General features: G+C 38.4%; 4 protein-coding genes across 4 annotated transcripts; 3 read left to right on the top strand and 1 right to left on the bottom strand.

Annotated features, from left to right (window-relative positions):
- The first annotated feature begins 28756 nt into the window (after positions 1 to 28756).
- LOC110707532 (casein kinase 1-like protein HD16) lies at positions 28757 to 37742 on the top strand. The gene is made up of 17 exons (XM_021885552.1): positions 28757 to 29193; positions 29822 to 30298; positions 30623 to 30748; positions 30823 to 30896; positions 30980 to 31049; positions 31141 to 31196; positions 31323 to 31394; positions 31480 to 31574; positions 31868 to 31934; positions 32021 to 32150; positions 32229 to 32447; positions 32540 to 32670; positions 36070 to 36244; positions 36344 to 36434; positions 36557 to 36714; positions 36804 to 36992; positions 37248 to 37742. The coding sequence occupies exons 2-17, from the start codon at positions 29879 to 29881 to the stop codon at positions 37305 to 37307; spliced, it is 2133 nt and encodes a 710-aa protein (XP_021741244.1). The 5' UTR covers positions 28757 to 29193; positions 29822 to 29878; the 3' UTR covers positions 37308 to 37742.
- Positions 37743 to 38275: 533 nt separating this feature from the next.
- Positions 38276 to 40732, top strand: LOC110707596 (leucine-rich repeat receptor protein kinase MSP1-like). The gene has a single exon (XM_021885624.1). The coding sequence runs from the start codon at positions 38276 to 38278 to the stop codon at positions 40730 to 40732; it is 2457 nt and encodes an 818-aa protein (XP_021741316.1).
- A 1632-nt stretch (positions 40733 to 42364) lies between these two features.
- Positions 42365 to 42813, bottom strand: LOC110707595. Its single transcript, XM_021885623.1, has 2 exons — positions 42444 to 42813; positions 42365 to 42387 (listed from the first exon to the last, which is right to left on the bottom strand). The coding sequence occupies exons 1-2, from the start codon at positions 42811 to 42813 to the stop codon at positions 42365 to 42367; spliced, it is 393 nt and encodes a 130-aa protein (XP_021741315.1).
- A 16387-nt stretch (positions 42814 to 59200) lies between these two features.
- Positions 59201 to 61308, top strand: LOC110707530 (putative H/ACA ribonucleoprotein complex subunit 1-like protein 1). Its single transcript, XM_021885551.1, has 4 exons — positions 59201 to 59527; positions 59633 to 59781; positions 59872 to 59987; positions 60982 to 61308. Exons 1-4 carry the CDS (start codon positions 59362 to 59364, stop codon positions 61154 to 61156), a joined length of 606 nt encoding a protein of 201 aa, XP_021741243.1. The 5' UTR covers positions 59201 to 59361; the 3' UTR covers positions 61157 to 61308.
- The last annotated feature ends 10781 nt before the right edge of the window (positions 61309 to 72089 follow it).

The following is a 72089-nucleotide window of genomic DNA, read 5'->3' as shown; positions in this document are numbered from 1 at the left end:
TTAAATCGGATTTTCATGCATTGTTCAAGATTTGTGTTGACAATTGTTCCTATAGAAAAGAGGATTGTCATCACCAAAAACATCAGTAGAAAAATTCAAGCAGCATTAAGGATCAACAAGCAGTGGTCTTCGGTAATTTTGTTCGGAATATTATCACAGCATAACATGGGATCGTTACAAGAAGAATGATCTTTGATCGTGTTCCCTAGCTTGTGGAGGATGGTCGCAAATGGCAGAGGATGACTACAAGCAGAGTTATCTTTGATGGGGTTTCCTAGCTTGCGGAAGACTATCACACCGGAAATTGGAGGCAACTACAAACAGAGCGGTCTTCGAGCGAAATCCCCTAGCTTGAGGAGGTCGTCACAACAATGCAACAAAAATCGGTTACCCCCAGAGACGTGTGCTCGACGGTGTAAAATATGCGTTTCTTAACTCTTTTATCTGTTTACTAACTCTAGTTTGCAGGTATCGGCGTTACAAGAATGATTTAGGATCGCATAACGTTCTGAATCGTTCTCCGTCCCTATCGATACTTTGACTTTTGTTTTCGAAACATAAATTTCTCCAAACTCAGTCAAAGTGGGGGCTTCTGTAGACACCCATTTGTGTCTCCCCAAAACCAAACCCGATGATGAATACCTTTCGCGTCGAATCATAATCGAATGAAGTGAAAGTATGGAAAGTCTAATGTTGCGGTTAGTTTTTATAAAAAAATGCTTCTTTCAGTTTTCGAAAACCTGCTCTAATTTATGAAAATAGCCAGTCCAGTTCGGTTTGGTCCATGACAAGGGTCCAATAATGGTGTAGTTGGATAGGGCTCGAAAAGATCTTTCCAACGATATATTATAAGCCCGATTCCAATGAATAATGAGGAATTATGGCCAAAATACTAAACTGGGCCCGGTTTAGTTCTTATATGCGGCCCAATGATCTAGAGGAGGGCATATTATTAATTATCATTCCTAAAGCAATTAGGATTGATTATAGTCTTCTAGAATCATCTAGAAGGTTCATTTAAATCCTAATAGGATTAGGATTGATAATTATGTTTTATGAGTTTTATTTGGAATAAAAGCAGTGTTTTATATGAAAATACGATTTACCCCTAACACGGATTTTACGACTCAATTTTATCGAGAAATAGATTCCGCGTTGAAAACCTTCTGCATCACCGATCCCTGTCGTTGGCGACATAGGGTAGTTTTATTCCTTTTTGAACTCTTATTTGTTTCTATCAATTCCAGACTGTTTTCTTATAAATAGGGTCCCTGGACCTCTGTTTTTCAATAACCAGAATTCTCTAATTCTCTTCTCTCTCTCTAAGCTAAAGCTTATTCTCTTTCTCCCTCTTTCTAAGCCTAGCCTTTTACAAACAAAATTCCTCATACATTAGTTCTAGACACACCTAGCCAAGTTCGCAGTTGCCTTCACCCTAGACGTGAAAGGTTTGATATTTCTGAGGGTTTGATCCCAAATCTCTATTTCAATTATCTAATTTAATTGTTTAATTTTATTAATTTTCCTTGAAGTTACTAACGTGTGTATTTTGTTATTAGAAAGAGATACGAGACATCCAAGTAAGTAATTTAATTGTTTTATTGATATTTTCGTGCTTAGATTATTATTTTGATTCCTAGTATCATATTAGGATGTTTTATTGCTTCCTAGTATCATGTTTAGGGTAATAATTAAGTTTCTAAAATCAAGTATGATTAAAAGAATGCTTCCTATTTTCTTTCCTAATATCATGCTAATATCATGTTAGGGCTAAAGCTTTGATTTTTATTGTTTAGTGATATACTAGGGTTTGTTATTAATCTTGTTAGTATCATGCCTAGGATTTTGCTATTAATATTATGCTTTAACATGATTATTTTTATAATTGTTATAAATTATTATTATGATTATTATGTTGCTTGATATTTTTTATGTTATTGCTTGATCACACCTTTTATGCATGTTTAAAGGGAATTTGTACTTGTAATCACGCTTAATAAGATAATTAGTAATCTTGTTTAGGGTTAATATGACTATAATTCAAGTGATCGCCAATAATAGATTTATTTGTACATTAATATTTAACCAACATAGATAAACAGGTTTAGGGTTAATCCTATTGATTGCATGTTAGTCAGAAAGCGCACATGAATACGATCAGAATAAAGTAGAGGCCTATTATTAGGGCAGGTTCAGTCTCTTTTAGATTGGATTCGTACCTGTAGACACCTAAAAATGTCTCCCCAAAACCAAACTCGATGATAAACAACCTTTCACTGCCACTATTGGTCGGGTTCAGTATTTAATCCCGAGAATGCTTAAAAAATCGTATTTGATTAAATTCATATTTTTGAACAGTCTATGGATTAGTCTCGATGTTTGGTAAAAGCATAGTTTTAATTTCATCCCAAATTTGTTATTTAATTTTAGCCCAAACCTTTTTTATTTTATTGTTTTATTATTTATTTTTGGCCCAAAAACCTTTTATTTATTTTATTTAATTATTTTCTTATTTTAACCCAAATAATAATAAATCAGAAAATGGCCCGAAATTATCAATCAGCACTTAAAATGCTGAACGAAATTAGGGTTAAAAATGTATTTAGACGGAAAAGCAGGCTGGGAATTCCCGCGCCACGGCAGGTATCCACCGTGTCACGGGAATCATTCCCGTCTAACGAGGGGATTCCCGTGACACGGGAAATCTGCCGTGACACGGGAATTTCCGTGTCTTTTCTGCGTAAAACCCTTAACGCGTTTTCTTCCCCGTTTACTGAAAATTTCCCGCGTCACACCAAAAATACACCGTGTCACGGGAAAGCTTCCTGTCTGACAGTGGAACTTCCGTGTCACGGTACAGTTTGCCGTGTCGCGGGATACTTTTTTAGGGTTTTTATCATTTTAGGGTTCCGTGTGCTCCCTGGGCACATTTTCTATATAAATACCCCCTCATTTCTGATGTACGGGGCATCAATTAATTCTTGAGTTTATTTTTCTCTCTTATATGCTTTAGCCTAAACACTAGCCTACCCTTCTTACTTCAAAATTCCTTCTTCAAGTACTCCAAGGAGTCCATACTTTACTTGTGGTTCTGTCCTTAAGCCAAGGCGTGAAAGGTAGAACTGTTTGAGGGTTTGGCCCCAAATAAACTCTACTTTGTTTAATTTAATTTAATTGTTGTTTTATTATTATTTCCTTGAAGTTACTAACTCGTTTATTATTTTGTAGTTGCAAACAAACAGAATCAAAGTAAGAATTATGTTCCTCTTATTTCTATTACTTTTCTAACGATTTTATATTGTTGGAATTATTGCTAAATTGCTTCCGATATTAATGTTTATTCTATTATTTTTATGATCACCATATTGCATGTTTAAAGGGAATATGTAATTGAAAATCACGCCTAATAAGATAATTTGGACAACCGGTTTAGGTTCCTTTTAATCTTATTGTTTAATCAAGTGGTCACGATATTTTAGAATTATGTGTGCATTAATATTCAACCAATTTAGCTAAATAATAGTTTGGAGCGAATTGAATTTTTGTTTGTGTGCCTTTGAGATCACATGAATGCTTTTCACTATAAGAATCGAGTAGAGGCCAATACGGGCAAATGTGACTCCATGACTCACTTCGTACCATCATCCCCGATCCTCCGTTCATGGTTCCGAACCATATGAAGTTAGTAATCTCATGGATTATGAATGGGGTATAACCTTCACGGGTCAATCGTTGTTGCCTATCGTTGTCCCTTTATTCGTGGTTGTCTTTTATGATCCGTGAACGGTTTACAAGTTTCTTAAAAACTTGTTGGCGGCTCCCTACTTTATTTGTCCCTAATCGTATTATGTCAATTCCCACTTCCTATGAGTGCCAAGCATATTCACCACATGCTTTAGCGTAGGCGTACTTCGAGCGATGCCTACAATTTGGCGACTCAACTGGGGAGGATTCTTGGTTATTTATCGATCTAAGTGATCGGTATTTAATTAAGATGAGTGGAAGAGACTTGAAAGATTCTTGAAAAATATTCCTGTGATTAATTTGGCATTTTTGCATCTACATAGACGCTTTAACGTCGCATTCAGGTCTGTCCCGTAAGAAAACTTGAGTAACTTGGTTGCGCACGAAGGAAAACAGGGCCCTAGTCAGATCTTCTGACTGCCGTGTCACGGTACAGTGCACCGTCGACGGTGCACAGTACTGTGGCACGGGAATTTTTGCCGTGTCACGGCAGTCCTAAAATCAGTCCGGTGGCTTATTTTCTCTTCTCACAGTCAACTTCCTTCGATTTTTTTAAAAAAACGCATGTGTTCTACATGCGTCTTAGCCCCGGGGGATTTAAGCTCTATCAACCCAAAAACGCTCATGGCAATAGGGTTCATCCGAGTTATTAAATCCACCCAAACCATGGAGTCGAGTTCGATTTCATCACGAACTCGCAGAGCCGCCTGTTGGCATACACCCTCAAGGGAGGCTGCCTTGCTAACGCGTCCAAACTCTTAACTATGGTACCCTTTTGACACCCAAAACTTGACCAATAGTTGAACACAGATCTTGACTCTAGGTTGCGAACTTTTTTACATCATCGTGCCTAAATGCTATGTGGTTGTTTGGTGCTAACCTTCATGTGTTTACTCTTTTGTTTAACCCATGACCGGGGGTTTTTATTCTCACATAGTAATTAGTACGGACCTAAAATCGATTAAAATCTGGAAAAATCACAAAAATGACCTAAATTTGTGCACCGTGTCACGACATGTTCTGCCGTGCCACGGTGAACAGTGTCGTGACACGGGGCTTTTTACCGTCTAACGGTAGACTGCACCGTGTCACGACAGTCAGCACCGTGACACGGTGCCCAGGAAAAGTGTCCTGTCAGTATTTTTTCGATTTTTGTGCGTACGTATGTGGATGCTGTGTCTAGTTTGGTGTCATGTCTAGCTATACGGTCAAAACACGCGTCCATAACCTCACTTAATCACTCACATATTGTGTTCACACACTTTTTTCCTTAGTTGTGTACTACTTTTTGACCGTATTTTAGGATAGTCTTGTTTTTTGTGTCGTTTTTTTTCGAAGTAAGTCGGATAGTATACTCCCATTTTTTTTTAAGAAAATAAACAAATAAGAATTTCAAAATTATAGTTTTTTTAAAAAATTCATTCCGGATGGGTTAAGGTTAAGTTTGGTCATTAAAGGTGTGTTTGTTTCGGTGTCACAGCACTTGGTCAAGAAGCAGGGGTAGATTGTTACGGTTCGAGTCAATACCTCAACAACCTCTTATACCAAAGAGGCGTACAAGAAAACCACCTCAATCATCTCCACAAGATCCATCTCCAGTCTACTTTCAACCAATGGCTACTAAGGAAGACATCGAGAACCTCAACAAGACAATTGAAAAGTTGTCTAACATGGTGCAGACACTCACCACTAGAGTCAACACGGTAGAGCAAGACAATCAAAACAATGTCACTACCACTGCAATGGACAAGATTAAGGAACAGATGAGCAAAATTTTTGAAGAATTCACTTATGTGGAACAGCATGTCGCCTCTTCGTCCATAAGGGACAAACTTCCTGAGAAGTTTTCCACTGCTGATATTCCCAAATTCAAGCCTACTGATAATCCGCTTTTCCATTTGAAGGCTTTTTCTGCGACTATGGCTCTTAAGGGAGTAGATGTGACATTCTTCCCTACAGTGTTCCCTCTTTCCTTGGAGCATGCCTGCCAACAGTGGTTCTATTCTTTGGAATCCAAACATGTCGCGACCTGGGAGGATGTTTCTGAAAGCTTTATGAATCGTTACAAGTGCAACATTCAGGCCAAGACTTCTGAACGTGAACTCTCCATTCTTAAACAGAAAAAGAATGAAGGCTTCACCACATACCTAAGCAGGTGGAAGGAAACAGTCGCGCTCTTGGTGGATCCCCCCAAGGAAAAGGAGATGGTTCGCTTGTTCATTGCCAATCTAACTCATAAGTATAAGAAACACTTGAAGTTCCTGCCTCTGAGTACCTTTGAAGCTGTATACGATATTGGAATCAATATCGAGGACGAACTAATGAAGACTGCTGGTAGCAACAGTACTAACAGCACTTGGAAAAACAAAAAGAACGACACTCCTTCTTCTTCGTCTTCCAAGCCCAATAACGCTACCAACAATATCAATATCAATGATGTGCTGGCCCTTAATGCTCCACCTCAAAGATTTCAAAGGCAAAGGAGGGTTTGCATGCCTTTGGGAATGACTTATGATGCTGCTTATGACCGTTTGCATGGTCAAGGATTGATTATGCCAATTGGACCATTTCCAGAACCTCGACCAGAGAATAGGACCGCTAGCTATGATCCCAATGCTTATTGCAAGTTTCATCAAGGCAAGGGTCATAATACTGAGAAGTGTTGGAGGCTGAAAGATGCAATCCAAGACCTAATTGATGCTAATCAACTTCCTGTCCCTCTAGGGGCAAGAAGCCTAACATTCAAACAGGTCCTCTTTCTGATGCTTTGGTTATCATGGGAGATGAAGTCTCCTTTGATCCGCCAATACTCATTGAACCTGTGAATGAACCTCTGCAGGAAGTTGTGTTTGTCTCGAGTTCTAAAGAAGTGAATGGAATTTGGGATAGTGACGATGAAGACGTCTATCTCAAGGATATAGCCTGTTTATATCTTGGCACAAGTGAAGATGTTTGGGGGGACTTTGAGGTAAGTTTCTCACCAGAAGTGGACGGTTACAACCTAGTCCACCTCCATCTCTACCACAATCACATCCGATAATTGATCCCATCGACACTGTGAAAAGCGATGTGGTCAAACAATTGCAAAAGACCAAGGTGGAGATGAATGTATGGAAGCTTTTGGCCACCTCCCACGAGCATCGAAAGGCTGTGATGAATGCTCTGGTGAAAATAGGAGTTGATGATGACATGACTCCTCAAGGACTGGTCAACTTTCTCACTACTGAATTGCCAAGTACTAGCAATCTGATTTCGTTTTGTACTACTGAATTGACAAGTACTTCTGAATTGTCAAGTACTCGCAATCTGATTTCCTCAAGGGATTCGTGCTTATGATAATACTCGCCGTCAAGCCGTGGGTACTATCATACTGAACATAACTACTGGGGCCATTGAACGTCGCACTAAGTTTCAGGTGGTAGACATTAAGGCCTCCTTCAATCTGTTGTTAAGACGCCCTTGGCTTCATGAGCTAAAGGCGATTCCATCATCGCTACACCAAAAAGTGAAAGCCATAGTTGGAGGGGTTCCAATTACCATTGATGCCTCTCCTATACGCATTCAAGTTATCGACACTCCTATCGTCCATGTCGAGCACGACGAAGAAGACGAAGATCTTTGGGGTTTTCACTCGATGATGTTCTGGTGATTGAAGAAGAGGAAAAGTGCCATCTCGACTTCGATCCCTATTCAAACACCAATATCAATGCCATTCTGAAGAAGCAAGGTCATTTCCCTGGAATGACCCTCGGACTCAAAAAGAAAATGGTTGAATCTTGGGGCCATCCTGACTCAAGAAGGATACTTTTGGCTTGGGATTCAAGCCAACAAAAGAAGATGTGAAACAAGCTCTATTGAAGATGAAGGCTCGCAATAACGCTCGAATCATGAAGAAGGAAATGTCCATGGATCCATATCCATTAACACTCAATGGCCAGTACATCAAGGAAGGGGAAGACTTTCCGTGCTATGAATTCCCTGAACCATTCGTCCACGATGGGATGCGTAAACCAAGATTCGAGATGTTCCTCGATTGTAACTTTCTTGATGAAGACGAAGAGCTCTTCACAACTGAGAAACCAGCTAGCCCAAGTTCTGATGATCTAGGCATCAACCTGCTTTTTGGAATAGAGAAGAATGAGTCTAAGCCCGTCTGCAATGATAATTCCGAGCTCGTTCAAGCTGTTATAGCAAACAAGGATTTTAATCCCTTCGAATTAATCGTCCAAGCTGATAATATTTCAAGGGGATGGCGCAAGACTTTGAGGATCACTACGCCAGATGGAGAGAAGTTGGAAATAACCGCTGGCGAAGGTCCTATGTTTGATGAGTCTGACTCGTCTGGGTCCGAGTCCGAGTCTGAGTCTAAGTCTGTAGACGAATCCTTAGAGTCTGAGGCCGACCCTCTTTCTGCTATAGAGTTCAATCCTGAGTCTCTTGTTGAGTCCTCTCTTTCTAGTCCAAATAATCCCGGTGAGGTCGCAGCTAACCTGCCCCTCTTGATGTATTAGCCAATGAATTCAATAAAATGAGTACCTTTGCCTATGATGCGTGTCATTCCCCTAGCCCTGATCAATATTGCTTTGCTAATGATAAAAATGACAAATAAATAATAAAAGCAATGGAAGAACTTGAAAATAAAACAGCAGTTATCGAAGATACAGAAACAGTTAACATTTCCAATGATACGACTGTTAAAGAAGTAAAAATTGGATTAAAACTAAGCCAAGATGAACGCAAAGAGCTAATTAACTTGCTTAGTGAATTTGTTGATGTATTTGCTTGGTCATACCAAGATATGCCAGGAATTGACAGGGATATAGCTCAGCATACGATACCACTCATTCCATGTATGAAGCCTGTCAAACAAAAGTTGCGCCGTATGAAACCGGATGTGGCTCTCAAAATCAAAGAAGAAATCAGGAAGCAGTTGGCCGCAGGTTTCATCAGAGTATCCAAGTATCCAGAATGGATAGCAAATGTGGTTCCAGTTCCAAAGAAGGATGGAAGGGTCAGAATATGTGTTGATTACAGGGATCTCAATAAAGCAAGCCCAAAAGATGGGTTCCCTCTACCTCACATTGACATTCTAGTCGATAACACAGCAAAACATGCACTCCTATCATTCATGGACGGTTACGCCAGATATAATCAAGTATTGATGGCTGAAGAAGATATGGAGAAAACCACATTCATCACACAATGGGGTACATATTGCTATATGGTAATGTCATTCGGGTTAAAAAACGTGGGTGCCACCTACCAAAGAGCAGCTACAGCATTGTTACACGACATGATGCACAAAGAGGTGGAGGTCTATGTCGATGATATGATCGTTAAGTCTAAAGATCGCCCAAGCCATATCATTGCACTTCGCAAGTTCTTTGAAAGACTCCGCAAGTACAACATGAGATTAAATCCATCAAAGTATGCATTCGGAGTCACGTCAGGCAAATTACTTGGATATGTGATCAGTTCTCGAGGGATTGAAAGAGATCCCACAAAAGTAAAGGCGATCATGGCTGCCACCGCCCAGAATGAGAAGGAGATTCGAGGTTTCATTGGAAGGTTGCAATATATAAGTAGGTTCATATCAAAGCTCACAGCGATATGTGAACCTATATTTAACAAGCTTAAGAATAATGTCCCTGTCACATGGGATGACGATTGCCAAAAAGCTTTCGACAAAATCAAAAAGTACCTGGCAAACCCACCCGTGCTAGCGCCAGCAATACCTGACTTTCCTCTTCGACTCTACCTTACGGTCACAAGAGAAACGATGGGGGCAATGCTAGCACAAGAGATTGAAAGCAAGGATAATGCAATCTACTACTTGAGTAAGAAGCTTCAAGGATATGAGACACGATACACACCACTTGAAAAATTGTGCCTCGCACTTGTATGGGCCACACATAAACTAAGACATTACATGCTCACTCATACAGTGCATGTCGTGTCCAAGATGGATCCTCTCAAATACTTGTTCGAAAAGGCAACACTCAATGGAAGATTATCAAGGTGGATAGTCAATATTGCTCAGTTTGACTTGAAATTTGTACCACAAAAAGCCATCAAAGGTTCTGCGGTTTCTGACTTCTTAGTAGACTTTCCGCTAGAAGAAGTTGAGAAAGAAGAAGATGAGTACGATTTCCCTGACGAAGATTTACTCATGACCAAAGATGATAGTTGGACGCTCTATTTTGATGGAGCTTCAAACCAAAAAGGATGTGGTGTAGGAGTCTTGCTTGTATCACCCAATGAAGCGCACATCCCAATTTCCATGAAGCTCGACTTTGATGTCACCAACAATGCCGCAGAATATGAAGCATGTATTTTGGGATTAGAAACAGCTGTCGCCTTGGGAATTAAGAAAGTCAGAATCTACGGTGATTCTTCACTAATCATTAACCAAATCTCCAAGAGATGGAAAGTGAGAAGTGAAAGTCTCGCTACGTATCAAGCTCATTTAGAAACTCTCACGGAGCAACTAGATGAAGTGGAATATACGTATTTGTCGAGAGAAGAAAACCAATTCGCCGACGCACTAGCTAAATTAGCATCAATGGTGCGAATTCTAACAGATACAATCAGAATGTCGTTGACCATAGAAAGAAGATATGAGTCGTCTTATGTTCATGCACTCGATGATGAACAAGAACCATAAGAAGAAGATGAAGAGCCATGGTATACAGATATCCTTAACTATGTGACAAGAGGAGAATACCCTCCCAATACTGATAAAAGGGCACGCTGTGCTTTGAGGCTCCTGGCCTCACAGTATGTGCTCATCAGGGGAGAACTCCACAAGAGGACTGCAATGGGGAAAAATTCTTATGCATAGCTAAGAAAGAAGCACACAGAACCATGGAAAACCTCCATGCCAGTATATGTGGAACGCACATGAACGCAAAGATGTTAGTCCAAAAGATTTAACGACAAGGTTATTATTGGACTACTATGGAGAGAGATTGTCACGAATACATCAAGAAATGTATGAAGTGTCAAGTCTACGCAAATTTACAGCATGTTCCACCTTCGCTTCTCTACACATATACTTCTCCATGGCCTTTCTCCACGTGGGGCATCGACATCATTGGAAAAATAACACCACCAGGACAAGGGGGGCACGAATTAATCCTCATAGCGATCGACTATTTCACCAAATGGGTCGAAGCTGCCTCATATGCTAAGCTGACGTCGAAACACGTAGCTCAATTCATTGAGAAAAATATCATATGCCGCTATGGGGTACCACATGAGATGATCAGCGATAACGGAATGCATTTCCAAGCCGAATGTGCAGAATTATTACAGAAATATCATATCAAGCATCACAGATCATCACCTTACAGACCACAAACAAATGGTGCGGTCGAATCGACCAACAAAAATGTGAAAACTACCATCGAAAAGATGACACAAAGTTACAAGGATTGGCAAAGTAAGCTACATTTCGCCCTTTGGGGATATCGAACCTCTGTTCGTACATCAACGGGGGCTACCCCTTTCTCTTTGGTCTATGGAGTTGAAGCTGTACAACCAATTAAACTCGAAATCCCTTCTGTTCGAATCGCATTGGAAAGCCAACTAGATGAAGTCGACTAGATTAGAGCAAGATATGATGAACTGGTCTTACTTGATAAAAACGCTTGGCAACTTTGCATCATGTCCAAACCTACCAACAGTGTATGGCACGACACTTAAATAAAAAAGTCAAGACTAGGAACATCAAAGAGGGTGACCTGGTGCTTAAGGCACTTCGTAAATATGTGTTAGATCCAAGAGGAAAATTCAGACCAAATTGGTCAGGCCCGTACATTGTTAAAGCCATCTTATCTGGCGGAGCGGCGCAATTGGTAGACATGGACGGTAACAGTTTCCACAATTTAACCAACTTGGATCAATTCAAGAAATTCTATGCCTAGTCGCATGGGTTCATGACCCAATAGAGCTACATTTGGCCTGATTCCTTTTTTAAGGATACGTAGGCAACCCCTCAAGGGGACCCGGCCACTTCAAAAATAAAAGCCTCCCTCTGTCGATCAAGTATACGCATCAGTTCAGCATTGCGTCACGACTAAAAAAAATAGGGGTGGATCTCTGCCGCGACATGGGACATTCCACCGTGCCACGGTGGGTTGTACCGTGACACGGTGGACCTGGAAAAAAATTGCCGTGACGCGGGAATTTGCAACGTGTCACGGGATTTTTCACAGTGACACGGTGGAATTTTAGGTTTTTCGAGTTTTTTTTAGTAACGCATTCTTTGCGAATTCATTATTTGTTCGAGGTTTTTATTTTCATTCTACCATTGCGTCCGACTCCTTGACTCGGATAAATAAATAAAAAAAAAAGTCATTGTAATTTTTTATTTAAGGCTAAAATAAATATGCTATTATTATTGAAATAAATGTGACTACAATTATTGGCATCATACGCCTTATTTTAAATAAAAAAATTATAAATCATAAAAGCAAAGCAATACTGATCTAATCCCTCTTCACTTTAGGAAACTCATTCTCTTTGTCAATTAGGTCGGCCTTCACCATTAATGTGTCTATTGTAGCCCGAACCGTCACACCCCTAGTAGAACTTTCACCCCTTTCACCTTTCTTAAAATTCTTCGGTTGTTTCTCTCTATAGACCATCTTCTCTTTACCCTTCCCTTTCACATAATTTTTCCTTTTCGGCATTATAGGAGTCTTAAACTCAATCCCTTGTGTTCTTGGACCTAGACGATCTTTAGGAGGTGCTTTCTTATTTCCAAGACGACTCTTCACATCAGACTTGCGTGATCCGAATCGGTCCCTCCTACTTCTAGGGTTCAACCATGCCTTGTATGCACTAGATAAAGGAGGAGGAGCTTGGTCACTTGCAGAAACGGTCCACAAAGGTCTTCCAATCCAGTAAGTCTCGTACTTGTGAACGTTACTTTCATGCAACGATACTTCACGAGGACTATCGTTATAGCGTGGAATTACATGTTCAAGTCCATACTGCCGCATCAGTCGAGAAGGACAATAAAAAGTCAGTTTTGAGATACTAGGCACACGGCAATATGGAGTATCATTTGTACTAACCATCCTAGTAAGCCTCCACCAAGGCACCACCCAACGAATGGAAAATTCCCTCTTTACAAAGAAATTTTTCCAGTCTTCATACGACATGTTCGCAGAGTAATTCTTTTTCCTGCGGACTAGGTCGTTAGGGCCATATTTTTCAACATCATCGGGGGCTTCGAATAGTTCTAAACGCTCCATCAACCAAATCTGCAAAAAAAAAAAAAAAAAAAAAAGTGCAGATTCCCGTGACACGGCAAACTACACCGTGTCACGGCAGACACCTGACACGGTGCCTGTTTTGTGTCACGGGGGCTAATCGGAACGTATTTTTACCTACAGCAGTACCAGAGAGCCCTTCCTGATGGCTTTCCGGTCAGCTTTTGCTTCGTCAAGGCCACGAAATGTTTCTCCAAGGCACGTAGGCATAGGAGATCTCCCAGATTCGACATGTTCAAGCACAGACGCTAGACAACATGTCCTACCCTACCGTTTGCAAATAAAAGCTTGCTAAACATGCAAAAAATATATGCCCTTCTACGATATACATGATAAGACTCAGAGATAGGGCGATTAAAATATAAATTTGCAAGTTTTTCTAAGTCTACCTCATTACCACATACAATTCTATTTAAATCTGGATCTGTTAGATTCAGATGGCGTTCAAAATATTGGTAATAATATTCACGCAGGGTAGGCATGGCAATAAGATTTCTAGCAGGAAATCCAAAGATTGCACCAAATTCCTCCGGCAGGGGACAGATTTCATCGTAATCAAATTTGAAACAATGTGTTTTTGGACTCCAATAGTCTAATGTTGCCCTAAGAAAATCATGTTCAATCGCCACATGCCTTAGGGCTAGTAAACCCCTGACATGAAACAATTCTAACTCTCTTTTGTCAGCATTGGTCAAAGCATAAGACCAGTCGCGCAATGTATTATCAAAATTCTGAGACATTATTATTGAAATATGAAATTCCAATTATTTTGTGTTTCAAAATTATGCATATCATGAATATACTGGTCCTATTTTATAGCAAAAGCGCTTGGAACTACTCAGAAATTATCACTACTAGAAAACAGGCCATTTCCGACGGAACTTTTTCGTCGGAAACACCCTGAAATCCGTCGGAAATGGTGTTTCCGACGGAATTCCGTCGGAAATGGTTGTCGGAAACGGGGTTGTAGGAAAAACCACTATTTTCGTCGGAAATTCCGTCGGAAACACTTTTCCGACGGATTTCCGACGGATTTTTCCCTCGAAAAGAGGTTTTCAGGTGCCGGAAAAATCCGTCGCAAATTCCGACGGATTCACTTCCGTTGGAAAGTTACGACGGAATTTCTGTCGGAAAATTATTTTATGAAATTAAAAAAAACGTCGCGCCACCACCGGCACGGCGTATATATCACCGCCTCTAACCACCACAACCCATTACCCTTACCACGACTTAATCCACCACCACCCACCACCCAAACCCAGAAATAAAAAAATTTCTGCGACGACTTAACCCACCACCACCCACCACCCGAACCCACCCCAGTTAACCAAACCCACCACCCACCACCCAAACCCAGAAATAAAAAAATTTCTGCCACAACTTAACCCACCACCCAAACCCTCCCCAGTAAACCAAACCCACCACCCACCACCCGAACCCACCCCACTTAACCCTAACTAACCCAAATCTGCAGCAACCACCCAAAAATTAACAAAAAAACAAAAAAATACAAACACAACGGCCGAAAACCACCAGTACAACCTCAAAAATTAAAAAAGACAACCAAAAGATAAAAAAACCAATACATACCTTAATACGAAGTAGCTAGAATGTTAATTTCTCCTCGAATTTGGTTTAATACGGCTAAATTCGGCCATGAAACCTCTAGATCTAGAGATTTTATGGTCGAATTTAACCATATAAACCATTAATATGAAAGAAATAGAGAAAATTAGAGTGTAGAGAGGAAATTCGTGAGGAAAAAAGAAAAGAAGTGAGGAAAAAAGAGGAGAAGAAAGAGAAGTGAGGAAAGAAGAGGAAAAGAAAGAGTCGTGAGGAAGAGAGGAGAGGAGATAGAAGCAGAAATGAGGAGAGAGAAGAAGAAGAGAGGCGGGGTGAGAGGAGAGAGAGAGAAGTCACAAATAAATGAGGGGGGAGGGGCGCCGAAAATGTTTGGGGGGATTTTGTTTGTTTGTTTTTTTTTTTTTTGACTTAAAATCCGTCGGAAAGGTATTAAATTCCGTTGGAAAATATAACACTTCCGACGGATTTTCAGCCGGAAGTAAAGAATTTTCCGACAGATTACAATTCCGTCGGAAATTTCCAACGAAAATAAAATCCGTCGGAATTTTCGTACTTTCCGACGGATTTTAGTGTCCGTCGGAACCGTTCCGTCGGAAATGACATGTTTTCTAGTAGTGTATCTTTTCGTACGCGTAAACCACACGTTGTAGAATACGCTCACCGTGACACGGGGAATCCCACCGTGTCACGGGAATTTTTGCCGCGACACGGCATTTTTTGCCGTGACACGGTGTGCAGTGCCATGTCGCGGCACCCCACGCGTTTTTTTTATCTTTTCCCATACCTATTCGGATTTTTTTTAGTATTTTATCTTCACCGTTTATTTTTCAGTTTTCTGGGAGTTTCATTCCTAATAAAATTCTCAACTTTTTTTTATTATTATTATTTTTATTTTTATTTATTTATTTTTATCATTTCTTTTTTCATTATTTATTTTGATTCATTACTTTAGTATTTCATCCTTTTTATTTCTATCTTCTCTTTTTCATTTATATATTTACTTGTTTATTCTATTTAATTTTTCTTGTCTTTTTATTTCTCTTTCTTTTGGGGAAGGTCGGTACCCTCCACTTACTCCACTTACGTTTTTGTCGCGTCATTAATAAATACACGATCACACACAATGAGTCTCAAGCACACACTAACACACAATAATAAATGCATAAACTGTGAATAATATACAAAATGAGTCATAGTAAATAAACAGCGTCAAGTGTCATCACAGTATGTACAAATAAAGACCCTCGCTCAAAAGCCTGCAGAACTAGAAGAGTTAGGGTCAGTATCATCTCCACCCTGTGAATACGGGAATGGTGAGCCAAAGAGTCCCGCCATCATCCGAGTACGGGGAGTAGTGTCCCTACTAGTCCCTGTGACTCCAGCAGCAGTCAAACTCAAGGCAAGACCTGTCCAACTGGCAAACGGTGTAGGCTGACTCAAAGACACGGGAATCGTCGGTGGAGGCATCGTCCCATACATCGGAACTAAGAGCAAGCCCGACACCGATGGAGGAATCCCAGACGATGGAGCTGAAAATAAACCAGGATCCACGGGAGTCAAAACAGGCCTAAACTTAGGCTGTGAAGGCTGTGAAAACGACTGTTGCTGCCTCTGACTCTGACCCTGAAAGGGCTGGGAAGACTAAGGCTGCCACTGAGCCTCCTGAAACGGCTAAGTAATCTGAGGCTCTCGCTGAGACTGAGAATGTCGATGAACCGCAGGAGATCGTCTACCACGACCAAGCTCCTCCTCGTCCGAGCCTTTATGCCTCGAGCGCGAGCGGGACCTCCGTTGCTCCTGAAAGATACAAAATCAAAAGGCGTCAACAAATGAAAAATAAAACAAATGGTAGAAGTGAAAAAAATGAGCATACCTCAAGAACATCGCTAGAACTGCTCCGACAACTCGCACCACGCCGAAACTTGATGATGTAGTACTTCAGAGCGTCAACCAGCTTCATGAATCCCATCATCTCCTGGCGGTTAGGCTGAGAGCAAAACAAGGAAAAATCAGTAACAAGTAGTGTTAAAAGGAGGAATAATGCATCAGAAACTTACCGGCTCAAAAACCTCGGGCAAAGACTCCTGCGCCTGTCTGTAACCCTCTGGCGCGTCAGCAATGTGGTCCTCGGTAATACCAATCGGCCCTGGGTAGCGGACAAACTGAGGAGGAATCTCGATCCTCCCCACAGGGAGAACAGTCGTCTGAAAATATGATCGAATAATCAAGTTATTCGACTATTTAAACAGAGACTAGTAGTAAAATCCTCAAAAGAAATCATACCTCAGGAAGGCGGGGTGGAGGAGCCAGAGAGGGAAGCAAGTCCTACGCGTAATCACCCTCCATGTGCACAAGCTCCTGCCAGGGAAAAGTGTAGCGCTCTCCCCTGTTTATCAACTCCCTAAGCAAGCGCGAGTCCAGATATGCTGACGAACGACACGCTCCCCCAGATACCAGACAAAGCGTCCGGTAACAACCAAAATGGTGTGGTGCGCTGAAAGACGCAAGGTCTCAGGAAGATCAATCATCCCGGCCCAAGGACGATACTGGACATCAATGGCAACCTGAAAACCATAAAAAGTTTGCATGAAACACCGGAAATAACGTTGAAGAGAAAATAACAGGCAACAAAACCAATTCTTACGGCAACAGAAGAGGTGCCTCGGCGTAGTAGACCACGCAGCGCAGGGATAGACTCCACCCGTGACTCTCCTCGGTCACGCCAGCTGGCCCCGACAAGGAAATCATGAACCGCTCCACGACGCCATCGAGGAGCCAAGCCTGGGAAGTACTCGTAGAACCATAGCTGCAATAAAAAGTAATCTTTGAGCACATGAGTCAAACAAATTAAAATAAAACAAGAAGAAGAAAAGATCATCACCTCTACGACTCTCCAAAGACCGTAGATAGTGATGGGAGACTCGTCGTTCAGCTGCCGACAGCCATGACGTAACAACAAGAGAAGGTCGGCGTATCCGAGGCTGGCCCAGCTATAGGATCCTATCTCACTGATCCTGACTAAAGAAGGGAGGTAGAAAAGGAGTGCGCGTGAACTCCTATTAGGAGAAAGATTCATGGAGATCAGAATCAGAATGAAGATCCGCACTCGCTGTTTAGCCGATGTCTCCTCCATATCGAAACCACGAGCTAGAACTGAAGCCAGCTCCGATCGCTCGCTCCTAGGACCACCTCGAGACACTGGTCGGGTCCTGATATGCTGAACAATCGGACCTAACAAATCGGCTGCCTCAGCCGCTCCCCAAGAAATATCAGACATCTGAGCTACGGCCCGGTCAGTGAAGCGCAGCCCGCTAATCATGCTGAAGTCCAGAGGGGTCACTGTCATCTCCCCCCAAGAAAAATGAAAGGTGTTGGTAGTATCCCAGAAATACTCCAACAATGCGCGAAAAACCGTCGCACCGCAACCCCGGGGGCTGCGAAACCCTACGACCGCCGAATAAAAATCCACTAAACCAGCCGATTCCCATAAGGCGTTCGTAGCAGGATCCCTCGTGATAATCTGGTGTAGTCGAGGAATCAAATCTCCGGCTCCAGAACCGTGGTGGCGAAGCGTGCCGTCAACTATGCCGGCAAGTGAGCGATGAGAAACGTGGTTCTCACGACAGAAAACCAACTGGTCTGGAGTCCACGAAGGTGGAACCCACCTACCTCTACTCGTAGAAGCCCGAGGCTCGGACTCTAAGACATCGTCGTCCATACCCTCGGGAATAGTGGGAGTGTCCTCCCGAAAATCCTGACGTCGGCCATGGGTGGAAAGATCGCGGTCCCGTCGCCTAGGCATGCTATTATAAAAATAAAGATCTAAATGCTTAGCATCACTTCCTAAGTTATTCAATTATTTATCGCATTATACGCTAAATTTTTACCTCAAGGCTAAAAATTGGCAAAAGAATTATTTATAGTATTTAGTTTCTCCATGACAAACTAACACTACAGTTCTCCTAGCTGCATGATACTATGTTCTCCATGACGATATAGTACATACACGAAATATGTTTTGAAATTGCACAAAAACAATGAATCAACACATCATGACATATTTTACAAGATCTACCACCAATATTTCACCATTTCAAGTGCAAAGAAGTAACATGAACAACAAGAACATCATTTCACAAAAAGTAGTACCCAAAAATGGTGATTTGCTCAATTCTCCATCAAATCATGCAATTTGTCTCAAATTTCACACAAACACACATACATATATATACAAGTAAATTCATGACAAAAATTTCAACATAAAACCTCAATATAAAAAATCCCCAAATTAATTTTTTCAAGGTTTTTACATGAAATTACTCATTTTCGAGACAAAAATCAAAGGAAACTTACATGGATCCTTGTGGATAATAGAAAATGAAGGAAGTAGCAAAAAAATTAGAGCAAAAGTGATGAGAATTTGAGCCCCAAAGCTCGAAAAAACCGTAAAGACAACAACACAGGCAACCGCAACACGGTTAGTCAATGTCGTGACACGGTGAGCGGGTTCCGTGTCACGGTGAACCTGGGACGCGACAGAGCTCCGGTGACACCAGCGGCGACTTCAGGCGACAGCAACAGCAGCACGATGGTAAAGCAGCAATGAGCAGCAGCAAGTTTCAGCGAAAACAAAAATAAAAAAAGAAGACGAAAACACAGAAATGTCGTGACACGGTTAGTGATCCCGTCCGACGGGAAACAACTCCGTGCGTCGGTGTGTTTTTGCCGTGGCTCGGTAATTTAAGCAGAGAAAAAAAAAGAAAATGGAGAAGGGGAGTGCGGAAATGGCGAAAATGGCAGAAGAAGCTTGAATTTAAAGCAAGAAAAAGCATCCCGTTTCCCGTGCAACAGTTTCCGTTACAATGTAACGGTAATATATTGTGTGGTGCACATGGTCTGACTGGTCAAAGATGCCAGTTGACTGATTTTCAGCCAATTAATTTCCCGCGCCACGGGAATATGCTCCGTGTGACGGGGACCCGTACCGTGTCACGGTGGCTTTGTGCCTGCCCTACATAGCTATTTGCGAATATTCCTGGCATTTTGACTAAAATTGCACGATTTTCCACACAAATTGGACATTTATTTTTTCACTGGAATTACGCGGAAAATTCTAACTGATACTTAAAGGGGACTAAAATTACCATTTTACCCCTAGCAAGCATCAAAGTCTATTTTTCGACATTTTAAACACCTAATATGGTCGGATAATCGGTTTGAAGGTGTGAATCATCTGCGACCCACGTTCGGGGATAATCGAACCATCATACACTTGCAAATTTCAGTGATTATAGTAGTCGTCGGCTTTCCTCAGGCTTGGAAAGCGTTATCGGTGGATTTTTTCTTCAAGTATAGAAAACCGCCAAGTCGGCTTTCCACAAGCATGGAAAGCGTTATCGGTGGATTTTTTCTTAAAGTATAGAAAACCGCCAAGTCGGCTTTCCTCAAGCATGGAAAGCGTTATCGGTGGATTTTTCTTCAAGCATAGAAAACCGCCAAGTCGGCTTTCCTCAAGCATGAAAAGCGTTATCGGTGGATTTTTCTTCAAGTATAGAAAAACCGCCAAATTCCTTTGTCGGCTTTCCTCAAGCATGGAAAGCGTTATCGGTGGATTTTTTCTTCAAGTATAGAAAAACCGCCAAATTCCTTTGTCGGCTTTCCTCAAGCATGGAAAGCGTTATCGGTGGATTTTTTCTTCAAGTATAGAAAACCGCCAAATTCCTTTGTCGGCTTTCCTCAAGTATGGAAAGCATTATCGATGGATTTCTTCAAGCATAGAAAAACACCAAAATCAAGCATAGAAGTCGGCTTTGTTTAATTTAATTTAATTGTTGTTTTATTATTATTTCCTTGAAGTTACTAACTCGTTTATTATTTTGTAGTTGCAAACAAATAGAATCAAAGTAAGAATTATGTTCCTCTTATTTCTATTACTTTTCTAACGATTTTATATTGTTAGAATTATTGCTAAATTGCTTCCGATATTAATGTTTATTCTATTATTTTTATGATCACCATATTGCATGTTTAAAGGGAATATGTAATTGAAAATCACGCCTAATAAGATAATTTGGACAACCGGTTTAGGTTCCTTTTAATCTTATTGTTTAATCAAGTGGTCACGATATTTTAGAATTATGTGTGCATTAATATTCAACCAATTTAGCTAAATAATAGTATGGAGCGAATTGAATTTTTGTTTGTGTGCCTTTAAGATCACAGGAATGCTTTTCACTATAAGAATCGAGTAGAGGCCAATACGGGCGAATGTGACTCCATGACTCACTTCGTACCATCATCCCCGATCCTCCTTTCGTGGTTCCGAACCATATGGAGTTAGTAATCTCATGGATTATGAATGGGGTGTAACCTTCACGGGAATCGTTGTTGTCTATCGTTGTCCCTTTATTCGTGGTTGCCTTTTATGATCCGTGAACGGTTTACAAGTTCCTTAAAAACTTGTTGGCGGCTCCCTACTTTATTTGACCCTAATCGTATTATGTCGATTCCCGCTTCCTATGAGTGCCAAGCATATTCACCACATGCTTTAACATAGGCGCACTTCAAACGACGCCTACAGTACCCTCATCCCCGAACACCAGTCATGGTTCCAGACCTATTGGAATTGACGATCTTTTGGATCGTTAAGGGGTGTAACCTTCACCCTGTGAACGATTTACATGTTCCTAAAACTTGTTGGCAACTCTTTTTCTCTAGCTTCCCTCCCTTTGGACGCCACCATGCTTAAGTGTATGATCACAGTGGGGTTCAAGTTTGGGGTAATGCTTAAAATATTCCATACACTTATCCAAAATAATAATTAGATTTCGAAATACTTTTGGCGCCAAAATTCAAATATCATTTTGGCTTTAAATAATAAATTTACTAAAATACCCTTTTATTAAATAATTCCTAATTAATTAATTAGAAAATACGTAAGAAAATACGGGGTATATTACAGTTTGACTGATTTGTTGACTGAATATGTTGAATATGTTTGACTAAACATGGATGGTAAGCACTTTCGAGATTAAGTACTTGACCCGACCAATAATGGTGGTGAAAGGTTGTCCATCATCGGGTTTGGTTTTAGGGAGACAATTTCAAGTGTCTATAACAACCGTAACTGAGCTATTCAAGGGAAGCCGTCAAACAAGTATATAGGTCAAGCGTAAGGATGGCTTCTTAGTTATTGCTATTTGTTAACTGTTATAAGCTTTTAGTTTGCAAAATGGAGGTTATATATTTAGTTCATTACACATAATATTGTGCTATCAAATTATTGTAATTTAATACATTTATACTAGTAGAAAAAGGCAAATACCCACTGGTTCAAACCCCTTATGCCGCCGGTTTTAAACCGCTGGGCATTTGAGGGGTGACAATTCTCCATCAAAAAGCCACCGGTTCAAAACCGGTGGCAAAAACCAATATTGCCACCGGTTAACCGGTGGCAAAAGACATTGCCGCTTTATTTTATTTGGTGTTAAATATAATTGCCACCGATTAACCGGTGGCAATGTACATGTAATAATTTTTTTTGTCTTTATCACTTTAAATAAAATTGACCAATTAACTCAAAAAAAATTTAAAACATCAAAATATAATCGACTAATTTCATTCATTATAATAAAAAAATCACAACATTTAATCAAAATTAAAAAAAATTACAATATAAATCAATATAATCAAACAATTACAACGCATAAATAAAAAAAATACAATATAAATAAAAAAAAATAAAACATCAAAATGAAAAAACCCCATACAACATCTTGATTCTTCGATTTATATTCGATCATCTTGATTCTTCGTTTTATTAAGATCTAAATCAATTAACTTGCATCAATTAAAACAAAAAAAAACAAAAAAAATTAATAAAAGTTATGAACCAAAAATCCCCAAAAACCCAAAATAAAAACCAGAAAACCCAAAAATCCCAAAAAACCCAAAATAAAAACCAAAAAAACCTAAAAACCCAGAAAACCCGAAAAAACCGAAAACCCAAAAAAAAAACCAGAAAACTCAAAATAAAAAAAAAACCCAAAAAACACATGCACGCTTTGATTAAACCCAAAAAAATCATTTAATTAAACCCAACATTAAACCCAGAAAACTAAACCCCCCCCCCAAAAAAAAACCCAGAAAAATCGTGTAATTAAACCCAACATTAAACCAAAAAAACTCGAGAAAATCAAATTAAAATCCCAAATCGACTATAATCGCATAATTAAACCCAGAAAAATCGAATTCAAATCTATTAATTAAACCTATAAAAATTGATTAAAATCCAAAATTGAATTAAACCCGGAAATTAAACCCTAACCTCGAATAATTTGGATGGTCTTTGTGGTGGTGGAAACAAAAGAGAAGGAGAAGGAGACGAGAATCGACAAAAAACATTAGAAGAACTAAAGAGAAAGACATAGAGAAGGAGATGAAATCGGAAAACATAAGATATAGAAGGAGTACGCATGCAGGAGAGAGATGGAGGAGAGGAGAGAGGCTGGTGAGTGAAAATGGGGTAGGGTTAGAGTATATATAGGGGGCTTTTTTTAAAAAAATGAAATGCCACCAATTTGGCAAACCGGTGGGAATAATGGTTTTTCCCACCGGTTCAAACTGAACCGGTGGCAAAAACCTCCCCTCAAAATCCCGCCTATTTTTTTCCATATTTTCCCCATCGGTTTTTAAAAACCGGTGGCCTTAGGGCGGTGTCAATCTTCTTTTTTCACCTAGTGTTACATTCATTTTATGCCATCAATTCTTTTTTAATTAAAATCCAACTCAATAAGTAATTGAGTTTGTATCTGATGTTGCATTTAGAATATCAAGGCCTTGTTTGTGCCATTAATTCAAATCTAATTAAAACCCAATTTAATATATGTATTCTTGTTCTCTGGAAGGTGTATTATCAATTTAGATTTTCCCTTTAAAGTTTGCTTGTTCATATCAAGACCTTGTTTGGTTGACAATATAGATGAGGAGACTGAGAATTCATGGTATTTTAGATAATTTGGATAAGAATTGTTTGGTTGACATTAGAAAGAAAAAAACGAGGAAGTGGAAATTCATGAGAAATTTTATTTCCCACAAAAGCATGGTGAATAAATTAGTTAAACAAACAATAATTTAGCAAATTCCTAGACATTTTATTAGGGAAATAACTTTCCATGAATAGAAATTTTCTACAAAAAAATTAATTCATATGTCAACCAAAGGAAGCCCAAGTGAGTGTGTCGTATCTTGACATTTTTTTTTTGACAAGTCATATTTTAACTTAAGCTTGCTTTTATTCTTTGTATATGTATGTTGAAGCAAAGTTTAGTCCTCCAGAGAGTATATAGGAGCCGTAAATCAAAGAGAAATTTAGTATTTTTGCATATTAGGGATAAAGTCTAATCATATATCTAACAACCTTGATCTGTATATTCCAATACAATATGAAAAAAATTAGATGTTTGTAACTTATATCTAACTGTAAGATGAGTTTATAGATATAAATTGCAATAGCTATGTCGACAATTTTTATAAATTATTCCATATATTTCTACATTGAGGTACCATGCGTATACATGATTTTACGATAGTGAGAATGTTTATTCACCGCCTACATATTTAGGATTATCTATCTCAAGATAATTAATTATTTTACAATTCCTTCATCACAACATAAAAATTTTCTATCCATGTTCCAAATATTTAGTAGATATGCAAAGTTTTATAACAAAATACAATATAATGCACACAGCCAAAAGACATTAGTAGTGCAATTTGTTATTAATCTCCCTAGAGCAACTAACCATGTTATGAATATGAAAATAAATGTATATAACTTTTAATCACAAGGACTAATTAAATACACGAAAAAAAACACCAAAAATATTAATTGCAAATAATCACAATGTTTAATTTAAGTAGCAAACCGGTACAACGTCCGGCCATACACTAGTGTATAAATTAAATGGGGCTAACCAAACCAAATCACATGTCGTTTTCAATTTTTTTTAAATATTTTTATTATATTATCTTTCTTAACACTCTTTCATTAAATACATTATCTTCATCTCCCCTCTTCAATTTAACCTTTTTACTTTTCTCTCTTTAATTTTAGTCCCTCCACCTTCTTTTTTTCAAGCCTTGTTTTGAATTAATTTCCCAAAAATTTAATTTTTGTAGTCATATTTTAAGTCACACATTACACCAATAATGATATTTCCTTACTCATCTTTCAATAAATTTTTCTATGAACAACACGTGCATTGTACGGGCTAAGAGGCTAGTTTAATTATCTAGCCACCTATGCGCATCTTGATTCTTGTTTTTCAAATCAACACTATCAATTTAACTTCAACTAGAATCACAAAGAACTATCTAAAATTAATTATAACCTTAATTAATATAATTAAGGTATTAAGGTCATCAAATAATCACAAAACAATACTAGATAAACACCCTAAACTATATGTGCAAGAATTATTAGAAACTTCTTTGATTATTTTCGAAATCATACTTTGAATTTTTTGGGTTTTTAATTAAAACATAATAATAATAATAATAATAATAATAATAATAATAATAATTTTCATATTATTTATTTTGCAATTCAAGTAATTCCTTAAGCTAATAATTTTCATACTTCTTCATGCATTAAGTTATCATAATTGTACCTCTCTACTAACGCCAAAATTCATTACACACAACTCGCATTTTTACTCTCTTTCTCTCTCAACCTCCCTCCTTTTCGGCGAGTCACCACCACCACCAGCAACTACTGTTGCTAGCAGTGCAGACCACCCTTCTTTTTTTTGCCTGGTTTCTTCTTCTTTCGTTCCCTTATTATTATTATTATTGATGTAGTTGTTGTTGTTGTTATTTTTCTTTTGGTAATTTATTATTGATTTAACATAATTTGTTACAAAAGTAGTAAAAATTGTGCTTGGCACGAGACTTAATTATGTAATCTAATAAAAGTATAGTTATTTTTTACTTTTAAATAAAACACATCTAAGATTGAAAAATTGATAATATAATATTGCAACTTTACAATCTATTTTGTTCACTTAATTTTTTCACTATTTCAAGTTTAATATGTTAAAGATAAGTTTAGATAAGTCGAGTTTAAGAAAAATAAGTTTTGATAAGGGTTACTCAACGAACTACAAATTATAGTTAAACTAAGTTTTAATAAGTTCAGGTAAGTTCAGTTAAATTTCAGATAATTGAAAATTAGGTGAATAAACAACACCCTAAGGGCCTATTATGTTTACCCTATTTTCACTTATTTCATGTTAAATTAATTCAATTAAGTTCAAAAATAATAAGTTTAAGGAAAAAAAGTTGTGATAAGGGTTACTCAAGTACAAGTTACAACTAAAATGTTTAAACTTTTAAACTTTGTTATTTCATGCTCTTAAAAGTAACATGTGTCAAGATTTTGGGTAAAATTTTAACACGCGTTTTTGTTTTCAACTAATAACTAGCATTTTGGCCCGTTCAATGCACAAGTTATAACTTAGGTTATTTTTATATAAAAGTATGGTTTTCAATAGTTGAAACTACGAAGTTATTGTTAAATGACTATTGAGGCGAATGTTGTGAAAATAAGGAAAAAAAAAGTGAGGGTGGAATTGTGGAAGAAGATGAAGGAATTTAGTTAGGTATATATACATGAATATTGTGGAATATGAAATGACATATTAGTTTAAGCTATATTTTAAGTTTAAGAGATAAAAAGACTATTTTTATTATACTTCATATGTTCATGTAATAGTTAATTCAACTTTATTTTATCATGGTGGAAATGAAACACTTCATTTTCTTACTTAAATGTGCAACTTATGGAATGCTTAAAGACTTTAACAGTTTAACATTTGAGTGAGTTGTGAGGACAAGTGGCATATAAATGATTGTGGCATATAAATACTAAGTATAGAGTATAGATAGATATAGATTATAATAATCAATCAATCAAAAAATTGCGGGAAATCAAATTCTCCTCCCCTACTTCAATATGAAGAATAATATGTAGTATATTGTTTGCAATAACCTATTAAAAACAATAAACAAGTGTCATATTTAATATATATATATATATATATATATATATATATATATATATTGATTACTAATTATCACAAAGTAAAATAAATAAAAAAAATCATAAAATGTTATGCTGATTAAAGTTTTCAACAAATTAGAGATGAAGGTATACTCTCATATATGAGCATATTATACGGATATTAACCTAATTAATTTTTTATTTTTTATTTTATTTTTTATGACGGATTAGTATAACACCTTATACTCCATAAATTTCTTTCATTTTTTTTATATTATATATTTTTTTTTGAATAGCAAAAATATTTCATTAATTAAAAGTCATACAACATCTACAATATAGATTCGACGTTAACAAATACACAAGATATTGAATCAAATAAAATTTTCCTTCATAAAAACTACGATCATTGAGTAGATCTTGCAATCTCCCGCTTATATCGCTGGAAAATACAGCCTTGTTGGAGAGACAATCTAACGATCCTTTGTAGCCGTGAGGATGTTTTTCTTCTGATTCATATGTCTGCATTCGAAAACTTGATAACTTTTTCACCAACGAAATAATTTCACGACAATCCATTAGATCTAATATCATGCATTCAAAACTAAGAAATTTCTCCCCCGGAAAGAGGAGATAAACCTTGTCTTTCGAAGGAGGTAGAAAAACCCTTGTCTTTCGAAGGATGTCGGAAACCCTTTCTTTCGAGGGAGAAAAATTCCTCCCAAAAGGAGGAAGCATTATTATAAAACCTAAAAAAGCTTTAAAGAAACTAGGATTGGGGCTTTCCAGCGGTTAAAACCGATGGAAGCCCCTTTAAAATTCAACAATGGAGGCTAGGGTTTTGGAGAGAGAAGAGAAGAGATGACATTTCTTTTTTTGTTTCTTATATTAAAATCTTATGCATCAATTTAATAACTTTGACGTCTTTGATATGAATTAACATCAAAATATTTTGTTTTATTTAACAATATAATACTCCGTATTACCGTGCGTGGCATAAAAATAAAGCTAATTTAAATGTTAAAATCCAACGAAAATCCTTTTACTAAAATGCCCTCAAAGAAGACAAAAAATGAAAATAAAAAGACCACCAAAGAAAGGGTAAAAAAAAGGAATTAAAATAATCCAATATAATCCAAAAAAGCATGAATGGAGTTACTAGTGTCATTGGTGAGTGTTGAACAGTGGAGATGATATCTTCAAACTTTTTTTTAAAAAAAAAAATTTGGATGATACACCTTTTTAGGGTATGAGCAAACACATAGCTACAAGCCTACAACTCATGCTAATGTCATTAAGTTACTAGAGAAAGTACTATCCTATGCACTTGTATTTTACATTTTTATACATTTTACTTTTTTTTTTTTTGACAAATTGTATATTTTACTTTTTTCCTCTATGAATGGACTATTTTTAACGTAACTTTTATTTTTCCTAGGTCTGTATTCATGTGCCCAATATCAACTATAAAAACGCAAATTAAGGAATATACAATAGTAGTAAATATTTTTTAAAAGGAAATGAACCTCATTAAAATGGAAGGAAATTAATTAGACCACATTATTATTATACTCATTATTTTTGGACATGATCAATGTAACAGAACTGAGATGTAAAACTTTGTCAACCCAAAGGCCAACTTCGAAAAAAAAATATAAAAAATCCATCCGCTTTATAAAAATGGCAACACTTTTTGTTAAGATGATCATCTATATATATTACTTTTACTTTGCTCGTAAAACATTAAGCAGATCAAAGGGTTGCATTTAAAAAAAAATTGGAAAGAGTACACTTGTATATTTGTACAAGGCGTGAAACTTATGAGATCAGTATCATATTTTTCTGTTTCGTATTATGAGACCATATCACACTAGAATTTAAAAAAGGGTGCGTAAAGCGAGTGGGGGAATGTGATTTATTGGTTAAATAGTAAAATACCAGTTATACCACTATCGCTTGGTTGATCATAAGGCCACATTGCATGCTCCATGTTTTTTCGTATTAAACAGAAGGGTTTTCTTGGACACCATTCAGAAGAAAGAAATACATAAAAAAAAAAAAAAAAAAAAAAAAAAAACATAAATATAAATTAAAATACCTAAAAAATTAAAAAAAAAAATTGAAAAAAAAGAGAGATAAGCGTTTAGCAAAGCAAAGCATTGGCATTGCACAAAGAAAGACGCCCTCTTTCTCCTCTACCTACAACTTTATCTCATAAATTCATCAATACCCAGAAAACTCAAATAATAACTATTCATATTCTTTGATTTTTTCCACCCCATTTCACCCATTTCCCAGAAATTTAATTATTTGTGTTTTGTAAGTTTAATAAACTCAGTTTAATCCCCCTTTCAAACGGATTAAAAAGATAGAATTTTTTTGCATTTTTTCTGTGTAATTTTGTTGCAGATGTAAGCAACTGAAGATCTGTGGCCGATCTTTGTTGGGAATAAGACTGTTTAAAGTCTATTTTTATTGATTTTTGTGCCCGATCCTTGGTGGGTTTGTTGCTCAAAAGAAGGATCTGTAAGTGTTTAATTCTTTTCCCCTTTGTTTTGATTAAATTTGTTGATATTGTTTTGGTTGGTTTTGATTGTTCTTCGTTTACTTGATGATCGATTTTTTGATTTTTAGTTCTAGAAAATTTGAATTTTATTTGGGGTTTGAAAACATTTTTATAATCGGTTAAGTTTTGATTTTTTTTAAAGAAGAGTTTTTATGTTATTTTTATGTTTGGGGTTGTACTAGTTTGATGTTTTCTAGCATGTTTTAGCCATGGATGAGTAGTTGTTAGTTTAGAAGTACAAAAAACTTCATGAAATAAGTAGTTATATAGTCACATTTGTATGTTAAAAATATAGATTGGTGAGAGAAATGAAAAAAACTATAGTACTATTTTGAACCGTTATTTGTATGTTATTTGAAATGTGTGTGGTTAAAGCTGTTTAAATTAGACCATGCTTTATTAGTTTTAGCTAATTTGGGGGAGTGGATTATCTGATTTTTTGAAGTGGGTGATTGGAAGCTTTGTCTAGTAGCCTGCATAGATTGGTTGCATTGTTTAGATTTAATTGTTTCATTAGCTGTTTTTTTTTTTTTTTTTTCTTTTTTTTGTGATTCTATGAATGAATATGGATTGTTTATGTGTGGACAGGAAAGGTGAAAGGGATTATGTTGTAATCTCGAGGGAGCTAATTTGTATGGGTGGACGATGCCAGAGCTGCGAAGTGGAGCACGAAGATCGAAGAGGCTTGGTGATCTTCAGCAGCCTGCCCCTGAATTGAATGATCAGGGCGAGAATCTTCTTCCACCTACACAAAACAAAACGAGGCGAAGAGGTGGTGGTAGAGGGAGAGGTGCGAATGCTGCAACTGGTGTAGCTAAAGGGGCCCAAGCAGCAGTAGGAGCCAGGCAAACCGGTGGTGCTGGTCGTGGTCGGGGTGTTAGAGTAATAGATTTAGACCCTGAAGTTCCTGGCGAAGGTGCTCAGGTTGCGCCTGTAGGAGTTGCTGGTGCTGCACAAAATCGAGTGGAGGTTGCCGCTGATAAAGATATTCCAATGGAGGGAGCGAGTGGTGATAAATTGGTGGCTGCTGAAGAGGATACTAACCTAACACCTGTTCCTGAAAGGGTATACTCTTTTCCTTCACAATGTTATTTCACTTATTTGCTCCTATTGTTGTTTTTTTTCTTAATTAAATAAATTTCTAACCTTATTTACTGCATTGTGGTACTGATAAGCTCTGTTGTCACTCTTTCACTGGTATGTTTGTTATTTTCACTGGATACGATATTTTGACTATGAGTTGATGCCAAGTCAATTTGTTGTGTTCATTGTGGTTTGCATACTTGTTTAGTCTATTCTCGCATTTCATGAAAATATTTATTCTCCTTATTTTGTCTGCTTTGCATTTCATTCTCTTGAGATAATTTAGTTTCAATTTTTTTTTTCCAGGTTCAAGTAGGCACTTCGCCTGTATATAAGATTGAGCGGAAGTTGGGTAAGGGTGGTTTTGGCCAGGTTTATGTTGGCAGAAGAATGGTTGGTGGTACTGACAGGATAGGACCAGATGCTGTTGAGGTAAATTCTGTTCAAATTTACTATATTACATCTTTGCATTATGAGGAATAACTGTTGCATTCTTTTGGCTCCAGGTTGCTGTAAAATTTGAACACCGCAACAGTAAAGGTTGCAATTATGGCCCTCCTTATGAGTGGCAGGTTTACAAGTAAGTATTGTATTTTTTTTCTTAGCTTTTTGGCAATTTATTTGTTTTTAATGTGTAACTAATGTCTCACATGTTATTTATAGCTCCTTGAATGGATGCTATGGCGTTCCTTCTGTTCATTACAAAGGGCGGCAAGCAGAATTCTACATTTTGGTTAGTAGTTGGCACTACAAACTCCTTAGATGATGAATAGATTTGGAATTTCATTTTCTATAACGTAATAACGTTATCCTGTATGTCTCAGGTCATGGACATGCTTGGACCTAGTCTATGGGATGTTTGGAACTCTCTAGGACAATCGTAAGCATTTACCAACCCCCCTCCCCCCAAAACATTCACATGGAAATGATTGTTTATGCCACGTTTATTGTTTGTATGTCTTTATGTGTGATACACAATAAGTTTATGATTGACTACTTGAAACAGGATGTCTCCCAATATGGTAGCATGCATTGCTGTGGAGGCAATATCAATCTTAGAAAAGCTTCATTTGAAAGGGTAAAGACCTTTTGACATGTTAGGTTATCATATATATATATATATATATGTATGTTGATTAGTGAGCTTTTTCTTTTTGTTGAAGTTTTGTGCATGGCGACGTTAAGCCAGAAAATTTTCTTCTCGGTCAACCTGGAACTGCAGATGAGAAGAAGTTATATCTTATAGATCTTGGTCTAGGTATGTCATTTGATTTTCACAACTTTTTCTGAACCCCCTCACAATAAAGTAAAGATAACAAAATTTGTTCAATATTTCTGGGTTCAAGATCACGTTCTCTTATTAGTTATTCCATGTGTTGGCCTTAAGCAGCTAGGCACAATTTTCTTGCTGCTTTAATGCCCTCATTATTTTGTTTATGTTGGTGGACTCTATCTTTACTTCCAGTAAAATTATGTGTTGTCTAAAGCTCTAAACCATGTAATGTCCTCATGCTGTCTTATAACTTTGCGGTTAATTTCTTTTGTTTTCAGCATCTAGATGGAAAGATGTATCATCTGGGCAACATGTTGAATATGATCAGAGGCCTGATGTATTCAGGTTTGCAAAGTGCTTAATGATTTCCGCTTAGAGCTCTTGCATTTCATTCATAGTGTATGACGACAAATATTTGTGTTCTTTGGCAGGGGAACGATAAGATATGCAAGTGTCCATGCACACTTGGGTCGAACAGGCAGTCGGAGGGATGATCTTGAGTCATTGGCATATACTTTGATCTTTCTTATTAAAGGAAGGTTACCGTGGCAGGGTTATCAAGTGAGTTAAAGTTTTGATTTTGATTTGTGTTAGATGATTTAGTAACTTGTCTGACTTTTAATTTTTCAACTTGAGCAGGGAGACAACAAAAGTTTTCTTGTTTGTAAGAAAAAAATGGGCACCTCTCCAGAGTTGATGTGTTGTTTTTGTCCTGCCCCATTCAAACATTTTCTTGAAGCTGTGACTGTCATGAAATTTGATGAGGAGCCAAATTATGCAAAACTTATATCACATTTTGATAGTCTAATTGAGCCCTGTGCGCCACTTAGACCTATTAAAATTGATGGGGCCCTTAAGGTTAGGAATTTGGTTTTTTTTTTTTAAAGCCTTCTTATATATGTTTGATGAAGAGAAGTTTTCTAGTTTTTTATTCTATGTTCAATACTTAGGTGGGCCATAAACGAGCGCGGATGCTCCTTACCATGGAGGAAGATGAGCAGCCAAAGAAAAAAATACGATTAGGTAGTCCAGCAACTCAGTGGATTTCAGTTTATAATGCTCGTCGTCCCATGAAACAGAGGTAAATTGATAAAAAAAAAAAAAGTCACATGTATTTACTTGCCTGATTTTATATTTGGAGCATCTAGTGATAGCTTTAAATTGTATAATATCAGGAATTTTGGCCAAATTGACAGATCAAATTGGATTATACATTTATGCTAAAGAGTCTAGGGAGTTTTAGCTTATGTTATTATGCATTCAGTAAACTCCTTGCATAGTTATTTATAGAAAATGAGCTTAGTTATTGGTGAGTGGTTGTTCTAGATTGATTGTGTTATATGGTACAAAGTAAGCCTTATTCTGTTTTCAAGAATTTGTGAAGATGCCAATCAGTTCAAGTTAGTGCCATTTTGGACATACTTGCCAATACACTACTTTGACCATCAATATCTTTAAATTATCTATTATTAAAATTTGTAAAAAGCAGTCTTTTGCAAAATATACATATACATTAAGATAATCCTGTCAACATCTTACATACTAAACTTCATATCTTAGTGAAAGAAGCTTGTCCAAGCGGGATGTGAGTAGTATAAATGTCAAAATGATGCGAGTATATGTTGACGGAGGGAGTATTACGTGCATAAAAGATGTCCTATATGGATAATCCCTAAATACTAAGCCATGTTCCATTCTTGGATTTTCCCAAAATATTAGTCCATTTTTTTTTTTATATATATATATATATATATATATATATATATATATATATATATATATTTATATTATTTTACTAGCTGTTTGTGAGTGAATTAGTTGTTAGTTTGATTTTAGCAGCTGGCCAATTAAGTTCATTTGGTAGATGTCATATTTTGATTCATAATATGATATCATATTTGATTTTCTATACGGAATTATCACTTTTGGTTCATGTAGCCGACCCCACTTCTGGGATTAAGGCTTTGTTTGATTGAGTTAGATATCATATTTTCCCTCCATTTCATATTGTTCTATCCACTTTTCAAGGTTTACACCCTCTCACCTTTTTACCCCATGCCTTTTACTTCAATTACCTATTTGGCTATTTCTTACACCCACTCACCCTGGTTCAAAAATGCGGTCATAGTAGTCTAGTAGATTGAAATCTGAGGTGCTTTGTCAAAAAAAAAAATAAAAAAAAAAATAAAATCTGAGGTGATGTGGTTATTTTGACGTGAATGTGGTTTAAAAGTATTGTTTTGGAATTTCAATTTGTACTTACAAATCATGATTTAGGAACCGATAAGAGCATAATAGTAACAAAAATCTAGTATATTCCTGTATATATTTAAGGTTTATAGCCATTATTAGAGTATTGAGTCAGTTAAGCTGAGTCCTTGTCTAAAAAGCTAGGTATTAAAGTGGTAGCGCCAAATATTAGTTGAGATCATAGTTTTTTGTTGACATGGGCTACAACTTGGTCTATTGCTAAGATCGATACAATGAAGAAAATATCGGTGATATCTATTTGAAAATCGTTAAAACTCGGCCCATATGTTATCTTGTGGCCAAGTTTTAACACCATGCTACTCGGTCTCCTTTATTTAGCTAACTTAATGAGTAGAATTTTAAAAACAGCAGAATATTATTTTATGGAAAGGTTTTCAATTAATTTTAGATATTGAAGCATGTATGGATAAAAATTATGAAGTTTTACTTCCAAAAGCTTGCCTTTCTTTGTTTCTTGTTTATTTTTATAAGCACTTGCTAAAATATCAGTTTTTGCTAAAACCTTATGTTGAAAGCATAATTAGGGCTACTAGTGCTGTTCTCTCTTGGAAATATTAACAAGTGTTGCAGAAGTTAGCATCAGTTGTTTTAAAGGTCGTATTAACATCATAAACTGGGTTTCATGCAATATATTGACATTTGACACCTCTTATGTGGTGGCGATAGTTCTCTCACTAAATAGGATTTCACGACTATCACAAGGGAGCTAGTTGAGGTTGAATTGAAGATTGTATATTGATTAGGGTGGAAGCAGTGTGTTGGCCTTGGTTGTGTTTAAGCTTAACAGATATTGAATGATGTTCTTTTGGGTTTTCGATCTTATTGAGTAGCAATAATGCAGAATTGTCTGCTATTCCTTCCCTTTCCTTCGTCTATTCTTGAGGTTAACATGCTCATTTTGACAATCTTCCTTTCCCAAAAGTTGGTAACATTTTAGATTAGTTATCAGGAGCTATGTTTATCTCTCGCTCACACTACTGACGTAGTTGCTTGGTGAATTTACTCATGTTTTGGGTTGTGTTCTGTAGAAACCTTCATCAATGTTTGGATAGAGTATAATGGGAAGACGTCCTCTTTTTTAAGTGATCAGTTTATGAGTTGATGTGAATCTACATATTTGTTGTTGATATGGTGTTTTTAGTAGTATGTGTCCATCCAGTAGTTATCATTCCAAACATAATGAGCTTGCTCCTGATTAGGCTTCAGTCTGTGGCTGTTGCTGACATTTATCATGTTTTGGGTGTAAAAAACACAACATTGCTTTCTATTTACAAGGGAGAATCGATGATACATTCAAAGTATCAATTTAAACCATTTGGAGTAAAAATTAGTGTGTGGCCCAGGCAATACTTCAGGTCATCCAGTCTAAGTTAAATATATTTGAGCTAAGTATGGAAACATAATTGATAGATAGCTAAGATGTAGGACTTCTAATACATTTTTTTGGTGGTATTGAGCTGGAACAGTACCATTGGCATTTTGTTGTAATGAAAACATGTTCAATAGTGGTGGCATGTAAACTTTCTTAGGAACGTTTTTTTTTTTCAGATGTAATAGTATATATACATATGGAGGATTCTCTTAGTAAAGATCTTGACGAATTAGTTGGAGTTTTTCATATCAAGATTTAAAACAGAAATGTTTGCTTTGTATTAAAGCTTCTTAATTGTGTATGCTGCATTTGTTAAGAGTTGTCAAAAGATAGTATATTACCTCTGTCTTCTGACTTAGTGTGTGAGTACTAACTGTATGTTGGCAAGGAAGACGATAATTGTATGAAGTTCAATTAACAAATGAGCAACAAGCCAAAAGCTCTGGAATGTGCTAGAAATTTTTTAAATTTTATATCTCATAGCTGTATTTAAGACCCTTGATTGTGCTGGGAAAGTTTTGAATCCTTTTTATCTCATAGGTTTTTGTGATCTGACAAAAAGCGTGTTTTTGGCTGCCTTTCTTTTCTTAGCTTTAGTGCGTTTTATATCTTGTGTATGTTCTGGTGTTTCTCTACTAGAAGGAACTGTTCTATCCCCAGTTGATAAACTTTTAACATGAGTATGTGCTTGGGGTTCTTTACACATTTTTTTTCACATGTCATTAAATTTGGAATTGGTACTGGTAAACAGTAAGCTTGTTCTGTTAACTGTTAGGGCCTTTCTTATACTATCCATATTATCCGGGATAAAGGACATTAATTTTTCTGCTCTTGCAGATATCACTACAATGTTGCCGATGCTAGGCTTAAACAACACATCGACAAGGGAAATGAAGATGGATTGTATATCAGTTGTGTGGCCTCAGCTACTAACCTGTGGGCCCTAATAATGGATGCGGGAACTGGTTTTAATTCTCAAGTGTGGGAACTATCAAACGTCTTCTTGCATAAGGTTTGAAATGCGTGAGCTTAAAGGTTTCTTGTTTCCACTGCAGATTTTGACTCTGTCTGAAATCTAATCATTTTCTGCTTTTATATTTGATCTTATTAGGATTGGATCATGGAACAGTGGGAGAAGAATTTCTATATTAGCTCGATAGCTGGTGCATCCAATGGAAGCTCTTTGGTGGTTATGTCTAAAGGTAGTTTGCCAGTATTTGATTCCTCTCCCCTCCATATTACCACAAACAGCGAAGGCAAAAAATATTTAAGGGTAAATTATCTAATATGATTCTGAAAACTATTGTGTTTTCTTGAAATCTAGGGACTTCTTACACTCAACAGTCATATAAAGTGAGCGATTCATTCCCATTCAAGTGGATTAATAAAAAGTGGAAAGAAGGATTTCATGTAACTTCTATGACAACGGCTGGTAGTCGTTGGGGAGTAGTAATGTCTAGAAATGCAGGATTTACTGATCAGGTATGACCTTATTCCCCAGAAGCTAATTCTTTCCTAGTTTGTGAACTTCCTATGTAATTTAAATCTGACTAATAACAATTTATGGAAAGGTTGTCGAGCTAGATTTCTTGTATCCAAGTGAAGGGATACATAGGAGATGGGAGAGTGGCTACAGAATAACTTCCATGGCTGCAACGCCCGATCAAGCAGCCTTTGTGCTGAGCATTCCAAAGCGTAAAACGACAGATGAAACGCAAGAAACTTTGAGAACCTCTGCCTTTCCCAGTACTCATGTAAAGGTGCCTACCTCTTATAATTCAATTTTTACTTTGTGTTATTCTATAGTTTTGAAGTATTAGAAACTATGACTTTCAAATGAATTAGCATGAACCTTGCATAAGATAAAAGAGTTTGAGCCATTCCTGTTTAAGTTGCTGATGTGACTATTCCAATGTTCTTCTTTCGGTAGATTTTACCGAGTATCTAATACCGTTTCAGTCTAATTTGTTAGATTTATACTGAGTATTTATTTTCGTTTCCTTCTCCTTTGGCAGGAAAAGTGGGCAAAAAATCTTTATATTGCTTCAATATGCTATGGCCGGACCGTGTGCTGATTTTGTAGCATGTACATATCTCACTGAAGATTTTTAAGTGCGCTCTCAAAAGGCTGGAACGGGCGCTAACAACTGCTATTTTGGGTGTTAGAGGGTGATGAGCCTCTTCTCAACGTCCTGGGGGTATACAGGCTTCCAAAATGATTTACCCTCCTGTATTTGTAAAAGGTATCCGTATATATACCATTTGAGAGATAGGGAACCAGAAAAATGGCTAAAAAGCGTTCATAAATTGGAAGAATGCGACCTGGAAGCCAAGATGAGTTAGAGGCTGTAAAATTCTGCCTGAAAAAGACCAACTGATATTCAAGATGGAAATGGTATTTTGTTGTTTCATATAAATGGGAGAAGAAATTCCAGCAGAGATTATTTTCACTGTAACTCCTAATCTGCTGGAATCTATTTGGTAATGAAAAATCTTTCTTTAATGTTAAACATTCTTGCCTTGATAGTTTGCTTATAAAAGCTTGAAACCATGAATTTACCGCGAAAAATATCCAGTCTTGTCCTCATCTTTTCAGCATCTTGCCCGGACTACTTAATCTCAACCTGTATTAATATTTCAATATATAAGCTGTGTGCGAGAAGGCTGATCCAACACATATCAACCCGAGGATGTTTGTCGAATACATATATAGGAAATAATAACCGAACCAATTAATTACCGTCCTTCAAAAGCAAAGTATCGATTGCTGGACAGAGATGAGGAATTGTGGTGCAAATTGGTAAAAAAAATAGCACTTTCTAGACAATGCAGTTTTTCGTTTGCTAGGTGTTTTGCACCCATGTAATCCACTTTACTTGGTGAAAAATGGTGCGCTAAATTGGTCAAATTGTCAATAAAGTGTTACAGAGAACTTGCTGTTTGATGTGAATGACTTGCATATTTGTAGTGGTCGACTTTATTCCCTTAAATAAGCATCTATGAAATGTTAGATTGGCATAATTTGTAAGAGAATTGGGAAAAAATGGCCTTGCTAGCTTCACTATTTGTAGCTATTCTCTTACACCTCTCATGCAATCCTTCTCTCGGTTGCCCTTCGCAGCAAAAACAAGCACTTCTTCAGTTCAAACACACTCTCCTCACACAACTGGCACTAAATGATTCTCCCAATGCTTCGCTTGCTGGGTTAGAGACCTGGGATTCGAGCTTGGACTGTTGCGAATGGGAACTAGTAACTTGTCATTCTTCAAGATCGCTATCTAAACAAGTAACTGATCTTAATCTTTACTCTCTTCTCCCCTCACTTGCATATTCAAATAATAAAACATTGGGTGTTGTTTCTTCACATGTTTTAACTCCTCTTTTTAGCATAACAAGTTTGTTGTCTATTGACTTATCATTTAATATCATTATTGGGGGTGAAATCCCAGTCTCTGGGTTTCGAAACTTGACCAATCTTGCTCATTTAGACCTTAAAATGAACCAATTTAATGGTTCAATCCCTGAAGAAATGTTTTCTTTAAGGAACTTACAGTACCTTGATATGAGTAGCAACTCATTTGTAGGTACTCTGAGTTCTGCAGTAGGCGGTCTAAGAAACTTGAAGTTTCTGAATCTAGATGAGAATTTCCTGCATGGAAATATCCCAGTAGAGATCGGATACCTTGCTAAACTACACACATTATCACTTCGACAAAACCAATTCTCTGGTGGGATTTCATCCGCGTTGCTGAATATGATTGAGTTGGAGGTCTTAGACTTGCGCAATAATTCTTTCACTGGTGAGATTCCGCCTGATATTGGTAATTTAGCAAAGCTTTCGACACTGGCCTTGAGCAGGAATTCCCTGACAGGAGGAATTCCTGGTTCAATCCAAATGATCAGTAATCTCACCACCCTTGAGTTGAATAATAACTTATTATCAGGAAGAATTCCTGCTTGGTTGTTTGATTTGGAAATGCTGAAGATTTTAAATCTTGGAGGAAACAAACTTATGCTAGATAACCCTGCGAAACTGGTTCCAAAGTGCCGGTTATCTTTGCTAGTTTTGAGGTCTTGTGGACTAAAAGGCCTAATTCCTCGGTGGATTTCGGATCAAATAAGCTTGGATTTTTTAGACCTTAGTGAGAATGAGCTTGAAGGCGGCTTCCCTCTTTGGCTAGCAGAAATGGAGATTGGAAGCATCATTCTGTCAGACAACAAGCTATCTGGTTCACTGCCACCAAGATTATTTCAATCAAAGAGTCTATCCGTCCTCGCTTTAAGTAGGAATAACTTCTCAGGGGAGCTGCCTGAAACAATTGGAGAGTCTCAGCTTCTGATACTAATGCTATCAGACAACAATTTCTCTGGCCAACTGCCTCAATCATTGCCAAACATTTACAGGCTTTTGCTCCTCGACTTGTCAAAAAACAGTCTCTCAGGTAACAAATTCCCTACTTTTAACCCAGACTTTTTCCTTGCATTCATTGATCTTTCTTCCAATAGATTCTACGGTGAAATCCCCACCGGGTTTGGCCCGGGTGTGATAATTCTTTCTCTAGGTGAAAATCGGTTTTCTGGTCCACTTCCTGAGAATCTAACAAACTTCACTCAGCTGAAGCACCTTGATCTTCATGACAATAACATCTCTGGAGAAATCCCATCATTCCTGTCTAGTCTTTCCTCACTTCAAACCTTAAGCCTTCGAAACAACTCTCTTACAGGATCGATTCCTAGTGATCTTGCAAACCTTACGCGTCTCCAAATCCTTGATCTTTCCAACAATAAGCTTGTTGATGACATCCCTTCAAGGCTTGGAGACTTTCCTGGCATGATCAATCCTCCTGATACATCCACTCTATCGTCTGCTTTGTTTAGCTTCGATATTAAATTCCAGGACCTGATAGTGAACTGGAAAAGCTCCAAGCAAGGTTTATCTAAATACAACCTTGATTTCTACTCTCTATTAGACCTATCAAATAACCAACTCACAAACCAGATTCCGAGTTCATTAGGAGGCCTTGAGACGCTCAAGTTACTAAATCTTTCCCACAACGCCTTCCAAGGAAGTATTCCATCTAGCTTTGGTGGTCTGCAGAATGTCGAGACCTTAGATTTGTCACATAATACTCTCTCAGGAGGAATCCCAGTAACATTTACCAAACTACAACAGCTGACTACTTTAGATTTGAGCAACAACAAGCTAAAAGGAAGGGTTCCGGAAAGTCCTCAGTTGGATACTCTGAATGATCCAAACATATATGCTAATAACAGTGGGTTATGTGGGGTGCCTATACGTGTGGCTTGTCCTGATGATGCAGAACCTGCAGTTAACGAGTCAGAGGAAGAGCGCGAGGAATCATTTTCATGGCAGGCTGCTGGTATAGGTGTTCCAGTAGGATTTATAATAGTAATTTCAAGTATGTATATTGCTGGTTTTTTCAATATCAGGACTAATCGTCGTAGCTCTAATAGAGCAAGATCTAGAAGCAAGAAGTAGCCTAGCTTCTTGCCTGATGTTTCCTATATATGCATATGGTATATCAATATTGGAGTAACATGGACATTTTTCTGTCCTTGTTCTCTTTATTTGGGTATATACTTAATTTGTTCCTTTTCATTGTCATAATTGCTTCGTATGAACAAGCAATTACAGAACAAGAAATGTATCATAAGTTATGGGAAATTTTCCATAACGATATATAAATGCATGTTAGTTTATTACACCCTCTTAAGTATTAGTAGGAGGGAACCTTTGAATTATTCCAAGTATGTTAGGAAAAAAAAGAAGTTATGATGGATTTTGTTTAATTTGTCTCAATTAATATAAATTTGAAATTTTATAATTTATCCAATACCTAGTTAGAGATATTGTTAGTAAAAAATATAGATTAACAAATATGAAAATACTATAAATCTTTTTTTTTTTTTTTGTGGGGTGGGTGGGGGAGGGGGGTTGGGAGTAGGGGTGAAAGTTCGGTTTTCGGTTTGGTTTATGGCCCAAACCGAAACCGAACCACTCTAATTCGGTTTCGCGATTTTAGAAACCAAACCACACCACTTTACTTTAGAAACCGAACCAAACCAAACCGAATAAATTTCGGTTTCAAAACAAAAAACCGAACCACAACGAATTGTTTTTGGGCCTTTTTTTTGGGCTTTATTCTGCTATTTTTGATATCTTAAAGCCTTAAACAGCAAGGAGCATGTAATACATTAATAGCAAGGGCTTAAACAGCATAATAGATTAATAGCAACCTGAACATGTAAATAAAGCAAGGCAGACAGGCAGTAGGCCCATTAGCAATGCATGTCAAGTTGTCAACAACTCAACATCACAACATTCACAAGTCACAACAATACAACATTAAAAGTTCTAATTCAAAGTTCTAACTTCTAAGAATTCAACACTTCATCCAAAAAAAAAAAAAGTGTTCAACATTACAACTACAGCAGTAGCATAACAATATCAGCAGCAACATCATAAGATTCAGCAGCAGCATAGAGGGAAAATCTGCAGCAGCAGCATAGAGGGAAAGTCGGCAGGCAGCAGCATAGAGGAAAGGCAGCAGGCAGCAGCAAGTTAGCACAGCAACAGCAAATTAGCAAAGAGCCCACATCAGTCTATTATTTGCACTTCATCAATATCAGCATCACTAATTGCCATATTCTTCAAATCTATCATAATTCATAACAAAAATAACCAAGTTAATATATATATACATAAATGAAAATATGTAAATTTTGATTAGATATTCTTATATATTACCTTCTTCAAGCAGCTCAACTTCCTCTAAACATTCTTCAATACTTGGAAATGGTGAAGCACGTAACCAATTTTGAGCACAAACAAGATCTTCTACAACTCGGGGAATTAATGAGCTCCTAAACTGATCTAGAACTCTGCCACCAGTGCTGAATGCACTCTCAGAAGCTACTGTCGAAATAGGGACAACTAGAACATCACGGGCAATTCTCCCCACGGTAGGAAACCTTGAACAATTGAACTTCCACCAGCTTTAACACATTTTTCAACTTTCGTTTTTCAGTTAAATATGTTTCAAAACAATCTTTGGCTACTGTAATGCGAGAAGGAACATTAAATATAGGTTCCATTACACCACAAAAGTGTCTAAAACCTATACCTTCTACAAACTTAAATGGAAGTTCATCAACAATCACCATAAATGACAAAGCTTTTCTAATACTACCAGCATCAAATTTATGGTATGTCAACCCACTAGTACTACCACTTGGTACTTTAGCACTTTTGAATGAAAGCAAACTTTGTTTTGAATCTTTAGGGGTGTTTAAGGGATACTTACGACATCGCAAAATATGAGCCCATAACACACTGGTGCCGTTTTTCTTTGCCCCACACTTGTAACTCATTCCACAATACTTGCAAATTGCCTGCCTTCCAGAAGCCAAATCTTCTTTAATAAAGTGCTCCCAAACTTCAGAGCGCTCTTTCATCCTCTTCCTTTTTGCTCCCTGTTCTTTATTCTGATTTTCTGAGACTTGGTCAGTCTCATGTTCAGACTGAGGCTGGTCAGGAGCACCACCCACATTGGTTTCCATTGGCCTAGGACATAAATAAAACCAAATTAATAGAGCAGAATGCAGAATTTTCAATGCATCAGAACAACATCACAACACAGCAGAACAACATCACAAGTTCACAACAACACAGCAGCAAAAGAACAACATCACAATTCACAACACATGCATCCATGTAGTCTTAACCATTTCTTTGAAAATACAGTTACATTTCTTTGAAAATGTACACTGTAAATAGCTATGAAACTAATACAGAGTGTATCTGCAACTACTTAGGCCTAGTGTAGCATGTAGGCTGTAACAAAGTATTTCGCAAATAAAACATAAACGAACATTGCCTCACAAACAACATCACAATTCATAAGTTCACAATCAACAATCGAGTGTATATTCACCCAAAGATACTAGAGAATTCAAGGGAAGGAATAGCCGAACATATCTGAATTTTTTTATTAAATTGTACATGTAAATTGTAATTTTATCATGATTCAAACTCATCTTTAATAATCATTTTCGTAATTAACACTACTCATAATTAAAACCTTAAGAAATTAACTTTCATTTTCCAGATTTGAACCAAGTAAATGCTTAATCGCAAATATGAAAAATTACCTTTGGACGGCAGGACGGTGGAGGAATGGACGGTGGAGGAATGGACGGTGGATGCTGGACGCCTGGACGGTGAACGGTGGTGGAATGGACGGTGGAATGGATGAGAGTTTGAGACTTAGGGTAAGAGGCTGAGAGCGTGGAGGATTCAGACTTTCAGAGGAAAACGCAAATAGATTAGGTTTTTTTTTGGGTTTATATACTTAGGGTAAATTGGGCCTAATATTTCGGTTTTATTCGGTTTTTTCGGTTTTTAATTTTCTCAGACCGAAACCGAACCGAAAATCGATTTTTTTTTTAACAAACCAAACCGAACCACTTTAGGAAAAAAAACGAACCATATTTCTTATTCGGTTTGGTTTTCGGTTCGGTTTGGTTTTAAACCGAATTTGTTTCACCCCTAGTTGGGAGGGGGTTTAGAGAGCTTTAAGCTAAGAGTGGGGGTGAGAATCAATCCCATAATCTCTTGAAGGCAGGAGGAAAGCTCTAACTACTTGAGCTATCTCTCACTCTCTGATAAAAGTCGTATTTGGTCATTAACAATCTTTTCAGAACAGTGATACGAAATATTAAAACAAAGGAAAATTTCACCCAATGCCCCTGAGTTATTTTTTTATTCACCATATATCCACAACAATTTTCAAATTCACCGTATACACTTGAGTTTGACAAAATTGTCACCAAATGTCCTTAATGACTAACAACGTTAACCTCCGTTAGTCATTAAAACTAAATATGCCACGTGGCATGCTGGGATTGGTTTTCTTTTAATTTTTTAATTTAATTAATTAATATAATTATAATTAATAATAAAAAAAACTAAAAACTTAAAAATAAAAAACCCAGCCACCTCCCTTCCCCCATCAACCTATCCCCCTGCCAGCCGACCACCGGTGTTCACCCCCTCCTTCGCGCCAGTGCCGACATCCACCCCTCCCTCCGTGTCGGTGTCGGCGTGATCCTTCCCTCTACAACCCCCTCCCTCCTCTATTCCCCACCACGACAAACACCAAAAAAAACCCCAATCCAAAACCCTCTCTTCTCTCCCTAAAAAATCCACCCCATCGCCGGCGTCCAAGAACCCCTCTCCGCACCGGTGAACCTAAATCGCCCTTCCCCCTCCCTGAACTACCATGAAAAAACCCCAAAATCAAAATCTAGGGTTTCGGTTTGGGGATTTCGATTTTGGGGTTTAATTAAGGTGTTGAGGATGGTGGTTTAAGGGGGGGAAAGTGGTTGGAGATGGTAGGGGGATGAAAGAACAAGCTTCGCCAACGTAGGGGATGGAGTTTGGGGGCTAGCTGGCGTCGGCTAGGCACCATCGGGAGGAGAGAAAGGTTTTTTCGAGTTGTGAGTGGGGTTTTAGGGTTGGGGGAAGGTGGGTTTGGGAAGGAGAAGGGCGGCGACAGGGAGGGGATTGGCTACCAATGTCGGTGTCGTCAATGGGGGTAGGGGGGATTGGGGAGAGTGGACGGCGCAAGGGTTCAGGTAGCTTCCACGGCGACTGGGGCTGGGCTGTGGTGGTGGGTGGGTTTTTTATTTTAATTTATTTTAATTTTTTGATTATTAATTAAATTTATTTTAAAATTTAAATAATATATAAATGACAACCAATTATAGGTTGCCACGTGGCATATTAAGTCTAAATGACTAACGGAGTTAACGTCCATTAGTCATTTGGGCATTTTGTAACATTTTTATAAATTTAGGGACATATGGTGAATTTGAAAATTGTTGTGGGTATATGGTGAATAAAAAAATACTCAGGGGCATTGGGTGAAATTTCTGTAAAAAAAATAAAAAAATAAAAAAACCTTCCTCTTGTATTATAACTAGTTAATGCCCGAAATTTTTTTTTTTTTTTAACAATAATTAAATCATCTTGCATAGTTAGGGCTTGTTCACTTTAGCTTAATTTCAGTTCAGTTCAGCTTCAATCAGTTCAATTCAGCTTCTAATTTCTTTCTCTTATAAAATATTCATTTTATCTTTATTCAGTTCATTACAGCTCCAATCAGTTAAGTTTGTTTCAGTTCAGTTCAGTTTAGCTCAGTTCAGTAAATGTGAACATGCCCTTAGTTTGTCAATAAATGGAATATCAATATGTAACAATTAGGTTTTTTGTTTTTATTTTTTTTAACTCGGTCAAATTGAATAGAGGATTGTGTATGTTACTATTAAAATTTTCTATCTTATCATTTACCTTGATAAAATTAACATCTAGTTACTGATTGCTTTTAAATGTCAACGTCAATTGGTTCAAGCTTTAAAACTAACTTCAAATTATTTATCTAAAAAAAATAATAGCATAAAAATGTGGTTGGCGAGAAAATTTCTATGTGGTGTTAACATGTATGACCTACGAATGATTTTGAGATTACTTTAGTATAATAGTGCCAGTGGCGGACCTAGAAATTTGACAATGGGGGAACAATTTCGATAATTCAACTAACATCAACATGCTTTTTAAAAAACCGGGTATACAATAAAAATAATTCGGGTACATACTTGACTACTTGTTTAATACTAAAAAGTTACAATTCCAAAATCCATTAAATAATACAATTCGGTTACATACTTCTAAAATATCATCCGAGTCTTCATTTTTTGAAATCGATCAATGGTATCTTCATCGGGGACTTGTAAAAACACTTCTTTCTCAATGAAAGTAACCAAACAATCATTCATAAGTTGATCACCCATACTATTTCTCAATTTTTTTGATATATGTCATTGCCGAAAAGACTCTTTTAACACTTGTCGTAGCAACGGGAAAAATCAACATTAACTTGATAAGCAAATGAATAAGAGGATAAGTCTCATGCAACTTGGTTTTGACAAAGAGAATTAATGTCATGCAAATCTCGAAAATCCGCTTGTTTTTCCATTGTCCTAGACTTGCTTGAAGAACTTTACATATCCTTATTCATTTAAAAATTAAGCTTCCATATTCAATAATCATGTTTTTAACAATAAGCATCCAAAATCTAAAAAACAAAATCATCACAAACTAATTCAATACACAAAGTTACAAACTAATACATATTAATTAAATTAACAAACTACTTGTCTACTTTCAAAGTTTCAATCTTCCATTCACCAAGCAATTCACAAATTCACAATTCAATTCACAAACTAATAACAAATAAACTAAATCACAAATTAATTAAAAAAAACATGATTACATAAACACAATTACTCATAAACTAATTCTTTAATTTTTTTTATAATCTAAGATAAAAATTAGGAAATAAAAAAAATGACTTGTGGCAGAGTGGGCTGCGGAGCGGCGGGGCTGGGCTGGTTATAGTGGCATGGTGGCGGCGAGAAGTCCGGTGGTCGCTGCCTTGGTGGTGCGGTAGTCAGTGCCTCGGTGGTGCAAGATCTACTTTCTCTCTCTTAGGTTTTCTATTTTCAAACTTTCCTCCCTTTTTTTTCTGAAATTTTTTTCTTCCCTTCTTTTCTTAACCCACGTGATGTCTTCAGTCTTGCTAATTTCTCTTTTTTTAAAAATATTACTCTGTTTTTTTTTTTTTTGAAAGTGGGGGACAATGTTCCCCCTTGTCCTCACGTGGGTCCGCCCATGGTAGTGCAGATAAGTACTGTATCTATATAATAACAATTTTTCTCGTGTGGGATACATTTGTCGTGGAATGGGAAGACCCCAGTGTGCTAATTATATGCACAAATAACCATGTAAGTTGGCCTCGGGATATATATTCGAGAAAACCTTTCGATGTTTAATAGATGAGCAAAGAGTGATGTGGTACTGGTAATGGTTGCTAGCTTAGGAGTGCAAGTACAATAACTATGAATTAGTATAGATCCTATTTGGAAATATTAACGGTAATTGATAGCTTTTAGCGGTTGAGTAGGGAATAGTTGTCAATTAGTAATAGGTAGAGTTTAGCTGTCAAAGTAATAATTGATAGTATCAGTATGAGTATTTGGCAAAAGAAGTTGTTTTGGGTATTTTTGTCCCTCGGGAGAGTTACAACACGAAGGCTGATCCGGTGCGGCCTGTACCTGCAAAACAAACGGAGACACTGGTTGGGTGGTGCTCCGCCTCCGACGAACAAGTTAGTAACTTGAAGGGAGAGAAAAAGGTGCGGAAATTTAGGTGGGTATCTGCTCGGATTCCAAGCTCAGATGTCTCTATCACAGGGACAATTTGTAATAAATGGTAAAACGTGCCCTCCAAAAGAGGGGAATCTCCCTATTTATAGGGTCCTCGGGATTTGTGCCCCTGATTAGGTCACTGAACCCTAATCATTGGTGGGCTGCGCCACATTGCGGCTTTCTCGGGATTTGAGCCTAAAGGCCGCCATTTCCCCAGGTTTCTGGAGTGACACGTGTCAAGCAGGGATAGGTCCACTTTGGGCCATCCTGGGGCTGACACGTGTCATTCTCTGATTGGACCACGTGGCGGGGTAAAATTACCCTAAACATTTTCCCCTCACAGATGTGACGTGGCACACCACGTGGCATCTGTGACACGTGTCACGCTCCGGTTGGTGGTAATTTTACTGCCAAAGAGTAACCGTTCACCTTCTGAGTAAATTACGGGGATGCCCCCGCATTTACCCTCTATATATAGTCGTTTACCCTCATAATTTTGTACGTTTTACAAAAATTTTCAAGAGAGACAACTTTGAGAGAGCAGAAGTCATCCGTCTGAGTCAAGCGCAAGTAAGAAAACTCGTTCTTAGTCAACCCAGCCGGACCCGTCTATCTTCAGATATCAAATCTAAAGGTACCGTCTCTGCCTGTCTCAGCTCTTTTTCATGTTTCACCGCTTGTACATATTTCTTGCAATAAATGGATGCATCACCAACACACACGACACAGCCTAGGTTAGAGTCCAGTCGGTCACCAGGGACGGCTTAGTCTAGGACTGGAAGTGTCATCTCGGGGTGTTGGGACCACCCTTTTGCTTGGATTCCGACCATTTACGTGTTTGTGCAGGACACAATGGCTCGGACTATGCAGACGACCCTCGATCCGGATTACAGAAGTGAGGGCTCAGGCGACCAAACGCCTGAGGGAGAAGCGTCTGGTCAGAGAAACCAGACGGCTCTGGAGAGATCCCCTCCGCGTGCCCCTTCAACTCCCGCAGATTCCTTTTTGGAAGAATGCGATCAAGGCGGCGATGAGGCCGTCTCAGCTCCTTTTTCACAAAATGAGGAGGAGACGGAGAGCGACAGCTCCGCCTCCACTTCTGAGAGCAGTGACGACTTGCCACCGCTTGTAGATAGTGAGGAGGAAGAGAGGAAGAAGTAGAGCGAGGAGGAAGAGAGGAAGAAGTAGAGTGAGAAGGAAGACCCCTTCAAAATCCACGTCTCAACCAAAGACAGGGGTCACATGGAGGACAACTTAGAGAGATTTAAACAAATGCACCCGTTAGGAGACGGGTACAAAATCAGAGTGCGGCCTGAGGACGGCACCATCGCCTGGGAAGACGATCAACAGAACGCCAACGGCTACTTTGGCTGTTTTGAGGCGGCGTTCAAAGCCGGTCTTCGCTTTCCCCTTCACCAGGCGGTGAAGGCCATTTTGAAAGGCTATAACCTCGAAGTCTGGCAACTTACCCCCAATTCTTGGGCAAACATCTTGGGGTATGTTGTCGCCTGCGAATTCTAGGGGCTCCATCCTGGCTGGGAAGCTTTTGCTAAGATGCATTATCTTAGCCGAAGCCCAGGCGGCTGGAGGGCGTGGTATACTTTAACCACGTATCCCCAATACATGATGACCTTAGACAAGGTCTCTAAATTTGACGGCTGGAAGCACAGGTTCTACCTATTGACGGCTCCCAGCAGGCGGGAGAACTATGAGTTCTGCCAATATAATAAGAAGCCCGAACTGATGGGCCGGAAGTGCTGTCTTCCCCGGATCCCAGATGAGGACTTCGACAAAATAATTGAGGCAGACTTTTTCGGCCTCACAGACGCAACCTTATCAACCAGGGAGACAATAAAAGTCCCCAAGAACTGCATCTCTAAGAGCGCCTGGTTCAGGTACGAGTGTTTCTTAGCCGCCTGCGGGCTAGGAAACATGTTTACCAAACGTATGCGCCTGAGTTCACATCCGCCTGTAGTACTTTTCTATCAGAATTGCTTGATGATATATTGATCAACTTTTTTCTTTTTGCAGAAGAAGCTTTGAACATGTTTCCAACTGAGAAGACACCCAAGCGGTCCTCTACAACCATCCGCAAGGAGCTTGCGGAAAAACAGGCGGCCGCGGTCAGGGCCAAGGTAAAAAACGCTTGACTCTTTCTTAGGTTGGCCTCAAAGTTTACTTTCTCCGGATGCTAACTTTAACTTGGTTATTTTCACAGGGAGGAGAGGTAGGGAAGACGTTTGTGAAATATCTCAAACGGGCCAAGGAGGAATCCGCCTTCACCCCCAACAAGACCAAAAAATCCAGCTCCGCCATGACTCCTGGCGCCTCAGTCGGGAAAAATCATATGCAGATAGGGGGCGAAATGAGAGGATAGGCGGCAGTCTGGGCCTCGACCTCGTTAACCCCCTATCAGCAATCGGGGGGTTTACCACGCCTGCAAGCGGCTCTCGCTTGGCCGGCTCTGAAGGTAAGAACCCATTTGAATCCCCGCCTGAGCTAAGGTGGCCTTTGCGAGTGAAATCCCACTCCCAACAGACGTCATCCTCAGACGGTCGGCAACAGATAGGTGCTGCCTTAATTTTGCACTCATCACCTGTTGATTATGGTGCAGATCAATCTCCTCGCTGGCCAGACGTCCAGAGGCATGCTAAGGCCATGCTGGAGGCGGTGAGCAGGAAGGACAAAGACGCTATCCCTAGGATAGAGACGTTCAGTCTGGAACGAATCCTGTCCCTTCTAGCTGAGGTAAGATACTTGAAATTTTTTTCTAAGTGCTTTACTCCGCCTGCAATACTAACTTGATTTGCTTTTGCAGGCTCTGCTGCGGGTAGACGGGCTCAAGCGTCCTTATACCCGCAAACGGGAAGAGGTAAAAAGGGCCAAGAAGTCCGCCACAGATGCTGATAATGTTGCTTTATACTCCACTATCGTAAATGAACTTGAAACTAAAGCAATCACCATGACACAGGCGTCGAAAATCCAGAACTGGAGGCGGATCTGAAGACGGCCAACCAGTGGGTGAGCGACGCTGAGACGGCTCAGAAGAAGGTGGAGGAGGCCCAGAAAAAGGCGGGGGAGGGCCTCAAGAAGGCTGATGAGGCGCTCAAGAAGGCCCAGGCGGACCTTGGCACACTCCAAGGTGTTTCTGAAGAGAACACCAACTTGAAAGCCAAGGTTCAGAAGCTGGAGAAGGAGGCTGCCCAGGCTCAGATAAACTTTGCAGCAACTCTGGAGGCAGAGAAAAACCACCTGGTTGCTAAAAGCGATGTTGACAACGACGCCAGAATGAAGATCGCCTGGGCTGCCTTGTACCCAGACAAGGATTATGGCGTCTGGGCACTAGCTCACAGGTACGCCGAAGACGGGTGTGCTTGAGAGAGAAAGGTGAGCCAGAGCCTGAGTCCTTCGCCGTTTGGGCCAACGCCAACACGGAGCTTCCCACGCCTGAGCTACCTGGTCCTGGTCAAGCGCATGTGATTCCCTCAGATGATGAGGAAGAGGAGGACCAGGTGGAGCCGTTTGTGGGCCAGAAGTGATTTCAGCGGCAGTATGCCAACTTTTTTATTTTTTATTTCTTTTATCTGCGGCAGTATGCCAAAAACTTGCTTTTCCGGCCTGCGTGCCGTGTATTCTTGTATTTACCAGCTGAGGAGCCGGGTTAATCAACAATTTCTCTCTTCTTCCGGACGGAGTCCGGTTAACATTTTGATCCACTACAACCGTTTGGTTGGGTGGAATTTTAATGAATGCACCGACTGAGTTGGTTTTGATCATTTTGCGTTTGTGTTTGGATTTCGTTTTTTGCATTTTTGCGCGTATGCCTGATTTTTGCCTAAATTATCAAAAACATGCGGCGATTTTTCGCCTAGCTTATCTAAAGCCGACTGTCCTTTCCCCTGGACGGCTGTGTGGTTGGTTCCAAATGGAGTTGGTTGATTAACTTGGGAACGTCTGATGCTGCAAAGAGCATGATGCCGTTTGTAAGTCAATCAATCACAGTAGTGATTACCCCAAACCAAGTGCACAACCGTACACCAACAGGCGTTCCAGTCACTAACCATACGGTGTTTGTCCGTCTAGGTAGAGATTGCATAGCCATTGCACAACTCTTTTGCCCCAAACAGGAGAATTGGTGCAACTTAAAACAAAAAAACTTCGATCGGTCACCGGCTAATGTCTTTTGGTCATCCGGCTCCCGAAGACTTGGTCGTTCCTTAGATTACCCAGGTCGGGCGGCTATGAGTTGACCAATGAGGTCGTTCAATTTTTTGCCGCCTGCATGTGTACGTAAAGCAAACGATAAGAGTGCTTTCTGCGATGATTGCACCCGGAGGGGTGTCGTCGAACGCCATATTTCACATTGGAGCAGATGAATTTACAAAATTGTATAACCATCCGGCCATTGACCTCATTTCCTTTTTAAGACGGTTGTATAGCCATTGCTCGACCCTTTTTGCCCCAATGGGAGAGTCTGTGCAATTTTGGAATGAAAAGCCTAAGTAAGAACTTCGGTCGGTTACTGACTGATGTCTTAGGACATCCGGTGTTCCGTAAACTTAGTCGTTCTTTAGACTGTTCTGGTCAGACGGCTATGGATGGCCCAATTCGGCCACCCAATTGTGTCCGTCTACATGGGTACGTAGAGTAAGCAAGTTGGCTTCTCTCTGCGACGATCGCACCTGGAGGGGTGTCGACGGACGCCTTTGTCCATGTTGGGACAAACGAATTTGTGAAAAAGCAGCCATCCGGCCATTGGCCTATGGTCTAGGTTGAGACCGGCTGTATAGCCACTAAGCGGTTTTGTGCTTAGCTTAATTATCTGGCCATTGGCCTCTCATCATACAGACGTTAATTTCTTTTCCAAGTCTCAAACTCAGAATATTTAACAAACGACCGTTTGAGCATTGCTTCAGACGGCGTACAAAACACAAACAAAATTGAAAACAAAAAGCAATTTCTCATTAATATACTTCTTTTTTACAAACATTACAAATCTCAGAAGTAGTACTTTTTCAAATTATCTACATTCCAAGTTCTAGGCAGGCGCCTGCCGTCTGGAGTTTCCAGGCGGTAGGTGTCGTCTCTTACTTCTTCATAAATCTGGTAGGGGCCTTCCCAATTTGGAGTTAGCTTTCCCAGTTCATTGTCCCTACCGGTTGCCTCCATTTTCCGTAACACTAAGTCGTCAACATTCAAGGGACTCTTGTGTACTTTCTTGTAGTAAGCTCTGGTCATTCTCAGACGGTAAATCTCATGACGCAAGGCGGCATTGCCCCTGCGTTCTGGGAGTGAATCCAATGCCAGGCGCATTGCTTCCCAGTTTGCCTCTTCATCATATAGCATGACTCTGAGAGTCAGCTCGTAATGTTCAATGGGAAAGACGGCTTCAGCACCATAAACCATGAGAAATGGGGTTTCACCGGTTGCCCCCTTTGCTGTTGTTCGGATGGCCCATAGGACATGGATTAACTCTTCTGCCCACAAGCCACCGGCTCTTTCAATTTTCTTCTTAATGCCGTCTGAGATCAGTTTATTGAAGGCTTCAACTTGGCCATTTTCTTGGGGTCGGCCGACTGATGCAAAACAGCTTGAGATCCCTTAATCTCCTAACCAAGTTTTGAGCTAAGGCGTCTCAAACTGAGGTCCATTATCGAACACCATAGACATAGGTACCCCATACCGGGTGATAATGTTCTTCCAGATGAAGGAAATTACGTCTGAGGTCTTGATGTTCTTAACCGCCTCGGCCTCCACCCACTTGGTGAAATAATCCACAGCCACCAAGATGTAGCGCTTTCTACCTGGTGCAGGCGTGTAAGGACCTAAAATGTCCATGCCCCATTTTTCAAACGGGATTGGGCTGTGGATGGTCGTCAGATCAGTAGCCAGACGGTGAATAAGTTTGCCAAATTTTTGGCACTTGTCACATTTCTTCACCAACTCTTTGGCGTCTTCCTCAAGAGTGGGCCAAAAATAATGTCGTCTCGCTCTGACGGCTAGGGACCTGCCACCTATGTGGGAGGCGCAGAATCCCGAGTGCAAGTCTTCGAGAACTTCCTTCCCCTTTTCTTGGGTGATACACTTCAATAGAGGCTTCAGAAACCCCGCCTTGAAGAGTTCTCCGTTTCTCAACTCGAAGCTTGCAGCTCGCTTTTTCAGGACGGCTGCCTCCTGTGGTGAATCAGGAAGTGTACCGTCTGAAAGGTAGGCCCGGATGCCATCCATCCAGGTAGAGCTTTGGTCAAGAATTCCAATGGGATCTTCATAGATGCTTCTTTTTTCAAGAACTTCCCAGAAAACTGACCGAGGCGTATCATGGCAGGCGGAAGATGCCAGCTTTGACAGTGCATCCGCCTGGTTGTTGTCCGACCTAGTACTTGATTCAAGTGAAACTCTTCAAGTGACCCAGCCTCCTCTTTGACCGCCTGAAGATACTTGATCATAGCCGGATGAGTTGCTTCAAATTTTCCCTTATACTGGCTAACGACCAACTGTGAATCAGAGTAGGCGTCAATTTTCATTGCCCCTGCCGCCTTACACATACGGATACCGGCTAGCAGGGCTTCATATTCCGCCTCATTATTAGAGGCCTGAAACTTGAACCATAGTGCATACTCATATCTGTCCCCTTCAGGAGACTCATAGATTACACCTACACCACAACCGTTCTTTGTAGAGCTCCCGTCTACATACACTTTCCAAACCTGATTAAGATTATCCGGAGCCACCGGACGGGTCATTTCAACAATGAAGTCGGCAAACGCCTGACCTTTCACTGCCTTTCTTGGTTCGTAAGTGATTTCAAGACTTTGCATTTCAATAGCCCATTTCAACATTCTCCCGGATGACTCCAAGGTGGACATTGGCCGCTTGAGTGGTTGGTCGGTGTAAATCACCACCGGATGTGCTAGAAAGTAAGGCTTCAGCTTTTTGAATGCCATATACAAAGCAAGGCCAATTTTTTCAACCATGGGGTACCGGAGTTCAGCATGTTTGATAACATGGCTAATGAAGTAAACCGGGAGCTGAACGTCGTCTCGCTCAGCAAGGAGAACGGCACTGAGAGCACGATCTAAGACGGCTAAATACATGTACAACGTCTCCCTAGGAAAAGGACTGACCAACCTAGGTAGAGAATGCAAGTGTTCTTTTAACTTCTGGAACGCCGTCTCAGCATCGTCTCCCCATTCAAACCTGGTCTTCTTCCTGATTGCTTGGAAGAAGTAAAGGCCTTTGTCGCCTGACCGGCTGAGGAACCTCCCCAAGGCGGCCAGGCAACCAGTGAGTCTCTGAACTTCCTTGACAGAACGGGGTAACTTCATGACAATCACCGCCTGTATCTTTTCGGGGTTAGCCTCTATCCCCCTTTGATCAATCAGGAATCCGAGAAAATTCCCAGACTCAACACCAAAGACGCATTTCTTTGGGTTTAACATGACCTTATGCCGCCTGAGGGTGCTGAACGTTTCTCGGAGATTAGCAAGGTGCTCCGCCTGTTGCTTGGATTTGACTATCATGTCATCAATGTACGCCTCCACATTCCTCCCAATTTGATTAATGAAGACCGTATTAATCATCCGTTGGAAAGTGGCAGGCGCATTTTTCAAGCCAAACAGCATCACAGTATAACAGAATAACGAAGGCCGTCTTCTCTTGATCTTTCTTCCAGAGGGGTATCTGATGGAAGCCAGAATAGGCATCCATAAAGCTCATCAAGGCGTGACCGGCTGTAGAGTCGACCAGACTGTCGATCTTTGGAAGCGGGTAATTGTCCTTTGGACACGCCTTGTTGAGGTCTGTGTAATCAACACACATGCGCCAGGTCCCATTCGGTTTCTTAACAAGGACCACATTGGACACCCAGTCAGGGAAACTACAAGGCCGAATGAACCTGGCGTCTAGCAACTTTTTGACTTCGGCAGCTGCCGCCTGACTTCTTTCCTCACAGTGGTTTCTTTTCTTTTTCTGGATGAGCTTCTTTTCAGGGTCCACGGCGAGTTTGTGGACAGCGAGATCCGGGCTGACGCCTGGCATCTCTTCCACTTCAAAGGCAAAAATGTCTTTGAATTCTTTCAGCAGAAGGTGCAAGCCTGCATCCAGAGTAGCATAAGCAACCATCCCAACCTTTACAGTACGCTCTGGACGGCTGTCATCCAGAGCGAGATCAATGTTTTCACCAGCCGGTTGGGGACGGAGCTCGTCCGACCGTTCACCGGTCAGTGATTGCTATTTTTTCTCTTTCTTTACCTCCACCAGCAGAGGTGCCTTTCTTTTCTTCCCGGCTGCTGGTGGGCTGGTACTGGGTCGGCATCCTTGACATTGTCAAGGTCTATTGGTTCCTGGCCGTCTGGGGCCACAATATCTTTGACGGCTGAGAGATAGCACTCCTGAGCCGTCTTCTGATCCCCATTCAACGAACCAACAGAGCCGTCATCCCTCTCATACTTGATGAGCATGAGAGACGGGATGATTACCGCCTTGGCTTCGTTGAGAGTTGGCCAGCCAAGGATAATGTTGTAGGCGGTCAACTCTTTAACGACCAAGAATCTGACGACAATATGTCGTCCCTGACCTTTCTCTCCCAGCCGAATGGGTAAGTCAATTCTTTCGGCTGGGTAGACCATCCCACCCCCAAAACCAACCAAGGGGTGGGTTACCGGATGCATGCTGCTGACATTATATTTCAGCTTTTGCAGGCACCGGAGGCTGATGATGTCTGATGAGATGCCGGTGTCAATAAGGATCCGTCCAACCAGCTGGTTGGCAACCTTACATTCAATGACGACCGGGTCATCATGCGGACGGCGGACGCTGCCCCTGTCCTTCTCCGTGATCAGGACGTCTGGCAAGGAGGAACTTGCAGACGCCTGTTCATTATCCTCTTTGTCCATCTTTCGAAGATGGCTCTTGGTGCCCCGGATGGTAGGGCCACCACATGAGAACCCGCCTGCTATTGTGTAGACCGACTCCTTGTCAGTATCCGAGCTACTAGCAGGCTGGTGGGTAGTCTTGGAGGACTGACCCTTGTTCTTCTTCTTTGCCCCGGCTAGGGACTTAGAAATGTAGGACTTCAACAACCCTTTGTCAGCTAGACGGTCCAATGCCCGCTGAAGACTGAAGCAGTCGTTGGTGTCATGGCCAACCTCCTCATGGAACTGACAGAATTTATTTTTGTTCCGTGGCTGGATGGAACTCTTCATTGGATTCGGCTTGTCAATGGACAGACGGTCCTTTACCTCCATGAGGATGGAGTTGCAGTCTTTGTTAAACTCGTACATGGGGACGTACGGCTTATAATCTCTCTTTTTTTTCTGGGACGACTGGTCAGAATCACTAACCGCGCCCAGACTTCTTTTCTCTTTTTGCTCTCTTCTTTCTTGTTGGCCGGCTGAGCAGACCGACTTTCCTTTTGTTTGTCAGACTTCTTGGAGTCTGACTGACCACTAGGCGTGCAGAGGTCGGTAGCTTGAATATAGCTCTCCGCCTCCCTCAGGGCCGCCTGTAGCGTGAATGCCCCTTTTCTGACGAGGTCAAATTTGAAGGTTGACCCATCTCTCAGACCTTTGAAAAAGTCTGTAAATGCTACCTCGTCAGACAGTCCCTGGATCTGGATTCTGACCAGATTGAACCGCCTGACATATGAGCATAGCCCTTCTCTCTAACCCTACTTAACGGTGCTCAAATCAAGGCTCGTTTTCTTAGCAGGGATGTTCATGGAGAAGTTGGTGGAAAACAAGGAGGCTAGCTTCTTGAAGCAGTCAATTGAACCGGCTGGCAAGTTGCCAAACCATTGTTGGGCAATGCCCTTCAATGTAGCCGGGAAACATCGACACCAGGTGGCATCGTCCCAACCCTGTAAACACATGAGGTTGGTGTATGCTATCAGGTGGTCTTCTGGGTTGGTGGTACCATCATAGGTGCCCACCAACACATTCTTAACCTTGGACAGCTGAGCCGCCTCGGTTATATTCTTGGCGAACGCAGAGGGTTGTTCACCAAGCTTGAGTAGCCGGAGCTGCCAGTCCAGAGGTTGGACGTTGTGATATGCCGCCTGACCTCCGAAGAAAGCCGGCTGCATATAGTAAGGTGGGTACTGACCGTAGACCTGAGAAGGTACATATGGTGCAGTCCCGATCATTTGAGGGCCAGAGTGGACGGTATTACCGCCTGTCTGACTCTCATGCAAGGCAAGTGCATTCCCTGCAGAAGTATTGTTGAAGCTGGCTGGGAAATTCGACGTAGAAGCCGACTTAGAAAACTGTTGATTTCTCTTCCGGTTGATGATCTCCCGGGCATCAAGAGTTGATTTTTTACTTCCCACCGGCTGCTGGGTCCGGCGGGTATTGTTGGTATTCCTCTTAGGAAGAAGAATTTTGGACCAATCAATGGTCCCGGCTGCCTTCTCCTTTGGATGAGGAGTGGGCTGCCGATCTCTGACTGACTTCCCCTTTTCTAGAGGGGTCTTCTTGACCGTCTGACCCCTACTTGGGCCAGCCCGACTCTTAGTTATCAGTTCTTTAATTTCACCCTTGAAACTTGTCATGAATCTCATGAGTTCGTCTCGGGTGACAGGTGCTGATCCAGCTGCCGTATGGGTTTCCCCTTCCGGCTGCCCAGGGGGTCGATTTGCACCGCCCTGGGAGGCACCCCGCTCCAGAGTCTCTCTAGGCCGGATGCGCTTGGTTATCAGAGAGCCATCATCGGCTATATAGGTTTCGACCTGAGGATCTTCATCCTCCTGGTCTGTAAAAACTTCCGGGTCATCACCCAGACGGTTAGGAGGTGGTACAGACTCTTGAACCATCTTCGAGGTACTCTCCCCACAGACGGCGCCAAATGTTTCGGGTATTTTTGTCCCTCGGGAGAGTTACAACACGAAGACTGATCCGGTGCGGCCTGTACCTGCAAAACAAACGGAGACACCGGTTGGGTGGTGCTCCGCCTCCGACGAACAAGTTAGTAACTTGAAGGGAGAGAAAAAGGTGCGGAAATTTAGGTGGGTATCTGCTCGGATTCCAAACTCATATGTCTCTATCACAGGGACAGTTTGTAATAAATGGTAAAACGTGCTCTCCAAAAGAGGGGAATCTCCCTATTTATAGGGTCCTCGGGATTTGTGCCCCCGATTAGGTCTCTGAACCCTAATCATTGGTGGGTTGCGCCGCATTGCGTCTTTCTCGGGATTTGGGCCTTAAGGCCGCCATTTCCCCAGGTTTCTGGAGTGACACGTGTCAAGCAGGGATAGGTCCACTTTGGGCCATCCTGGGGCTGACACGTGTCATCCTCTGATTAGACCACATGGCGGGGTAAAATTACCCTAAAAAGAAGCGGTTGCAATACTAAAATAGATTAAAATTTATTCATATTGTTTTAAAAGGTAACCAAAATATGACAAACGTTACTCGCTTACTTTTAAAACGTTACTAATTTTAACGTTTGATTAAAGCTACCTGTATAGTAAATGTTACCTTCACCCAAACAAATACCTTGACAAACACTTATTTTTCTCTAATAATGCTTTGACTTGATCAAAACGCTAACTCTAAATCATACACTTTTGCCATCTTACACAATGGAAAATAAGAAGATTATCCATTCACAACATAAATTTATAAAGTTGGGCCTAACGAATTGATATAAAAAAACCTACTAACCCAACAATGTCAAAACCCAACAAACAACATAACTGTACAGTTTAAGCCTTTTTTTCCTTTAATTTTTTTCTTTCCTTTCTGTCATCTTATATCCTTCTCTTAAACCCTGAACCCTAATTCACGCCCCTCTCACTCCCCTCCATTTTTGTTTTCTCTCTCCTCAAATCAAACAACAACAACAACAATGAGACCTCCGAGAGGCGGCGGTAGCTTCAGGGGCGCTCGCGGCGGCGGTGGTCGAGGCGACCGCGGTGGTCGTGGAGGTCGTGGCGGCTTCGGCGGTCGCGGTGGTGGTTTCGGCGGTCGTGGTGGTGGTTTTCGCGACGAAGGTCCACCTTCAGAAGTCGTCGGTATTCCTTCTATCTGTCTTTGTAATTACTTGCTTTTTTGTTTGATTTGTTGAAAATGATTTGAATTTTGTCGAGTTTTTGTTGATTATTTTGTGTTTTGAGCAGAAATTTCGACTTTTGTTCATGCTTGTGAGGGAGAAGCAGTTACAAAGTTGACGCATGAGAAAATTCCTTACTTTAATGCTCCTATTTACCTGCAAAATATGACTCAGATTGGCAAAGTTGAAGAAATTTTTGGTCCAATTAATGAATCTGTAATATTTCTTTTATTTATTTCTTGTCATTTTTATTTAACTTTTTTTTTATTTAATTTGGGGATTTGATTGAATGTTTGAATGTTGCAGTTTTTTTCTGTTAAAATGATGGAAGGAATAGTTGCAACTTCATATGCTCCTGGGGATAAATTCTACATTGACCCTGCAAAGCTCTTGCCTTTGGCTAGATTTCTTCCACAGCCTAAGTATGTTGATTTTTATTTCTCATATATAAATGTTAAATTCTGGATATTGCTTTTATTATACATTTGTGCATGAATTAGATTTTGGACAATTTGTATTATACTATAGCTCGATTTCGATATGTATTAGCTTTAATAATTAAATAGGTAGGAAACAGGTTGTTTCAATTTGTAGGTTTGCGACTGAACATCTTGGTTGTATGGATGGTAGTATGTGTTGAAAGTCCTGAAACGAAATGTGATTTTACTCCCTAGAGCATGTTAGCGGAAACAGATTAGGTTTGCTGACTGAACATCGTGGTTATATGGATGGTAGTATGTGTTGAAAGTCTTGAAACGTAGCGGAAACAGATTAGGTTTGCTGACTGGACATCGTGGTTATATGGATGGTAGTTTGCGTTGAAAGTCCTGAAATGAAATATGATTTTACTCCCTAGAGCATGTTAGCGGAAACAGAAGGTTTGCTGACAGAACATCATGGTTATATGGATGGTAGTATGCGTTTGAAATCTTGAAACGAAATATGAATTTACTCCTTGAGTGTGTTTAGATGAGCCAAATTTAGCTGTATAGATTATAGGACATACCCTATTGAATAATTTATTAGTTTGATTTTTGAATGTTTAGAGTTGATGGCAACTTGATTAGTCATTTGGCATTGAGTTGTCTTGAACATTCACAGTATTTATAGTTCCCTAAAGTATGCTTTGTTTTTCGTTCAATGTACAAGTGAAAGGGAAATGAGGAATTTTGGGCCTATAAATGTACTGTATGTAATAATTTATTGGAGCAAATGCTTGATTTCTTGTGATTTTTTAAGAGTTTGCAGTTCTTAACATCTGAATGTCCAGATGCCTCACAGAACTATCTGTTTATTTCATTTTGTGAACTTGTTGTAATTGGATAATTTGGTGTTAGAATCTTTTATTTTATCGGTTTGTTTTGTTCTAATATCATATCTGAGAAAGCTGATCTGATTTTTATTATATTTTCCCAGGGGAGCTTCAAGAGGAGGTAGTCGTGGTGGTGGTTTTGGAGGCAGGGGTGGTCGTGGTGGTGGTTTTGGAGGAAGAGGTGGTGGCTTTAGAGGAAGGGGTGGCCCAAGCCGCGGTAGAGGTCCTCCAAGAGGAGGCCGTGGTGGTTTTAGGGGGGGAAGAGGAGGAAGATTTTAGAGTGCTAGTGTCTTTAAGTTCCAGGATTTGTCTTTCATGTCCTTGTATTTGGTATTCGTAAAAAGCTCTGAATTCTGATATGTAGTTGAATTTTGTTTAGTGCAATCCCTTGTTTTCTATCAGCATTTGCATTGTGGTACCTTTTAGCATAATGTGATGTGTGTGATTGCAAACTACCGTTGTGTTATTACCTGAGTATACTAGAGCATGAAATATTTTCAATGAAGTACTGTAAGCTACAGATACTGATGTCCCTCTTCACTTCCTAAGTCCCTAGTCTCTCGCATTAGAAACACTCTCTTTCCCCTGCTCAAATTGCCTCTTTAAAACTAGAGGTGATCAACAATGGTCTAATCTTACCTAACCTGAAAAAGTGCAGTTTCGGTAACCCTAATACATGTTTTTAGCAGTTGTTGAAGGTTGGTCTCGACTCTCGAGACCAGGTACATATTCATGGTCCTTTAAGGTTGGTCTTGACTCTCGAGACCAGGTACATATTCATGGTCCTTTGTTCAGAAATGAACAATTACTATAACAAAATTGAATATTTTTATTGAACATATTTTACAATAATTTTATATTTCTTAATAATTAAGTGTTCATTTTCGCGCAATATGATATTCATGATGCTTTCTTTGACCCTATTTGCTGAGATTCTCATGATGCTTGACCTCCTCTTAACCAAGCTCTTCATTTTTATGGTTCTAAACTCTTCCTTGTTCATCCTTCCCCCCTTCCGTAAGTCAATCCTTTCAAATTATTTTAGTGTTTATCAATGACATTATTTTTCTTGAGTAGTTACTTGATTTTCAATTTGATTGGCTTTTGTTGTGCAGTGTTATGTATGATGCATCTTATTCATTGGGGGATTGATTGTTAGATTGTGTAAATAGGTTTAATTTCAAATATATAGTCCAATAATTCCAATTACAATAATAATTATAAAAATTATATTGATTAATAATTGAAGCAGTAGGTTGTAACAGAACAATCTTTGTTGATTATCTCACTAGGAGTAGGGGTGAACATGGTCTGGTTTGGTGCGGTTTGAGTCTAAACCAAACCGAACCGCAAAATACGATTTGGTCAATTTTCCAAACCAAACCAAACCATATTAGTATTGAAACCAAACCAAACCGTAATAATGCGGTTTGGTGCGGTTTGGCTTGCGGTTTATGATGAGACGACATTATTTCCTAAAAATTGTCTAATATTAATAAATTTATAATAAAGTTCAAATAATTAGGCCAAAGGGATTAAATTATACTACAAAGTTTTAATCAAAATAACAACCAACTAATCAAGTGCTAAGTGCTAACACATAATTAAAATTATACATAATATATAATAACTATTTGAGAATGAGTATAGAGTATAGTAGTATACTGACTGTATAGTCTTCTAATAATTTTTTATTTTTTTTATTTAATTTTTTTAAAATATATAATAACTATTTTAATTTATTTAGAAATTATATAAATATTAAAATGCGGTTTACTGGTTTACGGTTTGGTTTGGTTTATAATTTTTGAAAAACCAAACCAAACCGCAAACCGTACTTCCCAAAAAATCGAAACCAAACCGTATTTTTTAAACCGTAAACCAAACCAAACCGCTAAAATGCGGTTTGGTCTGGTTTGGTTATGGTCCAGACCAAACTGTGTACAACCCTAACTAGGAGTGTGGACTAGATGAGTAAATAATCAATATTGATTTCTGACAATAGTGTCATCATATGATAGTATGAACATTAATATTATAATAATGAACATTTGATAGTATGAAAATAAACATCTAATTTTGTAAGAATAAATATCCTATATGAAGAAAATATTCATTTTTGTTATACTAAATGTTCATTTTCAAAAATAAGGAACCAACCAAAAATGGCTGGACTTGGATCTAGCTAAAATTTGCGTATTTTTAGTTCAAAATCTGGGCCCAATCCGAAAGAGCTTGAAAGGCCTACTTTGTCCTAATAAGCCCAACTCCATTGGTAGGATTGGGCACAAGATTTTGCGTTAAGGCTCAGCCTGCTATCACCTTTATTTATAAACTAATAAATATTTTTGTTAATTAAGAAAAGTGAAAATTAAAATGGTTTAGTTGATTAAAGGTTGATAGAAAAAAGTTTTATAATGTCGGGAGTTTGGTCATTTAAAAGTAAATGACAAAAAGGAAAAAAAAAAAAAATTGGAATAATGGAGTTTGTTGATTAAAAGTGAATAATAGGATTGTTGATCAAAAGTGAATAATAGTGAAAAATATTATAGAGGTTAGTTGATTGAAAGTTAATGAAAATATCATAATGGAGAGAAGTTGATCAAAATTAAGTTAGGAAAAAAAATCATAATAGAGATTGGTTAATAAAAGTAAGTTGGAAAGAAAAATTGAAGTTAGTTGATTTTAAGTGTATAAAATAAACTTCCTTGTTTCGTTCATAAAAAAAAAAAAAAAAAAAAAAAAACTTTTGTTCTATAGTTTAATGGTAAGAACTTGTTTTCTAAATAAATGTCTGCAATTTAAATGCGAGATAGGCTAAAATACGGTCCCTCAACTATGATATTAGTCATTTAGTTACACATTTGGTCCCTCATCTTTCAAATGAGGCAAATTGGTCCCTCTACCACCCTTACATCATCATTTCTAGTGGAGGAACTTATGAGTTGGCAAAGTTTAGGGATGCTGCTGCCAACTAAGCAAGAATTCAAGGACTTATCTTAGTTAGCATTTGTTTAGAGACTATGAGTCATTAACATTTTTTTTTCAGCTATTAATATTTATTATTTATTATGTACAAACTTTGATTAAAATGAAAGAAAACATATCCAAACTTTTTGCTTTTTAAAAAACTTCAATATGACTTTTTTTTTTTTTTTAAATATGACTTAAAGAATTAAAGAAGAAAATTAAATATGACTTAAAAAATTAAATACTTCTTTTTTGAATGGAATAGGGAGGGGTGATTTCATTAGAACATAAATAAATAAATAAATAAATGCTTAGCTTAAAGAAATAGGAAAAGAAAAAACAAAGAAAATAAAAATAAAACACACAAACAAAGGGTCAGTCCTCTTTCTTCTTCTCTTTCGATCTGGCTACTCTAATGGGGGAAACCAGGGCCATTTATGAGATTTCAGAGGCCCAGGGCGAACTAATATATGGGGCCTTTTTTTTTTTTTTTTTTTTTTTTTTTTTTTTGCAAATATTAGGGCTTTATAAGTTTAAAGTATGTATTTTTTTCCTATGTAGGAGGAAATTTCTTTTTATTACTTGGAACAAATAATTTAATTATATCTAGTTGTAAAAGAATAACAAATCTTACATAATTAAAAAAAAGGAACTATACATAATGTGTAAGCTAAAAATACGAAATAACATTTTGTTATATTATAGCATATATTTAGTAAAAAAAATGTTATAGATTATATACTTATTAAAATGTTCTCCACTAGTTAATTAATAATTGTTTAATTAAGTTAAATGAAATTTGGTAATATTGTAAATTCGTAATACTCCGTAATGTAAATACATAGTGAAATACTTGTATGAAATAAGAATAAAAAAATATATTCTTGATTAAGATAATAAAGAGTCCAAGAAGAAAGAATTAAAAACCTATTTTTTGTTGGAAGGAATCACCCAAAAAAAAATCTTATGATTTAATCTTGGCCTCCTTATTTTATTCATTCAATACAAGCTCATGTGCAATATAATTCGACCGAACCGAGGGTAGATTCGCTCGAACTTTTGGACAGGTTCTTTGGAGGATTTTGGATTTTCTTGGTTTGCATGAACCCATTAAATTCTTGTTTTGTTCTTTTTTGGGCATAAATTGCCGCTGCTACTTGTGCGAATCGCTAGCTGGGATTTCGTGCGACGGAGGTGGTGGATAATGCTGCTAATTGTTGCTGCTGGTGAGAGGTAGGGAAGGTAGGTGGAGGTTTGGGTTGCGTGGTTGATTAATGATGATGGTGAGGCTGCAGACTGGTGGAGATGGGGCTGTGTGTTTGTGGCAGGTTGTTGTTGGTAATGTGGGGTGATATATATATATATATATATATATATATATATATATATATATATATATATATATATATAATTCTATAGTTTTATTGATGCAAATCATAATCAAAATATTAACGTTCATGAAAAAAAAATTAATGTCAGTTAAAAGAATCCTTTTTAAATAAAAAAAATGACAAAAAAAAAAGAATCATGATCCTTAAATTTTTGCTAACTAGGACAAGTCCCTAAATTTTCTTTAAAATATTATTTTATTTTTTGCCACATGGGCACTTTGGTGACTCATTTTTTCCACCGAAAAAGTAAGTTATGGGTTGTTGAGGGACTAATTTGCTTTATTTGAAAGATGAGGGACCAAAATGCTACAGATGCTAAAGTTGAGGGACCAATTTTAGATTAACTCATTTGAATGTTGCCTAATATGTATTTGGTATTCGTAAAAAGCTTTGAATGCTAATATGTATTTGGTATTCGTAAGAAGCTCTGAATGCTAATATGTAGTTGAAATGTGTTACATGCTAACACGCTTATCATTGGAGAGAAAAAAAAAGGAAAAAAAAAGGCAGGTACTGTAGCCTAAGCAAGGTACATACTTGTTTGGAAAAGAGACAAACTAAATTCTATTCTCATATGTTGACTTGCTTACATGTGTACAACCATTTTTTTATTGTATTTTATTTTTTGCAAATTACAAGATATTTTATCTCTCCATTGTAACACTTTATACCTAAAAAGTGTTGTAGCTTAAAAATTAATACGACAAGTCAAACTACAAGACATTATAGTTTACCATTGGAGATGGTCTAATATAGTTCGTTACTTTATCGAACCGTATAGGGTTTGGTGGAGTTTGTTCATATGATAATCAGTTACAATTAGTAAATTCATTATAATCCCATAATTTTATTTACTTTTTTATTTTGGGAAACTCTCTATAATAGGCATCAATTTCTTATTTTGTAAATTGGATAAAACTTACTTCCTCTTATTAATTTTTTATTTACAACACTTCTCTTTGTCAATACATTATTTTAATCGTTAATATTTTTAATTACTAATATGTAAAAAAGTATATATATATATACATATGATATTAAAACACTCCCTCCATTACATATTACTCGAAACAAATGAATATTTTATGTCTCACAAATAATACCCTTTTGTTGCAAGTAATATGTATCGGAGGGAGTAGTATCAATCGAGTCGAATCTAACAAGATTTCGCTTGATTATAATTTTGCTTAGCTATAAATCATCAAACCTAGTCAAAGTGAAACATATGAATAGTGTAACAACCAAACTGATGCAAGTATTTAAAAAACAGAGGAAGTATTATGTTTGGTAATTTTGTACTCTCTTCGTAATTTATTAGTTACCTACCTATTCACCTTCTTCCCGTAAAGACCACCATTAAATCCCAAAAAATTCATCCTAAATTTTTGACTTTGCCTTTTAATTTCCAAATCAAAGTTAAGGATTTGTTTCAAAGAATGTTAGAAGGATGACATTTTTTAAATAAGAAGTTTTTGTTTGTTGTTTTATTGAATTATTGTTAAACTAAGTAATATGAATATATCCTCTATAATTTTGTAGTAATGTACTAATAAAAGCCATTTTTTTAACGAAAAAGAGGCAGTTCGTTTATAATAATAATATTTTAACCTTTTAAAAATAGTCCTTTAAAAATTTAATGGCCCAGTTTTTATAGTTAGAGCAGGGCTATCAAATTGTCGGCCTTACCAAGTAGGGTTAGTGGAAACATAAAGCATGATAATTGGGAGGAGAGAGAATCTATAAATATTAAAGTATGCTAGTTGAGGGGTCTACTATGAGAAAAAAAATTAGAAAAATATTGTGAAAAGTTAAAAAAATAAATAAATAAAAATTACCCTAACACGTGGACCAATCTAATAACAACACGTGGTTCAATGAAAGGGCTACTATAGGGAATAGATTTCAAGCGTTAATCCCCTAACTTGAACCCCACTGTGATATACACTAAAGTACGGTGGCGTCCAAAAGGGAAGAAAATAGAGCAAAAGAGTCGCCAACAAGTTTTAGGAACTTGTAAACTGTTCACAGGGTGAAGGTTACACCCCTTAACGATCCAAGAGATCGTCAACTCCATAAGGTCTAGAACCAAATAAGGGTTCGGGGATGAAGGTACAAATCCAACCTAAAAGAGATTGAACCTGCCCTAATAATAGGCCTCTACTTTATTCAGATCGTATTCATGTGCGCTTTTTGACTAACATGCAATCAATAGGATTAACCCTAAACCTGTTTATCTATGCTGGTTGAATATTAATGCACAAATAAACTATTATTGGCGATCACTTGAATTATAATCACATTAACCCTAAACAAGATTATTAATTATCTTATTAAGCGTGATTACAAGTACCAAATTCCCTTTAAACATGCATAAAAAGGCGTGATCAAGCAATAACAATAGATAATGTATCAAGCAACATAATAATAATCAATATCATGAATAATAATAATAATAATAATAATAATAATAATATCATCATAAATAAAATAATCATCATCAAAATAATAATAATAATAATAACAATAATAATATTCATAATCATCATAAATCATAACAATTATAATCATAATCATGCTCATGTTAATATTAAAGCATAATAATAGCAAGATCCTAGGCATGATACTAACAAGATTAATAATAAACCCTAGCATGTCACTAAGCAATAAAAATCAAATCTTTAACCCTAACATGATAATAACAATCATAAATATTAGAAAGAACATAGGAAGCATCGTAAGAATCATAATAAGCATATTTGATATTATAATTACCCTAGACATGATACTAGGAATATCATAATAACAATATAAACATGATTTCTACATCATAACATCAATTAAAACCATTAAAGTACTTACTTTGATGCCTCGTACCTCTTTCTAATAACAAAATACACACGTTAGTAACTTCAAGGAAAATAATAATCAAACAATTAAATTAAATAATTGAAAGAGAGATTTGGGACCAAACCCTCAGAAATTAAACCTTTCACATCTAGGGCGAAGGCAACTTCGAACTTGGCTAGGTGTTTCTAGATCTTGCGAATGCGAAATTTTGTATATGAAAACAAGGTTTGAGAAGAGAGATGAATGAATTAAGAGAGAACTAGAGAATTAAAGATTGCGAATGAAAACTGATTGTTGATGAGAATTCGTGAGAATTGGTGAATGAAAACGGAGTTTTTTAAATACTTTATTTATAGAGAAAATCAGCCAAAAAGATAAAATATCAAAACAGAGCACTTGGCGCATGTAAAACGAGGTTGGCGCACCTAAAACAGAGCTGGCGCCAGCACCAGCTGATTGGCGCCAGGAGCCAATGGCTAGCACCAGGCGCCAGGCCTGGTTCTAGGCACCAATGCTTGGAGTCAGGCGCCAGGCCTGTTATTGACGCGTTTTCGAAAATCAGATAAGTTTGCCGTACTGGAGGATAAAATCGTATCTTTTCCTCGAAAATGTTTTTTTGATTTTAAATAAAAACTCTGAAAAGTCAACAAAAGTCAATTTATCAATGCTAATTGAATTAGGAATGAAAAGAACTTTCTAGAAGAATATGGAAGACTAGAACTATTCCTAATTGCATTAGGAATGATAAATCATATTAGGCCCTCCCCTAGATCATTGGGCCGCATATAAGGCTCAAACCGGGCCCAGTTTAGTAAATTGGCCATAACTTCCTCAATATTCATCGGAATTGGGCTTATAATATATCGTTGGAAAACTCTTGTCAAGCCCCATCCAACTACACTACTATTGGACCCATATCATGGACCAATCAAACTAGATTGGCTGTTTTCTTAAAATAAGTTTTCAAAAACAGAGAGAAGAGAAAAAGAAATTAAAACTATCCGCAACACTAAAATTTCCACACTTTCAATTCATTTGATTATGATTCGACGTGAAAGGCACTCATCACTAGGTTTGGTTTTGGGGAGACACAAATGGGTGTCTACAACTACACCTGTCTTTGACTGAGTTTGGAGAAACGTAAGCTTCGAAAAACAAAAGTCAAAGTATCGATAGGGACGGAGAATGATTCAGAACGTTCTGCGATCCTAAACCATTCTTGTAACGCCGATACCTGCAAACTAGCGTTAGTTAAACAGATAAAAGAGTTAAGAAACGCGTATCTTGCACCGTCGAGCACACGTCTCTGAAAGTAACCGATTGTTTTGATGACCTCCTGCAAGCTAGAGAATGCCATCCTGCTTGAAAACCGCTACGCCCGTAACTGCTTCCAATATAGAAGATTGCTTCGCCTGAAATTATCCTCTTCCGCATTAATAATATTCCACATCCAAGGGAATACTATCGAAGATTGGTTCTCTTGAAACAATCCTCAGTTGTTTGTGACAACTCTCCACAATCTAGGGAATGCCACCTTGCTGTTTTGATGTTCACTCGTCTCTGAACAAAGAGCTTCTTATTGATATGTTCATGCGCCTCTGAACAAAGAGCTTCTTTTTGATATGATCTTCTGAATGATGTGTCCACGCGTCTCTGAACGAAGATCTTGATAATAGGATGCCCACGCGTCTCTAAGCAAAAGAGCTTGAAAAGGAAATGTTCACGCGTCTCTCAAAAAAAGAGCTTGAATAATATGCCCACGCGTCTCTAGAGCAAAAGAGCTTGATGGAAATGTTCACGCGTCTCTGAACAAAAGAGCTTGAATAATATGCCCACGCGTCTCTAGAGCAAAAGAGCTTTGATGGAAATGTTCACGCGTCTCTGAACAAAAGAGCTTCGATACTTGAACGTTTGTTGCGATAATATTCTGAAGAAGAAATTTCCGAAGACCAACGTTTGTCGATCTCTAAAGCTCGCCTGAACTTCTCTTCCGCTAAAACCAGTATGTCGGTGTTTCCGTGATGAGCCAATTCTTAGGCGCTTTAAGCTAAGTGAGACGATCTTTCATCAGGTCGACCACTTATTGTGATTGTAATCCAACTGACTACTTAATCATGTCAAATTGCTTATAGGGGAAAACTGGCGTACCAAGGAACCCAAAATTGTTGTATGAGGTCGAAATCACCTTTCTGAGAGGCTTCGAGCTCTATCGCTGCTGAGATATCTCTGGCGCCAAGAATTGACTCTGTCGCTGTAGACACCCATTTGTGTCTCACCAAAACCAAACCTAGTGATGAGTACCTTTCACGTCGAATCATAATCGAATGAAGCGAAAGTGTGGAAAGTCTAGTTTTGCGGATAGTTTTAATTTCTCTTCTCTCTGTTTTTGAAAAACTTATTTTAAGAAAACAGCCAATCCAGTTTGTTTGGTCCATGATATGGGTCCAATAATAGTGTAGTTGGATGGGTCTTGGCAAGAGCTTTCCAACGATATATTATGAGCCCAATTCCGATGAATATTGAGGAAGTTATGGCCAATTTACTAAACTGGGCCCGGTTTGAGCTTTATGTACGGCCCAATGATCTAGGGGAGGGCCTAATATGATTTATCATTCCTAATGCAATTAGGAATGGTTTTAGTCTTCTAGAATCTTCTAGAAGGTTCTTTTCATTCCTAATTCAATTAGCATTGATAAATTGATTTTTGTTGACTTTTCAGAGTTTTAATCAAAATCAAATAACATTTTCAAGGAAATTATATGATTTTATCCTCCAGTACGGCAAACTTATCTGATTTTCGAAAACGCGTTAAAAATAGGCTTGGCGCCTGGCGCCAGCTAGCTAGGGTTTGCGCCAACTCTGTTTTTTGTGCGTCAGACTCTGTTTTGTTTATTTTATCTTTTTTGGCTGATTTCTCTATAAATATCGTATTAAAAACTCCGTTTTCATTCACCAATTCTCATCATCAATCATCTACATTCACCTACAATCAGTTTTAATTAGCATTCTTTCAATTCTTTCTTTCTTTCTCTAAACTTTGTTTTCACATACAAAATTCAGCATTCACAAGATCTAGAAACACCTAGCCATATTCGAAGTTTCATTCGCCCTAGACGTGAAAGGTTTAATTTCTGAGGGTTTGGTCCCAAATCTCTATTTCAATTATTTAATTTAATTGTTTGTTTATTATTTTCCTTGAAGTTACTAACGTGTGTATTTTGTTATTAGAAAGAGGTACGAGGCATCAAAGTAAGTGATTTAATGGTTTTAATTGATGTTATGATGTAGAAATCATGTTTATATTGTTATTATGATATTCCTAGTATCATGTTTAGGGAAAAGGTTATAATATCAAATATATTAAATATGATTCCTGCGATGCTTCCTATGTTCTTCCTAATATTTATGATTGTTAGTATCATGTTAGGGTTAAAGCTTTAATTTTTATTGCTTAGTGACATGCTAGGGTTTGTTATTAATCTTGTTAGTATCATGCCTAGGATCTTGCTATTATTATGCTTTAATATTAACATGATTATGATTATGATGATTATAATTTATGATTATTATGATTATTAATTATTATTATTTATTATGTTGCTTGATATATTTATTGTTATTGCTTGATCACCTTTATTGCATGTTTAAAGGGAATTTGTACTTGTACTCACGCTTAATAAGATATTTAATAATCTTGTTTAGGGTTAATTGTGATTATAATTTCAAGTGATCGCCAATAATAGTTTATATGTGCATTAAATTCAACCAACATAGATAAACAGGTTTAGGGTTAATCCTATTGATTGCATGTTAATTGAAAAGCGCACATGAATACGATCAGAATAAAGTAGAGGCCTATTATTAGGGCAGGTTCAATCTCTTTTAGGTTGGATTTGTACCTTCATCCCTGAACCCTTATTTGGTTCTAGACCTTATGGAGTTGACGATCTCTTGGATTGTTAAAGGGTGTAACCTTCATCCTATGAACGGTTTACAAGTTCCTT

This window comes from Chenopodium quinoa, unplaced genomic scaffold (assembly GCF_001683475.1).
Source record: "Chenopodium quinoa cultivar QQ74 unplaced genomic scaffold, ASM168347v1, whole genome shotgun sequence".
Lineage (NCBI taxonomy): Eukaryota > Viridiplantae > Streptophyta > Magnoliopsida > Caryophyllales > Amaranthaceae > Chenopodium > Chenopodium quinoa.
This window is presented reverse-complemented; position numbering and strand designations above follow the sequence as displayed.

Excerpts from the sequence above, each read along its gene's own strand:
- LOC110707532 (XM_021885552.1), top strand. The coding sequence starts at position 29,879 with ATGCCAGAGCTGCGAAGTGGAGCACGAAGATCGAAGAGGCTTGGTGAT. Across the intron at positions 31,935-32,020 it reads CAGAGGCCTGATGTATTCAG|GGGAACGATAAGATATGCAA; the intron begins GTTTGCAAAGTG and ends GTTCTTTGGCAG. Across the intron at positions 36,715-36,803 it reads ATGCAGGATTTACTGATCAG|GTTGTCGAGCTAGATTTCTT; the intron begins GTATGACCTTAT and ends ATTTATGGAAAG.
- LOC110707596 (XM_021885624.1), top strand. The coding sequence starts at position 38,276 with ATGGCCTTGCTAGCTTCACTATTTGTAGCTATTCTCTTACACCTCTCA.
- LOC110707595 (XM_021885623.1), bottom strand. The coding sequence starts at position 42,813 with ATGGAAACCAATGTGGGTGGTGCTCCTGACCAGCCTCAGTCTGAACAT. Across the intron at positions 42,388-42,443 it reads ATACCATAAATTTGATGCTG|TTTGTAGAAGGTATAGGTTT; the intron begins GTAGTATTAGAA and ends CTTCCATTTAAG.
- LOC110707530 (XM_021885551.1), top strand. The coding sequence starts at position 59,362 with ATGAGACCTCCGAGAGGCGGCGGTAGCTTCAGGGGCGCTCGCGGCGGC. Across the intron at positions 59,528-59,632 it reads TCCACCTTCAGAAGTCGTCG|AAATTTCGACTTTTGTTCAT; the intron begins GTATTCCTTCTA and ends TGTTTTGAGCAG. Across the intron at positions 59,782-59,871 it reads TTGGTCCAATTAATGAATCT|TTTTTTTCTGTTAAAATGAT; the intron begins GTAATATTTCTT and ends TGAATGTTGCAG.